Source organism: Triticum aestivum, chromosome 1B, assembly GCF_018294505.1.
Source record: "Triticum aestivum cultivar Chinese Spring chromosome 1B, IWGSC CS RefSeq v2.1, whole genome shotgun sequence".
NCBI classification, from domain to species: domain Eukaryota; kingdom Viridiplantae; phylum Streptophyta; class Magnoliopsida; order Poales; family Poaceae; genus Triticum; species Triticum aestivum.
This window is the reverse complement of record NC_057795.1, coordinates 569,654,680-569,726,768: the sequence shown is the minus strand read 5'-3', so window position 1 is coordinate 569,726,768 and position 72,089 is coordinate 569,654,680. Positions and strand designations below refer to the sequence as shown.

The following is a 72,089-nucleotide window of genomic DNA, read 5'->3' as shown; positions in this document are numbered from 1 at the left end:
CCAAAACGATGAACAATTTTTTAAATATACATTGAATTTTTTTTATTAGACGCTGAATAATTTTAAATACATATTGAACATTTTTTTATTATATGCTGAACAATTTCAAATACATACTGAACATTTTGGTATATGCCGAACAAAATTTAAAATATACGTTGAACATTTCTGCAATGTATGCAGAACAAATTTTGAATTGTGAATAAAATTTAAAAACCGTGATTTTTTCTTAAATAATGAAAGAAATACGGAATTTCAAACTTTTTTGAAAACGAAAAAAGATAAAATAAAAGGAGAAGGAAAAAAGTAAAAGAAACAGACACAAAATAAAAAAAGAAACAGAAAAGAATAAAAGAAACAGGAAAAATCACAAAACTGGCAAAAAGAAGAAGAACCGGTTTAGGGAACCTTCTAGAAGGTTCCCAAAACGGGTTTGTCTGGCACTATTCTAACTGGCGAAGTGGGCCGGCCCGCGGGCGCAGCAGCTCCCCCGCGCTTCAGCGAAGCCGCGTCTCCTGGACGCACGCGCGCGTCAAATAGGATTCGCCCCTAGACGGGGAGGGGAGCTCCTGTCTGACGATCGTTAGCGTCAAGCAGAGGGTTCGCTGAAGGTAGACGCTGATGGGCCGGCCCATTTGAAGGTCTCGAGCGCCTGAGAAAAAAGGCTAAAAATATAACGGACCAGAAGGTCTCGAGCGCCTGAGAAAAAAGGCTAAAAATATAACGCACCAGAAGGTCTCGAGCGCCTGAGAAAAAAGGCTAAAAATGTAACGGACCAAAGGCATCGAACTCATGACGTCGTGCTCCGGAACTGTAGAACCTAACCAGTTGAGCTGACAACTTCTTCTGGTCCGGAGGCAGCGCGAGGTTTTTAAGTACCAAACAACTTTTGAAATTTTTCGAACAATTCAAGAAAATTAAGAACAAAAATAAAAAATTCTGACCAAATTTTGAAAAACGTAAAACCCTTTTTAAAACCATGAACAATTTTTAAAATTCGAAATCACTTTTCAAACGTGAACAATTACTGAAAAGTTGAACATTCGAAATTCCAAAAAGAAGAGTTTTTTTAAATATACATTGAACATTTTTGTAACATATGCTAAACAATTTTGAAATACATACTGAACATTTTTCTGATATATCCCGAACAAAATTAAATATAGATTGAACATTTCTGTAATGTACGCTGAACAATTTTAAAATACACACTGAACATTTTTGTGATATATCCCGAACAAATTTAAAATATACATCGAACATTTCTGTAATGTACGCTGAACAAATTTTGTATTGTGAACAAATTTAAAAACTGTGTGTTTTTATGAAATCATGAAGAAAATAAGGAATTTCAAACATTTTTTAAAACAAACGATGAAAATAAATACGAAAAAAAAGAGAAAGAAAAAGAAACAGAAACAGAATTTAAAAAAAGAAACAAAAAAAGAATAAAGAAACAGGAAAAATCAGAAAACCGGGAAAGAGTACAAAGAAAAAAGAAACCGGTTTAGGGAACCTTCTAGTAGGTTCCCAAAACCGGTTTGCCTGGCAGCGCTTGAATTTGCCAGGTGGGCCGGCCCGTCGCGCGCAGCTCCTCCCGCGCCTTCAGCGAAGCCACGTTTCCTGGACGCTAACGGGCGTCATATAGGAATCACCCTAAAAACAGAGGAAGCGGCCACACGGGACGGGCCACAGAGCGCAAGATTCTGGCCCGGGGAGACGAAAATTGTTGTCATGCCGTGTTTTCTATATGCATGCACTTGCATTTTCGAAATTATGAAGATTGTACTCCCTCTGTTTTGAATTACTTGTCGCAGTATGAATGTATTTAGATGTATTTTCGTTCTAGATACATCCATTTCAGCGACGAGTAATTTGAAACGGATGGAGTAATACTTAGGATATTGGTCTTCAATGGTTCAACCAAATGCTTCAAGTGCAGTTTCAGTCACGAAGGCATGTACAAAATGTTCATGTACACTATAATTATGCCAACAATAAGATAACACTTCCATAACTCTTATCTCGAACCAGACTTTTGCCTCGCTTTATATACAAAGTAATACAAAGTAACACCCAAAGAAGTACACAGCTAGGGCTGGACCAAAAGCTCGTAGCTCGCGAGCTTAACGAGCGCTCGATAATTTAGCTCGTTAAGCTCGTAGCTCGCTTCTTAATGAACAGAGCCAATCATTGATTTCAGCTCACTAGCTAAGCTTAGTGAGTTTAATGAACGAGCTAACGAGTTTCACGAGTAGCTCGTTAAGCTCGCTAGTAACAACACAGTACATATTTTCATCTTACGTGACAAAAATTTTGTAGCACCTCACCTCATCTATTCAATCTAATCGACATAGAAGGCAACAAACTAGTGCATTTATTTGTGTAGTCACCATATTTCATCTTAAAAACAACACATACACACTCATCATGTAAAACGTAACACATTATAATCGAGCGCTCGCGAGCTTAACGAGCTTCAAATGAACCGAACCGAGAAGGGTTTTCTTCTTGTCAATCTTAACGAGCTTAGCGAGCTAAGCCTTAACGAGCACCAGCTTAACGAGCGGAGTAGCTCGTTAATCTAGCCCTATACACAGCTAAACAATACAAGATGGTGAGGTAGCCCTATTACAAAGTTGATCCCGACATAACCGGCACACGTAAAACGCACATGACTACGCTACCAACAACGAGCACCGGAAGACCTATTCATCCCCACGATACGACCTAGCTAGCACACTTAAGCTCCACGACAACGCCCCCAAAAGGGAACACCGGTGCGAAACTTCGTCGTTGCCGAGTCCACACCGGCGCAAAATATTGTCGTTGCCGAGTCTACACCGGCGCAAACGATCGTCGTTGTCGACGCATAACTCTTATCATCTTAGACTAATTCTATAATTAGATTATTGATTGCTTATGTTCTGGTAGTAGGTTATGTTCTTCATGTACTTACGATTCAGAGCTGAATTTGGTGCCAGCCAATTCAGTGTCCACCTGTACCACCTGGGTGTGTAAGTGTGACATCTACATGCTGCCATCGACAGCAAAAACAATAGAAAGAGTGCTCCACCTACCTCGCGTCGCAGAAGAACCGACTCAAGCAACGCATCAGGGGTGCACTCCAACCACTAGTCAAACATCAAGGAGCGGGTTTGTACGACCTACAAAAGCATGTTTCCGCGTTGAACTCACAACAAGAGAGAGAGACACTAGTAGAAAGGGGGGCATCAGTCCCGGTTCTAACACGAACCGGGACTAAAGGGTCGGGACTAATGCCTCCCCCCTTTAATCTCGGTTCTAACACGAACCGGGACTAAAGGTCGCGGCCACGTGGAGTCCCGGTTGGTAACACCAACCGGGACTAAAGGAAATTTTATGATTTTTTGTTTTGAATTTTTTTTTGAATTTTTTTTATTTTCAAATTTCTGGATTATTTTAACCTCTAATCTCTAATCACCACCCCTCATCACTGCTCAATTTATCCTCTAATCTCTAATCATCCCTCATCATTCCAAATCATCTAACTTCCCAAACGGTCACCCATCCTCCCACTCCCCCAGCCTGAGCACGCTTAACTTCCGGGTTCTATTCTTCCTCCTTTCCAAGTCTGCACTTGTTGTTTTTCTGACAATAGTAAGATGTCAATCCTATTAACCCTCAGGAATTTTGCTTGAGCATGAAGTGACACATTTCACTGTTTGAGTTTGAAACTATTGTTTTAAAAAACAATAATTATTTAGTAACACTAATATTTCTTGAATAATTAGTTTGACCACAGTTTGACCAGATTTGACCAAAATTCAAAATAACTGAAATAATTATTTAGTAACATTAATATTCTAGAATAATCAGTTTGACCATTGTTTGACCACAGTTTGAAAAAAAATTCGATTTTTTCCACTCTAGATCTTAAAAGCCCTGTAACTTTTTTTTCTGTTAGGTTTTTGAGGATTTTGAAAATGTCTAACGGGGTTCCCCCCATTAAATTTGGATGTAACTTTTCGAGTAGATGATTTTTCATATAAAAAACTTTTTCATCCGAGTTCGTATGCAAAAGTTATGCCCATTTTACTAAATTCTAGAGAGATTTTGCAAATAAAGTCGAAATTCATATTTGTAAATTTTCCCAACAACTAGACCATATATCACATGGGAAACTTATTTTCTTTTATTTTTTTGACATTTTCATCATTTTTTTTTATTTTTTTTAACTGAAAAGGCGATCCACCAGGGGGGGTGGAGTTTGAAAATGGGACCTTTAGTACCGGTTCGTGCCATGAACCGGTACTAATGCCTCAAACCCCATTAGTACCGGTTTGTGGCACGAACCAGGACTAAAGGTCTAACCTTTTAGTCCCGGTTGGTGCTACGAACCGGGACTAATGGGCATCGCACCCTTTAGTCCCGGTTCGTGGCATCAACCGGGACTAAAAGGTCCAGACGAACCGGGACAAATGGCCCACGTGGCCCCTGGGCGCACGAACCGGGACTAACATTAGTCCCGGTTCTAGACTGAACCGGGACTAATGGGCTAACCCGGGGTGGACCAAAGCCCTCTTTTCTACTAGTGAGAGAGAGAGAGAGCACTTTCGCAAAAAGAAAAGGAGCGAGAGAGATGATAAGCCCGATAGTGAGTGAGCTATGTAGGAGGAAGGTGAAGAGTGGACCTTTTATGTTATGTCCAACTATTACATACTCCCTCCGTCCAGAAATACTTGTCATCAAAATGAATAAAAGGGGATGTATCTAGATGTATTTTAGTTCTAGATGCATTCCTTTTTATCCATTTTGATGACAAGTATTTTCGGACGAAGGGAGTAGTACAATAGTTACTAATCCTCTCAGCACGTTGGTGAAACATTAATTACTACTCTCTCCGTCCGAAAATACTTGTCATCAAAATAGATAGAAAGACATGTATCTAGAACTAAAATACGTCTAGATCCATCCCTTTTTATCCATTTTGACGACAAGTATTTCCGGACGGAGGAAGTAGTATATTTCTTTTGTCTCCTGCTAACTACTACTCCTACAAGTCTATAAATGGAGATACACAGATGAGATTTTTCTCCGAACCGACCCACTCGTAACATCTTTCAGCTCGAGCTTGCACTTCAGGCCTGTGCAAACTTGTCCATTCCGCCACCTTTCTGGTTTGTACGTGGAAGTAGGAAGACGAGGATGAGAAGTAGTAATTGAGCAGCATCGATGTATGTATTGAGGGTGCTTACACGGAGAGAATAGTACTTGAGGCTGGTCACAATGGGGAGGAACTTAGGAGTAACATCACACACTCCAATACAACTTTGCTTATGTGGCACATATTTAATGAAGAGAGAGGTGCTTGTGGTAACTAGCTAAGTTACCGGAACATCACACATTCCAAAAAACAATGAGTCTATAACCTAATAAATGCATCTTTGCATGACACTACATAGATGTTCCTACCCACTATGGAGGTAGTAACATAGTCTAGTAAAGTGTGTAAGTTACTAGCTTATGTTCTTGCCCATTGTGACCAGCCTGAGAAATGGGATGCATAGGGAATCTAAGTTAATCCTCAAGATGGTCGCTTCGTGGCCGTGCGATGGTTGACGAGAGATAGCCATTATGGCCAGTGCATGAATGCTCACACTTCTAGAGTTCGTGGTTGCGAAGACGTACTAGTAGCGACAAAAGTGCAGGAATGGAGCTACGCGGAGAACGGTTGCTTCTGCCGCGTGGTGACTTCGATTTTTAGGGGACTGCTGCTTGATCTTTTCAGCTATCTCTGCTTGGAGTTGAGTACCACCGGATTTGTTTGACAAACCAACTTTTTAAATATATAAAATGTGTATATTTTTGGACGCAAATGTAGTGCAGATTTTTTTAAAAATCGTATTGATCCCAAAATCATGTGTATTTTGCGACGCAAATGTAGTGCAGGTTTGAGAGACCAACTACTCCCTCTGTTCTTAAATATAAGTCTTTTTAGAGATTCCACTATGGACTACATACAAAGCAAAATGAGTGATCTACACTCTAAAATACTCCCTTCTTCGGAATTACTTGTCTCGAAAATGGATGTATTTAGAACTAAAATACATCTAGATATATTCATTTCTGCGACAAGTAATTCCAAACAGAGGAAGTATGTCTATATACATCTATATGTAGTTTGTAGTGGAATCTCTAAAAAGACTTACATTTAGGAACGGAGGAAGTACTATTAGGGAGTACAATAGTAAATGCATGAGCGGTTGTATCCGAGACGAGGAGCCGCTAACTCTAGCTCACGATAAAAACAGAGGCGGCCACACGGGTCGGCCACAGAGCGCAAGATTATTCCAAATTACTACTCCATTCGTTTTAAAATTCTTGTCTTAAATTTATCTAGATACGAATATATCTAATACTAAAACTAAAACGTGACTTAGTGAAGGCAAACCGGTCATCCCCCTCCTCTCGCGACCGCGTCGCCCCCGCGGGCGACCGTTCACGCCTCCAATGCCTCCTCCCCGAGCCCCCCCCCACCTCCCCTCTCTCCTTGCCGCCGTCGCCGGCGTCTGGCCGGGTTTGGCCCGGGCGGCGTTGGCGGCGGCGGCCTCTGGCCTTTCCCCGCGCGGGTCGCTCCGACGCGGGGCGAGGCAGCGCCGCGGGGTGCTCCCAGGAGGCGGTGCTCTCCGGCGTGGTGGCGGGGGATCTTCTGGGCGGCGGCGCTGCCGTTGGCGGCGGGCGGCGCGGCTGTAACGCCCCGGATACAACTTTCCATATTCGTAACTCCAACTCTTGCCTTTTCCGGAGATGCGATATGATATTTCCTTCGTGGTTGGGTTTTTGTCTGTTGTTTTGCATTTTGTGCTTGTTATGCATCTCGTCTCATGTCATCATCTGCATTTCATCCGCATGTTTTTCAAAACTTGCATCCGTTCGGGTTCCGCCGGTTCTCTCCGTTGTTTGTTCGGAGTCCAGACACACTCGCACGCGCCCGTGGCACCTCCGAAATATTATTTTATAAGTGGCATAAAAATGTTCTCGGAATGGGTTGCAACTTGTCGTGCGGTCTTATTATAGTGTAGACAGGCCGCCTGCCAAGTTTCGTCGCATTCGGAGTCCATCTGATAGCCCAACCGTTAAATGTATAGCGGTACCGTTGCCGGTACTTTCGTCGGACGTTTCGGTCTCCGAGACTGCTGCCGGGTTGCACTTCTCTTCTCTCCCCTCAAGCCTAGCCCATCTAAACACAGCCCACCAACCTCTCCCAGGCCTGTCTAACCACCCCCTCGATCGGATCCGTCGGATCGCGACCGGAGGGCTTCGAAAGCCCCCAATTCCCCCTAACCTAGCCCTCCTGCCTATAAATGGACACCCCCACGTCCATTTTGGGCAACCCTAGCCCCCTAGACCCTCCACCTACCTCCAGCCGCAGCCAACCTCCCCCCTTCCTCACCGTTGCCACGTGGCGCCACCCCAGTGGGCAGCGCCGCCGCCCCGTCCAACCAGAGGGCGCCACGACGCGCCCGCTCCCCCCCACTTCGCCGCGGCCCTGGAGGCCCATCGTGGGCCCGCCCGGGACCGAGCCGTCCGCCGCGGCAGCCCGCAGGCGCCCGCGAGCGCCCGAGCCAGGGGCTCGTCCTGCGCGCCCAAGCTCCTCCCCAGCACCGCCGATGGCCGTCGTCCGCCACCCGCGCCTCCCCGTGGTTCCCCGCCGCCTTGACTCGACCGCGTCGGCCGGCCGCCGTCCTCGCCGAAGCGCCCCGCCAGGTCGCCGCCATCGTCTCCCTCTCTCGTCCTTCTCTCCTTCTCCTCCCTCTAATCCCTCTCTCCCGCAGGGTCACCGCCGCCATGGATGGCCGTCGTCGGCCTCGCCCCCGCCGGATCCAACCGCGTCGGAGCTCCGTGCTCACTGTCCCGGCCCGGATCCACCCCGCGCCCGCGCCCCCACGGTGCTCCACCACCTGCTCCGGCCGGATCCGCCCTCCCGGACCCTCTCCGGCGCCTTCCCGGCCGTCGCGCTCGCCGGAGCCGCGTCCCCAGCCGCCACTGTCCGCCTCCCTTCCGCGCATGGGCCGCCGGCCTCCCCAAGGCCCAGCAAGCTGGCCTCCAGGCCCAGTCGGCCCCCTTTCCCGCTTCCCGGGGCTTGGCCCAGGGTGAGCACCTCCAGCGCCCCTCTCCTGTACACTGCTGGCCCAGCCAGTTTCGGCCCAGCTCCCGTTTTTTTTCCGTCTGCGAATTTAGCATTATCCGTAGATTTAACTGTTTTACAGAAAAGTCCCTAAACTTCATGCATTAATAACTTCATAACCATGCATCCTATTAAAATGATTCAAACATGTAAAATGCTTAGAATTTTGTGTAGATTAATAATATGCCACTTTCATCCATGGTTAAAATGTTTAAAATGCTGTTTGCATTTTTTTGCTAAATAATATGCTAAAATGATTTATTTCATAACTAAATAACCGTAGCTCCAATTTTAATAAACTTTATATGTAAATGGGGTGGAAAAATGCCTAGATTAACATGGACCACTTTGTTTTCCTGTTTAACAACATTAAAATATGGTTTAGGGCAGAACAGTACCAAATCAAAAATACGCACATGGGGATTTTTCGGAATTGTTGTTTTATTGTTCCGGCCTCATTTAAACTTGCCTAAATAGTTAGTTTCACCATGCTTCACCTCTTGCCATGTTTAACAACATTTAATATTGTTGAGTACCTAACCGAGAGAGAACTAAATAATTGCTTGTGGTGTTTTGTCAATATGCAACTCGTTGCATATTGAGCTCCACTTAACTTGTAGCATTGTTTGTTTCACTTTGCCATGCCATGCTCTTTAAACTGGACATGCATCATACTTGATTGTGCATCATGCCATGTTTATGCTTGTGCATTTACCATATTATTTCTTTCTTTCTGGTGTTGCTTCTTAGTTCCGGTAATGTTGCGATTGTGAGGATTCGTTCGACTACTCCCGTTCGTCTTCTTCATGGACTCGTTCTTCTTCCTTGCGAGATTTCAGGCAAGATGACCGCTACCCTGGATCTCACTACTATCATTGCTATGCTAGTTGCTTCGTTCTATCGCTATGCTGCTTTACCTATCTGTTGCTCTTCAAGCCTCCCAAGATGCCATGAACCTCTAACCTTTGACACCCTTTGAGGGAGTTCCGGACTAGGGGGTGTCCGGATAGCCGAACTATCATCATCGGCCGGACTCCAAGACTATGAAGATACAAGATTGAAGACTTCGTCCCGTGTCCGGATGGGACTTTCCTTGGCGTGGAAGGCAAGCTTGGCGATACGGATATGTAGATCTCCTACCATTGTAACCGACTCTGTGTAACCCTAGCCCTCCCCGGTGTCTATATAAACCGGATGGCTTTAGTCCATAGGACGAACAATGATCATACCATAGGCTAGCTTCTAGGGTTTAGCCTCCTTGATCTCGTGGTAGATCTACTCTTGTAACCCACATCATCAATATTAATCAAGCAGGACATAGGGTTTTACCTCCATCAAGAGGGCCCGAACCTGGGTAAAAACATCGTGTCCCTCATCTCCTGTTACCATCTGCCTAGACGCACAGTTCGGGACCCCCTACCCGAGATCTGCCAGTTTTGACACCGACATTGGTGCTTTCATTGAGAGTTCCTCTGTGTCGTCACCGATAGGCTCGATGGCTTCTTCGATCATCAACAACGATGCAGTCCAGGGTGAGACCTTCCTCCCCGGACAGATCTTCGTATTCGGCGGCTTCGCACTACGGGCCAATTCGCTTGGCCAGCTGGAGCAGATCGAAGGCTACGCCGCTGGCCGTCAGGTCAGATTTGGAAGTTTGAACTTCACGGCTGACATCCGCGGGGACTTGATCCTCGACGGATTCGAGCCACAGCCGAGCGTGCCGTACTGTCACGATGGGCATGATTTAGCTCTGCAGCCGGACAGTACCCTGGAGGCCACACTCGAAACCACTCCGATCTTCAATTCGGAGCCAGCTCCGCAGATCGAGGACGGATGCCTAGACACCGCCTCGGGGGCTGCAACCTCTACGGCAATAGAGCCGAACACCGATCTTGTCCCCCATGAAGCTCGTGACTCCGAGGTGCCGGACTCCTTGCCGGACTCCGGACCTCCCGCGCCCCTCCAGTCGAATCCGATTGGGCGCCGATCATGGAGTTCACCGCGGCGGACATCTTTCAACACTCACCTTTTGGCGACATCTTGAGTTCGCTAAAGTACCTCTCGTTATCAGGAGAGGACTGGCCGGACTGCGGCCAGGACGGTTGGGATGCGGACGACGAAGAAATTCAGAGCCCACCCACCACCCACTTGATAGCCACTGTCGACGATCTAACCGACATGCTAGATTACGACTCTGAGGACATCGATGGTATGGACGACGATGCCGGAGACAACCAAGAACCAGCGCCCACCGGGCACTGGAAAGCCACCTCCTCATACGACATATACATGGTGGATATCCCAAAGGATGGGAACAGCGAATGAATAGCGGAGGATGACCCCTCCAAGAAACAGCCCAAGCGCCGGTGTCAGCGGCGCCGCTTTAAATCCCGCCATAGCAAGAATGAGGATTCCGGCACTAGAGACAATAATACACCGGATAGTGCCGAAGACAACCCACTCCAGCAAGATCCAGCGCAGGAGGAAGGGGACGCCAGCCCTCATGAGAGAGCGGCCGAAGAAGAGGTAGATGACTATATGCCTCCCTCCGGAGACGAGGCAAGCCTCGACGACGACGAATTCGTCGTGCCTGAGGATCCCGTCGAACAGGAGCATTTCAAACGCAGGCTTATGGCCACGGCAAATAGCCTCAAGAAAAAGCAGCAGCAGCTTAGAGCTGATCAAGATCTGCTAGCCGACAGATGGACCGAAGTCCTCGCGGCCGAAGAGCATGAACTCGAACGCCCCTCCAAAAGCTACCCCAAACATAAGCTGCTCCCCCGATTAGAGGTGGAAGCATATGATCCCGCTTCACTAGGAGACAATATGGTTGATCGACCACCCCGTGGTCGCGATAGAGAGGCCTCAAGGCCCTTCACTAGACCCGTACCCCGGCATCGCTCGAAAAGCACAAGGCCACAGGGGAACACTCCGGACCTACGAGACATATTGGAGGATAAGGCAAGACAATCAAGATCGATATATGGATCACGGGGGGGCCCCATGATACGTGATGATCACCGTCACCCCAAACACTACAGACAAAGCTCTTTTGAGCTCCGTCGCGATATCGCCCAGTACAGAGGCGCCGCATACCCATTGTGCTTCACAGATGAGGTAATGGATCATCAAACCCCAGAAGGGTTTAAACCCGTCAATATTGAATCCTACGATGGCACAACAGACCCCGCGGTTTGGATCTAAGACTATCTCCTTCACATCCACATGGCCCGCGATGACGATCTTCACGCCATTAAATACCTCCCCCTCAAGCTTAAAGGACCAGCCCGACATTGGCTCAACAGCTTGCCAGCAGAGTCAATTGGGAGTTGGGAGGACCTGGAAGCCGCATTCCTCGATATCTTCCAGGGCACTTATGTGCGACCACCAGACGCTGATGACCTAAGCCACATAATTCAGCAGCCAGACGAATCAGCCAGGCAATTCTGGACACGGTTCTTAACCAAGAAAAACCAAATCATCGACTGTCCGGATGCCGAGGCCCTCGCGGCCTTCAAGCATAACATCCATGACGAGTGGCTTGCCCGGCACCTGGGACAGGAAAAGCCGAAATCCATGGCAGCCCTTACATCACTCATGACCCGCTTCTGTGCAGGTGAGGATAGCTGGCTAGCACACAGCAACAACCTCAACAAAAATTCTGGTAGTCCGGATATCAAGGACCATAGTGGCAGGTCGCGTCGCGACAAAAACAAACACCGCATTAATGGCGATAACAGTGAGGATACAGCAGTCAATGCCGGATTCAGAGGCTCTAAACCCGGTCAACGGAAAAAGCCATTCAAAAGAACAACTCAGGGTCCGTCCAATTTAGACCGAATTCTCGACCGCTTGTGCCAGATACATGGCACCCCTGAAAAGCCAGCTAACCACACCAATAGGGACTGTTGGGTGTTCAAGCAGGCAGGCAAGTTAATTGCCGAAAACAGCGACAAGGGGCAACATAGCGACGACGAGGAAGAGACCCGACCGCCGAATAATAGAGGACAGAACGGTTTCCCCCCACAGGTGCGGACGGTGAACATGATATATGCCACACACATACCCAAAAGGGAGCGGAAGCGTGCACTCAGGGATGTATACGCGATGGAGCCAGTTGCCCCGAAGTTCAATCCATGGTCCTCTTGCCCGATCACCTTTGACCGAAGGGACCACCCCACCAGCATTCGTCATGGTGGGTTCGCCGCATTGGTTCTAGACCCAATCGTCGACGGATTTCATCTCACCAGAGTCCAGATGGACGGCGGTAGCAGCCTAAACCTGCTTTATCAGGACACGGTGCGCAAAATGGGCATAGACCCCTCAAGGATTAAACCTACCAAGACGACCTTTAAAGGCGTCATACCAGGTGTAGAAGCCAATTGTACAGGCTCAGTTACACTGGAAGTGGTCTTCGGATCCCCGGATAACTTCCGAAGCGAGGAGTTAATCTTCGACATAGTCTCGTTCCGCAGCGGCTATCATACCTTGCTCGGACGTACCGCGTTCACAAAGTTCAACGCGGTGCCGCACTATGCATACCTCAGGCTCAAGATGCCAGGCCCTAGAGGAGTCATCACAGTCAACGGAAACACTGAACGCTCCCTCCGAACGAAGGAACATACAGCGGCTCTCGCGGCAGAAGTACAAAGCAGCCTTTTAAGGCAATTCTCGAGTCCGGCCGCCAAGTGGCCGGACACTGCTAAGCGTGCCCGGAGTAACCTACAACACGACCACCTGGCACGTTCCGAGCACGCGTAGCAGTGCGGCCCCAACCCCAGCCCCTGTAAAACATTAAGGCAGACCCTTCGCGTACTCCATTACGCTCTGAAGATACTATGGGCATGGGGCAAGGGGCTCGACCACGATAAGCCCAGACTACGGCTCAACCGCACCAGGGGCTCCTAAGTGTGTCGTTTCTTTTTCTTTTCCTTTTATTTTTTACCTACAGGACTCCGTTCGTCAGAGGCCCTGTCCGGCAGCAGACATGCCGCACCCACGATACAACAGCCAGGGAAGGAGAAATGCTACAACGAAAATCCAGGTGGTCTCCATTATGAGCATTAAATATGTTTTATGCATTATTCCATAGCCTACCCCTGGAGGGGGACATGTTAAACAGTCTCATCCCTTACTTACCGCACCACTTGTATCGTCCTGCACTTACAGCAGTTTTTATTTGAATAAAGCAATGCAGCACATTTTTGCTTCCAATTGCATTTCTTTCTTGCACATATGTTCATCTATGACATGTTGCATCCGTACGTTTTGGTACGGCTAAATACACCAGGGGCTTATGTTTCCCGCGTTGTGGTGTGATAAGTCCAAACACTTTCACAAGTGCGGCACCCCGAACTTATAGCATTATATGCATCGGCTCCGAATCATGTTCTTGGGTCAATAGTTGGGTTTGCCCGGCTCCCATGTTTTGGTACCTTACGTTCCGTTTTATCGGCTAAGGTAGCACTGGGAGAACCACTGCGATTCCGCCCCAGTTGAGCTGGGTTAACGCCTCAGTGGAGAAAGCTAAAACTGACCGTCATGATGAGGCGAGAGCTGGTCGCTGTTCGAGAGGTTCTTTTTGAGTCCCTAAAGACTTATGCCGCTTCGAGCGAGGATCCGGATTCTGTCCGGCCAAGGCATGGATAGCGCCCCAAATTCGGCTTTCCGAAAACTAGGGGCTTCGCCGAAATTTAAAATTATAGAATTCTATGGCTAAGTGAGAGTGTTCAAGCATTATAAGTCCGGTTGCCTTGTTCGTTGTGTTGAGCGCCTCCCTAGATGGACCCAAAAATGGGAACAAGAGCGCTCGAATTTATCCCGAACACCCCAGCACTCGTGGCATGGGGGCTGAAGTCGACGACTTGCCATCTCTCAGATTTGATAAACAGCCGCACAGAAGGCAATATTTTAAATTAACAAGCGTTGCTTAGCGCATATGAACCAAGTTTTCAGTGCACAGGATAACAAAATGCGAGTCTACTCAAATATTACATCTTTGGAGCACTCACCCGCAATAGTGCGGGCGCCCTTCAGCACACTCTTATAATACATCTCGGGCGTACGATACTCCTTGCCCTCTGGTGGTGGGTCCGTCACAAGCCTCTGGGCATCCATCTTGCCCCAGTGCACCTTTGCGCGGGCAAGGGCCCGACGGGCACCTTCAATACAGGCAGAGCGCTTGATGACTTCAACCCACGGGCACGCATCCACCAGCCGCCGCACCAGGCCGAAGTAGCTCCCAGGCATGGCCTCCTTAGGCAACAGCCGAACTATGAGGCCCTTCATGGCCTGTTCGGCCGCCTTGTGGAGCTCGACCAGCTGCTTCAGCTGGTCGCTAAGGGGCACCGGATGTCCGGCCTCAGCATACTGAGACCAGAAGACCTTCTCTGTTGAGCTCCCCTCCTCGGCCCGGTAGAATGTGGCAGCATCGGACACGCTGCGAGGAAGATCTGCGAACGCTCCTGGAGAGCTCCGAATTCGGGTAAGCGACGGGTAATTAACACTTGCATGCTTACTTTGCATGAAAAATGCCTTACCCGCTGCTATTTTCTTTATCGCCTCGATCTCTTGGAGGGCCTTGTAGGCTTCGGCCTTAGCGGCTTTGGCACTCTCAAGAGCCGTTGCAAGCTCAGACTCTCGAGTCTTAGAGTCACGCTCCAGGCTCTCATGTTTCTGCACGAGATCCTGGAGCTCTTGCTATACCTCCGCCACCCGCGCCTCCTGCTTCTCTCGCTCGGTGCGCTCCGCAGCCGCATTGCGTTCGGCCGTGGCCACCGCCTCCTTCAGGGTCGCCACCTCATTAGTGGCCCCTGCAATACCCCAGTTATCCTTGTCATTTTTCTTGCAACCAAATCCTTTTCTGTAAGGTACACTTTTCATAAGGTATTACTCACCTTCTTTTTCCTCGAGCTGCTTCTTGGCATGGCCGAGCTCGTTCTCGGACCGCTCGAGGTTTTCCTTCAAAGTATTGACCTCCGCAGTCAGTGCGGCAGAGGTCAGCAGCACAGCCTGCAATCCCATATTGACATATTTTTTATGACTCCCGCGTATATCTTTTTTAAGATCCTCAGTCCGGCTTTTCTTTCCGAACACCGAACCAAGCATCAGGGGCTACTGTCTATGTGGTACCATTTTTCTTACCTCGAAGCCTATTAGAAGGCTGCTGCAGGCTTCGGTCAGCCCGCTCTTGGCGAGCTGAACCTTCTGAATCACCGCACTCATAATAGTGTGGTGTTCCTAGGCGCCGTTGAGCGCCTCCAGCAAATTATCCGACACCTCCGGTTGGACGGAGGCAGCCGGCGTCGCGGTCTTGCCCTTCTTACGAAGGGGTCGCCGCCGAACTTCGGAGCCACTATGGGTTCCGGGGCTGAGTCCGGTGCAAAGTCCGGGAGGTTGTCCTGCGACACCTCCGGGGCCCTCTCCTCCTGGTGGGTCCCTTCCTGGGATCCCACCTCGGCATCGTCCGCATCGCGGGGGGTGGAGGCAGTCGGAAGAGAATCCATATCCGACGCTCCTAAGGACCCGCTCGACGAAGTGGGGAGATCATCCTTAGGCGGACTGCAGGGTTGTATGCGGCATTAGAAAGACATTATGTGGCGGAAAAATAAAAACCTTGAAGTTACTCGGGAGTCCGGATACTTACGATCTCGCCGGAGGCTCGGACCTTGGAGGCCAGTCCTCGTCGTCGTCACTGGCGTTGGCGGAACAGTCCGAGGGAAGAGTTTTTCCCCTCTTGGACCCTTCGGCCTCCCTTGTTGGGGAGGCCTTCCTTTTCTTCCCTCTCCCCGCTGGGGGAGAGGCTTTCTTCTTCTCCTCCTCGCCTTGGTGGGAGGAGTCGGCCTCGGATTCATCGTCCGATAGCACCTGAAAACAGGAACTCTTCCGAGTCCCCGCGACCTTCTTCTTGGCCTTCTTCTCCGGCACCACGTGGGGTGCCGGAGCCAGCAGCCCCGTCAGGCGGGCGTCAGCTGGGTCCTCTGGCAATGGGTCCGGACAGATAGCCTGTGCGACCTTCTTCAGCCAGTCCTGTCAAAGGAAAGGGAGTTTAGATCCCGCATAGATTCAAACTATGAATAAAAAGCGTCCCGTAAAGGATAATATCACTTACCTCGTCAGCTGGACGCTGCGAGCTGAATCCGCGATCTTCGGTAGCGGATGCGGGAGCCTCGACGCCCTTGAACAGCACCTTCCAGACCTCTTCGTACATAGTGTCGAAGAGCCCATTCAAAGTCTGGTGCTGCGCCGGATCGAACTCCCACATGTTGAAGCCCCGTCGTTGGCACGGGAGAATCTGGCGGATGAGCATGACCTGGACCACGTTGACAAGCTTGAGCTTCTTGTCCACCAGCTTTTGGACGCAGGCTTGGAGTCCGGTCAGCTCCTCCGAATTCCCCCAGATCAGGCCACTCTCTTTCCAGGAGGTGAGCCGTGTAGGGATGCCGGATCTGAATTCGGGGGCCGCCGCCCAATTGGCGTCACGCGGCTCGGTGATGTAGAACCACCCCGATTGCCACCCCTTGATGGTTTCCACGAAGGTGCCCTCCAGGCACGTAACGTGGGACATCCTGCCCACCATGGCGCCTCCGCACTCCGCTTGCTGCCCTTCACAACCTTCGGTTTGACACTAAAGGTCTTGAGCCACAAGCCGAAGTGGGGCTGGATGCAGAGGAAGGCCTTGCACACGACGATAAACACCGAGATGTTGAGGATAAAAATCGGGGCCAGATCGTGGAAATCTAGGCCGTAGTAGAACATGAGCCCCCGGACAAAGGGATGAAGTGGGAAGCCCAGTCCGCGGAGGAAATGGGGTAGGAATACTACCCTCTCATGGGGCCTGGGGGTGGGGATGAGCTCTCCCTCGTCGGGGAGCCGATGCGCGATGTTGCTGGACAAGTATCCGGCGCTGCGCAGCTTCTGGATATGCCCCTCCGTGACGGAGGAGGCCATCCATTTGCCTCCCGCTTCGGACACGATCGGAGAAGGTTGAGGTGGGATGTGCGGGCTTGGGCGCTGGAGCTCAGGTTCACAGAGATGGATAAGCTAAGGAGGGAGAAGGCGCAGGGAAAAGGGTTGGATCTTTATCCCCTTATATGGGCGGACAGAAACATGTGTCCCCACCGGCCCAGTAAAACTCGCTTATCCCCAAGCGTCGCGATTGATGGCGCGGTTGGGTTACCCACGTCCGTATTGATGGGAATCCCAGAATAAGGGGAACACAATCTCTGCTTCGACAAGACATGCCAAGGAAACCGCCTCGCTAAACGCGCTGAGGTGGAACAATAAAAACAATTCGAGTAAAGGCTTGGAAGTGGTGTGGCGTCACGCCGCAGAATACGTCGGCAGATTGATCTTGTGTAATATTATTCTCTCTACGGTGGTATGTGGAATTTATTTTTGCAGAGCCGAACACTATCCTGGTGTTCACAATCTTCTATAAATTATTCGGAGGAGGAACCCGCCTTGCAATGCCGAAGACAATATGCGCGCCGGACTCGTCGTCACTGAAGTCTGGTTCAGGGGCTACTGAGGGAGTTCCGGACTAGGGGGTGTCCGGATAGCCGAACTATCATCATCAGCCGGACTCCAAGACTATGAAGATACAAGATTGAAGACTTCGTCCCGTGTCCGGATGGGACTTTCCTTGGCGTGGAAGGCAAGCTTGGCGATACGGATATGTAGATCTCCCACCATTGTAACCGACTCTGTGTAACCCTAACCCTCCCTGGTGTCTATATAAACCGGATGGCTTTAGTTCATAGGACGAACAACAATCATACCATAGGCTAGCTTCTAGGGTTTAGCCTCCTTGATCTCGTGGTAGATCTACTCTTGTAACCCACATCATCAATATTAATCAAGCAGGACGTAGGGTTTTACCTTCATCAAGAGGGCCCGAACCTGGGTAAAAACATTGTGTCCCTCATCTCCTATTACCATCCGCCTAGACGCATAGTTCGGGACCCCCTACCCGAGATCCGCCGGTTTTGACACCGACACCCTTCCTAGCAAACCATTTCTTGGCTATGTTACCGCTTTTGCTCAGCCCCTCTTATAGCGTTGTTAGTTGCAGGTGAAGTCGAAGATTTCTCCATGGTGGACAGGATTTTGGTTGGGATATCACAATATCTCTTATATTATTAATGCATCTATAGATTTGGTAAAGGGTGGAAGGCTCGGCCTTATGCCTGGTGTTTTGTTCCACTCTTTCCGCCCTAGTTTCCGTCATACCGGTGTTATGTTCCCGAATTTTGCGTTCCTTACGCGGTCGGGTGATTTATGGGACCCCCTTGATAGTTCGGTTTGAATAAAACTCCTCCAGCAAGGCCCAACCTTGGTTTTACCAGTTGCCTCACCACCACCTACATTTCCCTTGGGAGTAATTAACCCAAGGGTCATCTTTATTACAGCCCCCCCGGGCCAGTGCTTGTCTAAGTGTTGGTCCAAACTAGAGCACCGTGCAGGGCCATCCCTTGGCAACTTGGGTTACGTCGGTTCCTGTACGCTTCGCTTATCCGGTGTTGCCCTGAGAACGAGATATGTGCAGCTCCTATCAGGATTGTCGGTGCATCGGGCGGTCTTGCTGGTCTTGTTTTACCATTGTCAAAATGTCTTGTAAACCGGGATTCCGAGTCTGATCGGGTCTTCCTGGGAGAAGGCCTATTCCTTTGTTGATCGCGAGAGCTTGTCATGGGCTAAGTTGGGACACCCCTGCAGGGTATAATCTTTCGAAAGCCGTGCCTGCGGTTATAGGCAGATGGGAATTTGTTAATGTCCGGTTGTAGATAACTTGACACCAGATCCGAATTAAAACGCATCAACCGCGTGTGTAGCCGTGATGGTATCTTTACGCCGGAGTCCGGAAAGTGAACACGGTTTCTGTGTTATGTTTGACGTAAGTAGGAGTTCAGGATCATTTCTTGATCATTTCTAACTTCACAACCGTTCCGCTTGCTCTCTTCTCGCTCTTATTTGCGTATGTTAGCCACCATATATGCTTAGTAGCTGCTGCAACCTCACCACTTTACCCCTTCCTTTCCCTTTAAGCTTTGCTAGTCTTGATACCCATGGTAATGGGATTGCTGAGTCCTCGTGGCTCACAGATTACTACAACAACAGTTGTAGGTACAGGTTTTGCGATGATCATGACGCGAGAGCGATGCTTGCTTGCGTTGAGTTCTTCTTCTGCTTCTTCGATCAGGGGATAGGTTCTAGGTCGGCAGCCTGGGCTAGCAGGGTGGATGTCGTTTGAGTTTCTGTTTGTGATTCATCCGTAGACGGATGATGCTCTTATGTATTGTAATGTTGTATTCGTGTGGCATTGTATGCCTCTTGTATGTATCCCCATCTATTATGTAATGTTGATGCAATGATATCCACCTTGCAAAAGCGTTTCAATATGCGGGTCTATCCTTGGTGGGACCTTCGAGTTCCTTTTGGATAGGATCGCATATTGGGCGTGACAGCGGCGATGCGATCTGGCGGCGCCTGCTCGGCCCAGATCTGGGCCCTTCGGGCCCCATCTGGGTCTGGGTGGGCCGGCGGCGGGGAGGGTCGTCTGTCTGGCTTCCGGGAGGCAGGGGAGCGGCGATGGGCGGGTGGATGCCGGCGGCGCTGGTGCCGCCCTGCTGCAGCATGGCCGGCGGGGCTTTACGGGCCCAAATCGGGCCTAGCCGAGCCAGGGGTGGCCTGGTATGCCGTGTTGTTGCGTCCGGGCGGCGACCGCGATGGTGCCAGAGACTCGGGCCTCCCGCACGACTACGGTGGAGGTAGTTCCCTCTCGCGTGGCTCCGCTGCTGCTGCTCCTGTTGCCTCGTGCGTCTCTCTCCATCCTCTTGGCCTCGTGGTGGTGATCTCGGTGAGGCGGCGTGGGTGACGTCAAGACCGCGGTGGCGCATGCTGGTGGGCGGCGAGGTGGCTGGTTGGCTTCGGCCTGGTTGGGCGGTGGGGCTTGGAGTGCGGAGAAATCCCTTGCCGGCTCTCTTCCGGCTCCGATGCGGTGACACCTGCGGTTTCCACCATCCCTTCTTGGAGGGTGTCGGATGTATCCATCCCCCACTTCCTTTCGCGTGTCGGGGGAAACCCTAGGACACGTCCGGGCAGCAGCGTCGTCGATGTCGCATCCCTTGCTGGAGGTGCTGCTTGGTACGCGGCGGGTCGGAGCCTGGGTCTGTGGTGGGTCAATTTCTATGGGCGCAGCGGTGGCGGGTCATCCGCGCTTTGTCGAGCTGCCGGTGTTGGCATTTCTTTCTTCTTCTTTGTTCTTTCTCTTTCATTTGGGCTTGTTGTGCTTCTCGCCCGAGCACTCCTCTGTATCGGTGTTGGTTGCTTTGTAATACAAAGCGGGGGGAAACCCTTTTTCGGTAAACGTGACTTAGTATTAGATACATCCGTATCTAGACAAATCTAAGGCAAGAATTTTAGGACGGAGGGAGTATAAATCATTTTACACATTTCAAATGGACTACAACATAGAAATGTATATAGACATATTTTAGAGTGTAGATTCACTCATTTTGCTCCGTATGAAGTCACTTGTTAGAACTGTTAGAATAAATCTGAGTCGCTCCGTCGATCTACCGAGGACCAAGCAATCACATAAGCACAACACCGAGATTTGTTAACGAGGTTCATCGATAGGCTACATCCCCGGGGCATGACTACAGGCGCTCCTCCCCATGACACCGCTACAATACTGCACCCGGTCGCCCTGGACGCCGGCATAGGCCGCCAGCTTCCCCTGCGTTCCGGTGCTATTATGTTGGCATAGGTTACATCTTGTGTCTACCCTCGCTATATAAGAGAGGCATAGGATATAAGTGTCCTACTTGGACCCGACTCCATATCCTATCTACACACCGTACAACTCAGAGCCCAACTGTAACCTATCTTGTACAATAATATTTGACACAACTCTAATAAACTCCACCTTGACGAATATTCTTCATCACCTTGAATTCATTCATGCGTCGAACCTCCATGTACATTGGACTTTGAGATACGCCATGAGCACCGCTGCTACTCCCAGACTTCCTGTGACTCCACCTGCAACTGTAGTCCCTTCTTGTCTTCTTCACAGTCAACACTCGAGCAAAATTAAGTTCCTCATTACTCTACTTTGTGCTCCCAACTTTCGGGGTATCCGTTCAACGCCATCGCACACCGACCAATGTCTGCGTGAAAGTGAACAACTCACGTATTGAACGCCACATATAAGAGTTACCTGAACTCAACATCACCGCTCTTTCTTGACCATCTGTCTAAAATTTGAAGGAATTTCACCGTCACTCTGTGTCACCCCAAGTTTAATTCGCAGTTGTCTCACCCTTCTTACGGATAGTCTCTAGCATGTCCCACGGCTGTAGCACTCCGCCTCCTTCTGTACTTGTCACCCGCACTTTGCCATGTGCACCGAACACCACAGAATATACGGCCATGTACTCTCTCAGCTTTTGACCATTTCAGACTTTCCGCCACTTTCTTAGATTCTCCATGGTCAACTCCTGTCCATCAACCGGCACCGATAGACTCAGTCACCAACTTAAATCCGGTACTCGTCAACACTGCTTTAGCACCCCCTGCACAACCAGTGCCTTGGCATGTCGTTGTGTCCCGTGCTTACCGCACGCCTCGCCGCTATCACCGCGTCGAGCCTCTGCTGTCCTGGTCGAGTCTCCCAGGTAGCTAGCCCCCACTGCCTCAAACCCCACTGCAGAGAACCATCGATCATCGCCGACCGATGCCGAGTATCATGTCTCCATCAGACCATTGGGCCCCAATCTGATCAACGTGTCTCTCGCTATCCCGCTGAAATAGGCTTCGACTCTCCGAATTCTTACGCCGTAGCCCCTCCATCAGCTCAGAGTGTAGTCATCCAGCAGACTCCAGCTCCACCTTCAACATGACTCCATGTAGCTGGCCACGCTACCCCGCGCCCTGTCGACTTCAAGCTCCCTTGTGTGCACCATCTTGAATCAACACTGCGCCATAGTCTGTCGAAGCCGCACAAGCCCTCAGGTCTGCACCATGTGTTTCCACGCCCCATAAGTCGGCCACCATCAGCATCACGCTCCTATGCCGTCGTCGTTGAAATCAACTGTCGTCTCCTGCTTTGACCTACATCCCCGTCGATCCGTCAGACAGTCCAATCCGACTCAGCCAAAACTATCCGACTGCACCCATGCTCCACCCTGCGTCCCGTCCGTCTGCACATCTCCATGCATTGCTTTGACGCCCTGTGTATGCATGATCCTTTGTGACACACTTTAGGCTCCTCTAAACCTTATGCGTCCGCCTTGCCACACACACTCCAAGCACTTCATGCAAACTTGACCCACCAGAAAAAATCTCCAAGCAAACTTGATCCAAGGATACTTTCTGCATAATTTTTCTTCTCGCCGTTTGCTAGTAACTTATGTGTACGCGTAGACTTTTGTGCAGAACTTGTCCCCTGATAGCCCTCCGTGTATCTTAGCATAACAAGACCAAACATGATCCACACCAATGCTCCTGTACACCGTGCATGTATCTGGGACTTGCTCTTCCTATTTTTTCCTTAACAAATCCAACGTGCATGCACAACACCGCACGGCTCCTTTGCCTCTGCGCAGAGCAACGCCCCGAGCCTGTGCGTCCTTGCTACGGCCTGCCTTGAGCCAGCCAGCCGCGTGCCCTGCGCCTAGCGGGCCTACCGCTTGGGCCGCCTTGCACGCCAGCACTCGTGCGAGGGCCTCCAGGTTCCACGCACGTTGATCAGCCAGCGTTCCGTGCCGCTTTCGCCAAGGACTCCTGTTGCTACACGTTGCCATGCCGACTGTTTCCGATTGCTTCAATTCCGTCGAAAAACCACCGCTCTCTTGATTGCATCCGATTGATTTTGTTGACCACACCGCAGTTCTCCAATGAATCGGCAGCAGACTTGTCTTGACCGTCCTGCTGTCTACTTGACCAATCTGCTATCAAACACCGAGCCACCAATTCCGTTGCTTCCGCTGTTCACACGACTCGCAGCCGCAACCACCTTTGACCTTTCTCTAGATCAGACCCGTGACCTCCAAATAACCTAGCTTATGATATCACTTGTTAAAATAAATCCGAGTCGCTGCGTCGATCTACCGAGGACCAAGCAATCACATAAGCACGACAACGAGATTTGTTAACGAGGTTCACCGATAGGCTACATCCCCGGGGCATGATTACGGACGCTCCTCCCCATGACACCGCTACAATACCGCACCCGGTCGCCCTGGACGCCGGCACAGGCCGCCAGCTTCCCCTGCGTTCCGGTGCTATTATGTTGGCATAGGTTACATCTTGTGTCTACCCTCGCTATATAAGAGAGGCCTAGGATATAAGTGTCCTACTTGAACCCGACTCCATATCCTATCTACACACCATACAACTCAGAGTCCAACTGTAACCTACCTTGTACAATAATATTCGACACAATTCTAACAAGAACCTCTAGAAAGACTTATATTTGGGAACAGAGGGAGTAGAAGGCATCCCTTCCGTAGGTTCCTTAAAAAAAATTATTGTTGTGCTTGGTGTATAAATACATACATAAGAACTATGCAGATAAAATATAATAAATTTCTATAAACATAAATCTCTTATGCAGGCTCGGATGCACCAAAGTAAACATTGACCTTTTAGATGAAATTATGTTGTGTTTGTACCCTGCCACAGGAATATAGATATTAATTAGGTGATGATGATCTAATGATGTGTTATTTTCTCTTGTGAGGTGGAACAAGGGATCCATAATTAATGTGTTACCATCCGTTTCTTAGTTTCAGAATTTTTTTTGCTGTTATGTTGTTTTTGTTTTCGACGTGCAACGAAAGAACAAAAACCATTTGAGCTCAATTAAACATCAAGGAGCGGTTTGTACGCCCTGCAAAGTATGTTTGCCCGCTGAACTCACAACACGGGCATGCGAGAGAGAGATAGCTTTCTCGAAAGAAGAAGAAAAAAGAGGAGAGAGAGAGATGATAAGCCCGATAGCGAGTGATCGATGTAAGAGGAAGGCTGAGAGTGGACCTTTTATGTTAGGTCCAACTATTACATACTCCTACCAGTTATACTAATCCTCTCAACATGTCGGTGAAACATTAGTTACTAGTCCCTGCATCCGAAACTAGTGAAGTACGTAGTATCTTTTTTGTCTCCTGCTAACTACTTCTACAAGTCTATAAATGGAGACACAGAGATGAGTTTTGTCTCCAAATCGACCCATTCATAACATCTTTCAGCTCGAACTTGCACTTCAGGCCCCTGCAAACTTGTCCACTCCGCCACCGCGCGTTCTGATTTGTAGGTGGAAGCAGAAACACGAGGATCAGTAGTACTTGAGCAACATCGATGTATGGATGGATGGTGCTTGCACGGTGAAAATATACTAGAAATGGGATGCATAGGGAATTTAAGCTAATCCTGAAGATGTTCGCGTCGTGGCATCGCGATGGTTCAGGAGAGATGGCCATTATGGGCGGGGCATGAATGTTGCCACTTGCAGAGTTCATACCTGGCAAGACGTAGCGACAAAGTGCATGAATTCTGCCTTGTAGTGACTTCGATTTTTAGGGAACTGCTGGCTCATCTTTTCGGCAATCTCTGCTTGAGCATCGGCAGATTTGCTAGAGAAACCAACTGTTTTTTTTAATGCTACGTAGAATGTGTATGTTTTTTGCACGCAAATGTAGTGCAGGTTTAAAAAAAAATTCACATTGATCCCAAATGTATGTGTATTTTGGGACGCAAATGCAGTTAAGGTTTGAGAAAACCAACTAGTACATGCATGAGCGGCTCTATCCGAGGCCAGGAGCCGCTCACTGTCGCTGGCGCTAAAAACAGAGGCGGCCACACGGAACGGGCCACAGAGCGCGTGATTCTGGCCAGGGGAGACAAGATGGTCCCTGATCTCATCTCTGACCTCACATCGTGCGGCTGCGGCTGCTACGAGCCTTCACGGCAGTGGTGGGAGTGAGGGGGGAATCGAATCGTGCTTTTCTCACCGAAAAAGACGTCCAGGTTCAACGTACCCACACGAACCGGGGTCAATCCACCCGTCGCACCTGCGCATCTCGGCCGCCTCCCTCCGAATAAACAAGCCCAGCGCTCGGCGGCCACGGGCGAGCTTCCCACCAGCCACCGCCAGGTGGGGTCGAGACCTTCGAGACCCACTTGTCACTCGATGGTCTGGACGTGTGGCCGCCACAGACAGTCGTCAGGCGTGATGCTCGCCGCCAGTGGCCGCAGCTGATCCCGTCTTCCCCTCCCGACCCGCGTGAGCCACGCGCATGCACCGGCAGCCCCGTCGGCCCGCCTGTCAGTGCGTGCCTATAACTTGTCCGGTCTACGGTGCACGGCGTGCACGGGAATACATTCCCATTACTTATCCGGCGTGGGCCAGGGCGGTCGTGCCCACCCCCATAAAGCCCCCGCGGCCCGCCTTCTCGGCCCCTCGACCGTCCGAAGCGCCCCGCAGCAGCAAAAATCTATCGCTCGCTCGCCCGCCCGCACTGACACTCCTCGCCCCGCATCTCCGACCGGTCCCTGCTCCGGCGATGTCGGCGGCCGTGGGCGGCGCCGAGTTCCACGGCTTCGGCGGGGCGGCGCAGCTCCCGCGGTCGCGGATGCTCGGCAGGCCCGTCAGGGTGGCGCCGCCCGGGGCGACGCCGGCTGGCGGCGGCGGCCCCTCGGCGGCCAGCATTCGCGCCGTCTCCACGGTGAGTCCTGCGGTGTTGTGGGATGCTGGGCGCTTTCGGGTTTAGGGTTTCTTCGTTTCTGCGGGGGAGATTAATCGGGTTCGGGCGTCAGGAATGGAATCAGATTTTTAAGGACAAATTTAAGTCTAGTGAAATTGATGCGCCTTTTAAACAAAAATTGATGCGATTAGATGTCGGTATAATAATACGTCTAACCCATGGATTTGGGTGTGAAAACAAATCAGTCCCCCTGTCCAGTGTTGATTTCAACATTCCCATCGCCCAGGCGAACACTGACCGACTAGCTATGTCATTCATTGGAAATAAATCCATTTTAAATAGACGTATAAAATGGCTTTCTTAGTCACTTACCCCTGTAATGTTTATAGTATACTGATAGTTGTTCAATAGAAAATACTGCTATGCAATGATACACGTCTACTATGCTGTCTGATGCTCTGAATTCTGAAACCTTTCGCCGTTCCTGCAGCCTCTGAAGAAGGATGCAAAAGAAGTTAAGCGAAGCAAGGTGGAGATAATCAAGGAGAAGAGCAATTTCCTTCGGTACCCGCTGAACGAGGAGCTGGTCTCGGAGGCTCCCAATGTCAACGAGACTGCCGTCCAGCTGATCAAGTTCCACGGAAGCTACCAGCAGAGCGACCGAGAAGTTCGTGGGCAGAAGAACTACTCGTTCATGCTCCGGACAAAGAATCCTTCCGGAAAAGTTCCAAACCAGACTTACTTGGCCATGGATACACTGGCCGATGAGTTCGGGATCGGAACGCTCCGTCTGACAACCAGGCAAACATTTCAGCTGCACGGCGTTCTTAAGAAGAACTTGAAGCATGTCATCAGCACTGTGATAAAGAATATGGGATCAACCTTAGGTGCCTGTGGAGACCTCAACAGGAATGTGCTTGCGCCTGCAGCGCCGTATGCGAGAAAAGATATCCTTTTTGCTCAAGAAACAGCAGAGAATATTGCGGCACTTCTTGCGCCACAGTCGGGGGCTTATTATGACCTGTGGGTGGATGGAGAGAAGATAATGTCAGCGGAAGAGCCTCCGGAGGTCACAAAAGCCCGGAATGACAACTCACATGGAACAAACTTCCCTGATTCCCCTGAACCAATCTACGGGACCCAATATCTGCCCAGGAAGTTCAAGATTGCGGTCACAGTTGCTGGTGATAACTCTGTTGATATTCTGACCAATGACATCGGTGTTGTTGTTGTTTCAGATAGTGCAGGGGAGCCCGTTGGCTTTAACCTCTATGTAAGCGCCCAAGAAAATTCTGCTCCATCTTGTACTGCATTTGGCAATGCCTACCTTTTTGATTTATCCCTTGACATCTGACTATCCCTATTTTTCAGGTTGGAGGTGGCATGGGAAGGACACACCGAATAGAGACCACATTCCCTCGTCTGGCTGATCCACTTGGTTATGTTCCTAAGGAGGATATATTATATGCTATAAAGGCGATAGTTGTTACACAGAGGGAAAATGGAAGAAGAGATGACCGCAGGTATAGCAGACTGAAGTATCTGCTTGACAGCTGGGGAATTGACAAGTTTCGGGCCGAAGCTGAAAAATACTATGGGAAGAAGTTTGAAGATTTCCGCCCATTGCCGGAATGGCAGTTCAACAGCTACCTTGGGTGGCAGGAGCAGGTATAACTCCCATCATAATGTATCTTAGTCAAGCTGTGGCAAAGAAATTTTGGAAAGAAATAATTTACCTTGTGTAAGGAGGGCCTGGTAATATTTTCATACAAAATTTCTGTTCATCATTTTTAATCTAGTTTACTTCCTCAGTGCTTCCAATTTTGAGTTGGCCTGCATACTTATTTATTCTCTTGCTGTAGTCTGCATAAGAGCGTTTGATAGATCCTGACATATCTATCATATGCTTGTTCATTCACAACATTTATATATCAATTGGTTATTTCTTGAATTGGGATTTTCATTTATTTTTCTCTGTTTTGTCAATTGCAGGGTGATGGTAAATTATTCTATGGAGTGCATGTTGATAATGGTCGTCTTGGAGGGCAGGCAAAGAAAACTCTGCGAGAGATAATTGAGAAGTATAACTTGGATGTTAGCATTACTCCAAACCAAAACCTTATCTTATGTGGCGTTGATCAGGCATGGAGAGAACCCATAACTGCAGCTCTTGCTCAAGCTGGCCTGTTGGTAAGATTTCTTTTGTCCATTTGATATCCCTGCCCTGTGATGTGGAATATACACCTTTTTAGCTGATATTAGGTCCCTAAAAATTATTCTATCTTGAAATTCTCTCCTTGCTGCATCTGCTGTTCCAATTGATAATGTTGATCTTATTGTTACTCTTCCCTGTATACTGTTTCTTTCTTCTCACACTGAAAATTTGAATGCAAGGCTGGCTACTAAAAATAATAATGAACAAGTGCAACGCTTTCCTATATGAATTGTCTGCAGACTGCATTGCAAGTAAACATCGAGTTCATTTTGTCCCCACTAAAAGTTGTGTGTATTTATGTATGTAGGAACCAAAGGATGTTGATCTCCTGAACATAACCTCCATGGCATGCCCTGCCTTACCTCTGTGCCCTCTAGCACAAACAGAAGCTGAACGAGGGATCCTGCCAATTCTTAAACGAATTAGAGCAGTTTTTGACAAGGTATTCATCTGTCGTCCTGTCAATTATCAGTTTAACACTCGAGAATAGGCTTGTGCGTAGTCTGTACCTGTCTTAGTGTCTTGTTAGTTGATAATTGAGATAATGTTCCCTGCTAAACAGGTTGGTATCAAGGACGAGGAGTCTGTAGTGGTGAGGATAACTGGCTGCCCTAATGGATGCGCCAGACCATATATGGCCGAGGTTGGCTTCGTTGGTGACGGCCCAAACAGCTACCAGGTACAACAGTGCTGAAATATTCTGGCATTATTAATGCAAACAATGATACTTCCTTTTTTGTTCACATTCATAATTTGGTTTGCGTATTTTATTTTTACCAATCGAGCTTTTCTTTATTGTGACCGTAGATATGGCTTGGAGGAACACCAAACCAGACCACCTTGGCAGAGACGTTTATGAATAAAGTGAAGCTTCAAGATATTGAGAAAGTTTTGGAACCACTGTTTTCCTATTGGAATAGCACGCGCCAGGAAGGCGAATCCTTTGGAAGCTTCACAAACCGAATGGTGAGTGGATTCTATTTTTCCATCAGATATTGTTGCAGTTTTGTGATTTGTGAACGAGTCGTTTGGACCTCAGAGAAAATGGTCATTTGTTGTTAGGTCCCAAATGTTCTTCCATGCTCGGCACCATTCTTCTTGTCTGAGGCGGCTACAGAATTGTTTTTTTTTTCGAAAAAATAAATAAATCTGTAGCCACTAATAAAAACACTTGCTGCGGTGCTTTGGTTATGCAAGAAGTGGCTTTTTTAGTTTTTACTAACCGTCATATCCATCTCTTTTATTTCAGGGATTTGAGCAACTGAAGGAGGTGGTGAACAAGTGGGAGGGGTCAGCGTCAGCCGCATGAGAGTTGTCTTTGCTGGACAAATCCCAGCACCATTTTTGCTGGGGTGAGAATCTGGTGGCGACCAATTACTCCACGGATTACTTTTATATAAAAACTTAGGAGAGGAGGAGGAAACCTGTCAATTCCGTTGACAGGCGGAGGACGAAGAAAGAGCCGGGTCTGAAGAAGTTGCTCCTTTGTGTTTGTTGTGAGGTTTTATTTTTTTGTGTGTACTTGTATGGATAACTCCGTTGGCCCCTTTGTTTAGCCTGAGAATAAATTCCTTGCAAAAAAAAATACTACTTGATAATATGATAAATTTGTCCAAGGCAGGGGTGCTTTTGGTATTGTTCGGGACATTGGAAAGTTTTTTTTTTCTTTTTGATGAGGTTTCGGCACAATGGAAAGTGGGATCAGGTTGTTAACTTTTGGGCCTTTTCTGCTCTAGATCTTTTTGTTGGTGGGCTTCATGAAACACCAGCCTGCTCGTTTGTTTTTTTTTGCTTCAGAGCCCACTTCCTCGGCTCCGTCGGGACACTCGGACAGATGACAGTTAGAGCATGACAGTTAGAGCATGACAGTTGCCGCTTGGCTCGCTGTATCCCAGCAGCGCGCTCGAAAGCTGCGACGCGGGCGAAAAGGCCGAGCCCGGCGAGCTCACCGTGCATGCCACTGCGCGCAGCGCATGTCGGCGTGCGAGCGTCGGCATAATGCGAGCGTCGCCCTTTTTACCCGACTACGTGCGGGGGCGAGAAACCGCGAGCTTCCAGTGAGTCGGTCGGGCTCACCTCGGCTCCGCAAAGGCTCAAAAAGCCGGCCCTGCCTCGGTGGCGGCAGAAAGCGCCGCGGCACGCCGGCCACGCACGCATCGGGGACGGGGTCGCCGCGCACGCCCCCATCGTTCCCGGCCACCAGCACCAGATCCGCCGCGATCTCCCCGTACAGGTACACCGCAAAAGCGAGCCCGATGGAGAAACGTTCCAGCGCAAAGGCCAGGCAGTACAGTAGTATACCAGTATAGTACAGTACAGGTGCTCCAGTCCGGTACACCATCGCACCGTGGCTGGCGGCGGTGTGCTCCCGCGTGGGCACCAGCGCGGCGTGCGGTTCGCCGTGCTCTGCTAAAATAATCGGGGGCGGGGGACGCGGCCACCGGGGTGGCGACAACGGCGAGCGGCCGACAGGCGGCGGGGTGCGATGGTGGGCACGCACCCCAACGTCGCTGGACACCAGAGTGGCCAGTGGGCGCGCGCGCGCGCACGGCGGAGAAGGGAGAGTGGCGCGAAAAAGGTGGCGGGCGGCCCCGGCCCCGGCCCGCGTGCTCTGCCGCTGCCGTCCCCGGCCACGGCCACGCCCCCACACGCGCCGCTGTCCCTCCTATGAATCTGAAACACCGGAGCAAGCACATGTTCTGCCTGCAGATCGGCGCATTTGTTCGACTAGACGTCGCTCGTGTCCTGTGCATAGCATAACGCCCGGTCCTCGCCGATCGGCAGTTCACAGCGGGCATTGAATACGCAGGCACGGATCGGCCCGTTGACATACACCGGACGTGCCTTGGGCGTGCAATGCAGAGCGGTTGAGCCGAGTTATTGAACTGGGCAAATGCAGATAAGGGGCCATTGAATGCCCCGGCGAACTCATCGTGATGGACCATGCCATGCAACGAGGAAGAAACGGCCATGGTCCATCCATGGGTAGGATAGGATTGGATCGGATCCCCCAACATAAGTGGCAACTCCGGCTTTGCACAAGAAAGATCGGAGCGCAGTTAATGTACTAGGAAGTAGGAAGGGAAGAGGAATCAATGCAGTTCATTACAGAGATACCCTGGCTAGCTTAGCTTGGATTAGCTACAGTCTACAGGACAGATTACACCGGACACCAAACAAACTAGTTGTACAGATGCGTACACCAGAGAGCTGGGGCTAATCTCTTCCCCGGGATACAAAATTCCAGCCCGAGAAGAAGTTGCCAGCGAGATTACATTCACCGAAACAGCACGGCTTCTAAATCTGGTTACTCCTAACTGTGACAATGGAGCACTGATTACTTACTGACGGACTCACGGGAGGATGAATGTTACAGGAAGATGAAGCATTCCATGGACACCAGCGGGTTCTCCAGGGACTCCTTCCCCTCGCCTTCACCGTCACCGGCCGCGCCGTCGCTGCCTGGGGGAGTATCCGTATACTCCTGCTCCGGTGCCTGCGGTGCCGGCGGCGATGCACAGTGCGTAGGAGGACCGTGCGGGTGCGGCTTCGCCGCCACCGGTGGCTGGGGAGGCGCCTCCTGTGTACGTGGCGGCGTCGGAGCGCGGCCGCACGGCCTCGCGGGCACGGGCGGCTTCCGCTGCGCGCACGGGGCCGAGCCGGCAGCGTCGCGGCGCTGGTCCTGCGCCCGCTTCGCGGCGGGCGACGGCGACCTGCGCCCGGGGTCGCGCCGCGGGGGCGGAGGCGACGGTGACGCGCGCCCGCGCCTGCCAGGGACGGCGGCGCCGTGGTCTCGGTCCCGCCTGGCGCGCCTGGGCTCGCCACCGGGCGCGGCCCTTCCCTGCCGGCACCTGGGCGGCTTGGACGGGGAGCGCTCGGGCCCGGCCACCGTGGTCGCGGCCGACGACTCGGACGCCGCCTCCGACTTCTCCTCGACGGAGCGCGCGGGCCTGCTGACCCTGCCGCCGACGCCATGCCCGTCCTTCGCCCTGGCGGTGCCGCCATCCTTGGCCCTGGCCTTCTCCGCCGACGGCGCCACCACAGCGCCACCGGCCACGCGCCTGGGCCTGGGCCGCGGCTTGACGCGCGGCGTCTCCGAGAGCACCTCCTTGACCTTCTCCTCCTCGGGCGGCGGCAGGTCCCGGGCCTCGACGGCCTTCCTCCCATCGGCCGCGCCCGGCGGCTCGCCGCGCTTCTTGCTGACGCAGCAGCCCATGCCCGCACCGTCCTTCCCGCTTCTACCAGGCTTCTAGCCGAGCTTAGCTTAGCTAGCTATGCGGCCATGGCTGGTCTGATGGTGGTGAGCAGGAGGGAGGGAGGGACAGACAGGGGGGAGTGGGAGAGCGAGCGGAGAGGACAGTGAGTGGCTTTGGGTTTCCCTCCGTTGTGCTTTGATTTGTGTGAGCCGAGGAGGCCTTGGCTGTGCTGCGGCAGTGTGGTGGGAGACCGGGAGTCAAAAGGGCTCAGCTACTCTGAGCTCTAATTAAGCTGCGTTTATCTGAGAGTTGAGCTTATAATACTGATCAGGGGTCATGTTCTTGCTCACTGGAAAGTGGTATTCACGACCTGTCCTTTTTTCACTGTAACATGGCAAAACTTGGTCGTGCACAGAAAGAAGGACAGCACATTGTAACATGGCTATGTCTGTAGGGAAAAAGTCCATTTTAAACCTTGATTTTTTAGGTGTTCGGCAAATCAAACCCTAAAGTTGAAATCCCTGTTGTTCTCACTCTAAACTAATGAATCCTGGTCCAAATCAAACCTTAGTGCCGTTTTGGCCCAAAAAACGTTGACGTGGCCAGTGTCAACCGGGATTGCTCTGAGTGGTGGGCCAGGTTATAACTGCAATGCGCGAGGGCGAACAACAAATGGATTGGGGATTTGGGGGAAGAAACGAGGGCTAGGCGACGGCGGAGGCGGAGGCAATTCCTGAGCGGGCCGGCGACAGAGGCGATCTCGCAGGGGGCGGCGGCGGCTCCGTCCAAGGCAATGTCGTGGTCTTCGGGTCGTTCTCAGGTCGCAGCTTCCGTCGACCTCCGAAGGAGAGGGGACGAATCGAGGTCGCTGGTGCCCTACCGGGAGAGCCCGATGGCGTACGAGCCGGAGAAGCTCTGCTGGTGCAGGCCGCGTCGGAAGGCGCCGAGATGGATCTTGTGGAGCCGTCAGAACCCAGGCAGGAGGTACTACGCCTGCATGGATGCCATGGTGAGCTTCATTTTTGTTCTATTTTTCTGTTCATTAGTTCTTCTCCCTTCTCAATGATTTCTATTGGTACAATTGAACAACATGGTGGTTGTGGCTTTGTTGAATGCTACGATGATCCTCTGCCAAAGTTCTTGAGTGATTTGATTGGAGATTTGCGAGATGAAGTGCGTAGACTGAGAGGAGAAGGAAGTGTTGTTGTGTTTGAAGATCCCACTGCAGTTGTGGCTCTGCCTGCAGCTCAAAGAGGAAGAGAGGTGGTGGCTATGTATCTGGAAGATCAGCTCGAGGAGAAAAATGCAGGGATAGATGCACTGAAGGGGAAATATCAGAATGTTGTCTTGCTTTTTCTTGTCTTTGTGGTAGGTTTAGTGGCAGGGAAGATGCTCCTGCAGTAAGCTTGTTTAGTGCTACCTGTATGCAATGTAATACTGGTTAGTGGTTTAGACTCAAGTGATCTTTTGGCACTGGAGATGCAAGTTGTAAGCCATGTTTAAATTTGTGACCTGGAAGTTGTATGCATGCAATGTTTAGCCTGAATTGAGTGGAAGTTATGTTCTTGCCATCAATTGCAGTCATGAAAAGTTGCATAATGCATATAAGCACTAAAATGTGTGCTGTCAAAATTGTAATAAAATAGCAAGATCATGCAGACAATGGTGAAAATAGGAAGATAATGCATATAAGTTTGCAATCTTTGCTGGCAAATTTGTACCACTGAAATTCTACTAAGACCACTCAAATGCAAACTTCAGGACAGCATTGTGAAGCTAAACATAGATAAGAAAGAAATGCAACTGATGATAGAAAGGTCATCCAGACCAAATTAAATCCACATAAACTAGGTTTGAAACAAGTCATAGACCCACATATACAGTTTGAGCCATGAACAAAATATATGTTTGCAACATTACATCACAAATGTTTTGGAACATTGCAACATCAGCAAAAGTACTAGATGCATCCCTTCTTCTTCCCCTATTTTCAGCTATGACTAGTAGTTTCCACTACAAGTGAAATACTGGAAGCTAAGCACTGATGATGCAGCCCTTCTTCTTCCCCTCTTAGCTCCTGAGCCAGTCCTTCTAGAAGTAGATGCTCCTGGTTGTGTAAGGGCAGCAGATGATCCAGCTTCAGCAGTTGCAGTTCTCTTTCTTGGAGGCTTAAACCTGTTGGAACTTGTACCGGCAGAAGTAGGGGTGGGCATTTAAACCGAAAACCGAAGAACCAAACCGAAAGAACCGGGACCGGAGCCAAATAGACCTGAACCGAAAAAACTGATGCTAAATTCGGTCAGCAGTTGTAGAAAACCGAAATTGATTCGGCTAGTTCGATCGTAACCAACGCATACCCAAAAGTATCGAGCAACCGAGAAAAATCAGGAAGAGGCAATCTCCACATATCAGGCCCATAGCCCACTAGTCCATTTACCATGTGCACGTGTCCATCAAGGGCCTTCACGTTTTCTCTAGAAAAATGTAGGCCTTCACGTGGCTAGCCCTTGAGCCTTGAGTCCTATCCGCCAGCCGCCAGCTAGACCACGAGGTCGAGGTGATGCTCGTCGCCGCCACCGCTCCTGCTTGATCCCGACGACTAGCGCCATGCATCTTCGCCCTCTTCCTCCCTCCACTTCAAATCTCCATCGGCTCTCTATCCCAGCCGGCCAACATCACGCCCGATGACCCGCATCTACAAACCGTAGGATCTCATCTTTGCGAGCGAGTGGCCGGCTAACCTGTCTCCCGAGATGTAACTGCAGTTGTTGGGGAACATAGTAATTTCAAAAAAATTCCTATGCACACGCAAGATCATGGTGATGCATAGCAACTTGAGGTGAAAGTGTTGTCCATGTACCCTCACAGACCGAAAGCGGAAGCGCTAGAACAAAGTGGTTGATGTAGTCGTACGTCTTCACGGCCCGACCGATCAAGCACCGAAACTATGGCACCTCCGAGTTCTAGCACACGTTCAGCTCGATGACGTCCCTCGAACTCCAATCCAGCTGAGTGTCGAGGGAGAGTTCCGTCAGCACGACGGCGTGGTGACGATCTTGATGTTCTACGGTCGTAGGGCTTCGCCTAAGCATTGCTACAATATTATCGAGGAAGACTATGGTGGAGGGGGGCACCGCACACCGCTAAGAGATCAAGAGATCAATTGTTGTGTCTAGAGGTGCCCCCCTGCCCCCGTATATAAAGGAGCAAGGGGGGAGGGGCGGCCAGCCAAGGAGGGGGCGCGCCATGGGGAGTCCTACTCCCACCGGGAGTAGGATTCCCTCCTTTCCTTATTGGACTTGGAGAAGGGGGGAAAGAGGAGGGAGAGAGAGGAACGAAAGGGGGGCGCCGCCCCCCTCTCCTTGTCCTATTCGGACTAGGGGGAGGGGCGCGCGGCCCAGCCCTGGCCGCCTCTCCTCTTCTCCACTAAGGCCCACTATGGCCCATTAAGCCCTCGGGGGGTTCCGGTAACCCCTTGGTACTCCGGTAAAATCCCAATTTCACCCGGAACACTTCCGATATCCAAATATAGGCTTCCAATATATCAATCTTCATGTCTCGATCATTTCGAGACTCCTCGTCATGTCTGTAATCACATCCGGGACTCCGAACAACCTTCGGTACATCAAAACTCATAAACTCATAATATAACTGTCATTGAAACCTTAAGCGTGCGGACCATACGGGTTCGAGAACTATGTAGACATGACCGAGACACATTTCCGGTAAATAACTAATAGCGGAACCTGGATGCTCATATTGGCTCCTACATATTCTATGAAGATCTTTATCGGTCAAACCGCATAACAACATACGTTGTTCCCTTTGTCATCGGTATGTTACTTGCCCGAGATTCGACCGTCGGTATCTCAATACCTAGTTCAATCTCATTACCGGCAAGTCTCTTTACTCGTTGTGTAATGCATCATTCCGTAACTAACTCATTAGCTACATTGCTTGCAAGGCTTATAGTGATGTGCATTACTGAGAGGGCCCATAGATACCTCTCCGACAATCGGAGTGACAAAACCTAATCTCGAAATACGCCAACTCAACATGTACCTTTGGAGACACCTGTAGAGCTCCTTTATAATCACCCAGTTATGTTGTGACGTTTGGTAGCACACAAAGTGTTCCTTCGGTAAACGGGAGTTGCATAATCTCATAGTTGTAGGAACATGTATAAGTCATGAAGAAAGCAATAGCAACATACTAAACGATCAAGTGCTAAGCTAACGGAATGGGTCAAGTCAATCACATCATTCTCCTAATGATGTGATCCCGTTAATCAAATGACAATTCATGTCTATGGTTAGGAAACATAACCATCTTTGATTAATGAGCTAGTCAAGTAGAGGCATACTAGTGACATTAAGTTTGTCTATGTATTCACACATGTATCATGTTTCCGGTTAATACAATTCTAGCATGAATAATAAACATTTATCATGATATAAGGAAATTAATAATAACTTTATTATTGCCTCTAGGGCATATTTCCTTCAGCAGTTGCATCTCTCCCATCCCTTCTATCAGATGTGTATTTCTGGTTTTTTGTTGATAAGTTTTTGTTTCCGTCAACACTGGTGCATGTCTTCCTCCCATGCGTGTTTGTTTACTTTGTGATCGGTGTATTCGGTCAGTAACTGAGTACCGAACCGAAACATTGGTGCACCGAATCATCGGTTAGCAGCAATTTAGAAGACCGATCGGTCACTATTTTCTGAGAACCGATATTAGTAGTAAACCGAGAAACCAAACCGAATGGTTCGGTCTAACCGAATGCCTAGCCCTAAGCAGAAGGGTCTGGTGGTACTGAACTAGTTGTTGTTGGTGGAGCTTGGGGTTGAGATGCAGAGGCAGAAGCACTTCCTTTTGCTTGCTGCAAATTTAGGATAAGTATCAACAAAAGAGTAATAACCGGGATAAATATGGAATAAGTAGATGAGCCAGAAAATACCTCAGGTAGTTTTGGCAAGATGTGCATTCTTTTTCTTGCCTCTCTCTGGATTTTGTTTACAGCCAGACTTGTTGTGTCTAGGGTTACCACGTAATGAGCATTTGATGATTGTGCCATGCTTGCTCATTTTCTTTTCCTTAGGCTGCTCAGTTTCTTCTCTTATCTTGTCATTATTTTTAGGCCTTCCTTTCTTTTCTTTTCCTAGCAACCTAACATACTCAGGAGGCACTAGCCTAGGATTGGGTGACACTGGCCACATCATTTCATCCTCCACTGGTTGCAAGTATGCTCGTATATTTTGTTGAATAATTCAACAAAGTAGCAAGGAGCAATAAAATCTTCAATATTTTTGTTGCACTTGTAGATGGCACTAATTGCATGGTGCCAAGGAAGCCCTGCCAGCTGGAAGTAGCCACAAGAGCATGTCCATTTATCTAGGTTCACCGTGTACTGCCTCCCTCTCCCATTGACTTGCTTCACTTCAAATCCATCCTCTCCATTCCAGAGCACCTCTAGATATTGTGTTCTTGCAATACTTTTCTTGAGCTTCTTAAACATAGCAGGGCATATTTTCCCTATAAACTTGGCACCCTTCTCTCTCTGTTCTTGAATTCTCACTAGCACTTTCTTCCTAATTTTCTCATTCATAGAAATAATAGGATAAAACCAAGCATCAACTACTCCATGGTTGAATGACTCACAAAGGTTGTTGTCAACTGACTCACAGTATGAACCAACTAGGAAAAAGACCCTAGCCCAGTGCACTAGCTCAGTTCTCATGATGTCCTTAGCCCCTTCAGGTGTCACCTATGCAAGCTTGTCCTTGTAGTAGTTAAAATCTTGCCTATTTGCAGCCTTAGCAATTGCCCAAATGTTCTTTTGCCACTCATTATCTCTATGTTTCTTCCTCCAATTAGCATAAATGTGCCTAGCACACATCCTATGCTCTACTTCAGGTAGGTAATCCTTCACTACATTTATCAAACTCTTCTGTTGATCAGAAATAATAACCCAGCCAGCTCCATTATTGTTTATTTCCAAGTCCTTCAAGAGCAGCCCAACAAACCACTTCCAGGTTATATTTGTTTCATTCTCAACTACAGCCCAGGCTAGCGGATACATCTGATTATTTGCATCTCTGCCAATGGCACACAGTATCTCATTGCTACGTCTTGAGCTTGCGTTGGTTTTCCTTGAAGAGGAAAGGGTGATGCAACAATAGTAGCGTAACTATTTCCCTCAGTTTTTGAGAACCAAGGTATCAATCCAGTAGGAGGCTCCTCAAAAGTCCCAGGCACCTACACAAACAAACAAAGAACTCGCAACCAACGCAATAAAGGGGTTGTCAATCCCTTCACGGCCACTTGCGAAAGTGAGATCTGATAGAGATAGTATGATAAGATAAATATATTTTTGGTATTTTATGATATAGATTGGAAAAGTAAAGATGCAAATAAAAGTAGATTGAAAGCTTATATGATAAAAGATAGACCCGGGGGCCATAGGTTTCACTAGTGGCTTCTCTCAAGATAGCATAAGTATTACGGTGGGTGAACAAATTACTGTCGAGCAATCGACGTAACCATTTACGACTAGCTCTTTGTCACCTCCATAAACGAGAAACATATCCTTAGTCCTTTTCAGGCATTTCAGGATATTCTTGACCGTTGTCCAGTGATCCACTCCTGGATTACTTTGGTACCTCCCTGCTAAACTTATTGCTAAGCATACATCAGGTCTGGTACATAGCATTGCATACATGATAGAGCCTATGGCTGAAGCATAGGGAACATCTTTCATTTTCTCTCTATCTTCTGCTGTGGTCGGGCATTGAGTCTGACTCAACTTCACACCTTGTAATACAGGCAAGAACCCTTTCTTTGCTTGATCCATTTTGAACTTTTTCAAAACTTTATCAAGGTATGTGCTTTGTGAAAGTCCAATTAAGCGTCTTGATCTATCTCTATAGATCTTGATGCCTAATATGTAAGCAACTTCATTGAGGTCTTTCATTGAAAAACTTTTATTCAAGTATCCTTTTATGCTATCCAGAAATTCTATATCATTTCCAATTCACAATATGTCGTCTACATATAATATCAGAAATGCTACAGAGCTCCCACTCTCTTTCTTGTAAATACAGGCTTCTCCAAAAGTCTGTATAAAACTATATTCTTTGATCACACTATCAAAGCATTTATTCCAACTCCGAGAGGCTTGCACTAGTCCATAAATGGATTGCTGGAGCTTGCACACTTTGTTAGCACCTTTTGGATCGACAAAACCTTCTGGTTGCATCATATACAACTCTTCTTCCAGAAATCCATTCAGGAATGCAGTTTTGACATCCATTTGCCATATTTCATAATCATAAAATGCGGCAATTGCTAACATGATTCAGACAGACTTAAGCATCGCTACGGGTGAGAAAGTCTCATCATAGTCAACTCCTTGAACTTGTCGAAAACCTTTCACAACAAGTCGAGCTTTGTAGACAGTTACATTACCATCAGCGTCAGTCTTCTTCTTGAAAATCCATTTATTTTCAATGGCTTGCCGATCATCGGGCAAGTCAACCAAAGTCCATACTTTGTTCTCATACATGGATCCTATCTCAGATTTCATGGCCTCAAGCCATTTTGCGGAATCTGGGCTCATCATTGCTTCCTCATAGTTCGTAGGTTCGTCATGGTCAAGTAACATGACTTCCAGAATAGGATTACCGTACCACTCTGGTGCGGATTTTACTCTGGTTGACCTACGAGGTTCGGTAGTAACTTGATCTGAAGTTTCATGATCAATATCATTAGCTTCCTCAGTGATTGGTGTAGTCGTCACAGGAACCGGTTTCTGTGATGAACTATTTTCCAATAAGGGAGCAGGTACAGTTACCTCATCAAGTTCTACTTTCCTCCCACTCACTTCTTTCGAGAGAAACTCCTTCTCTAGAAAGGATCCAAATTTAGCAACAAAAGTCTTGCCTTTAGATCTGTGATAGAAGGTGTACCCAATAGTCTCTTTTGGGTATCCTATGAAGACACACTTCTCCGATTTGGGTTCGAGCTTATCTGGTTGAAGTTTCTTCAGATAAGCATCGTAGCCCCAAACTTTAAGAAACGACAACTTTGGTTTCTTGCCAAACCACTGTTCATAAGGCGTCGTCTCAATGGATTTTGATGGTGCCCTATTTAACGTGAATGCGGTCGTCTCTAAAGCATAACCCCAAAACGATAGCGGTAAATCAGTAAGAGACATCATAGATCGTACCATATCTAGTAAAGTACAATTACGATGTTCGGACACACCATTACGTTGTGGTGTTCCGGGTGGCGTGAGTTGTGAAACTATTCCGCATTGTTTCAAATGTAAACCAAACTCGTAACTCAAATATTCTCGTCCACGATCAGATCGTAGAACCTTTATTTTCTTGTTACGATGATTTTCCACTTCACTCTAAAATTCTTTGAACTTTTCAAATGTTTCAGACTTGTGTTTCATTAAGTAGATATACCCATATCTGCTCAAATCATCTGTGGAGGTGAGAAAATAACGATACCCGCCGCGAGCCTCAATATTCATTGGACCACACACATCAGTATGTATGATTTCCAATAAATCAGTTGCTTGCTCCATAGTTCCGGAGAACGGCGTTTTAGTCATCTTGCCCATGAGGCACGGTTCGCAAGTACCAAGTGATTCATAATCAAGTGATTCAAGAAGTCCATAAGTATGGAGTTACTTCATGCGCTTTACACCAATATGACCCAAACGTCAGTGCCACAAATAAGTTGCACTATCATTATCAACTCTGCATATTTTGGCTTCAACATTATGAATATGTGTATCACTACTATCGAGATTTAATAAAAATAGACCACTCTTCAAGGGTGCATGACCATAAAAGATATTACTCATATAAATAGAATAACCATTATTCTTTGATTTAAATGAATAACCTTCTTGCATCAAACAAGATCCAGATATAATGTCCATGCTTATCGCAGGCACCAAATAACAACTATTCAGGTCTAAAACTAATCCCGTAGGTAGATGTAGAGGTAGCGCGCCGACCGCGATCACATCGACTTTGGAACCATTTCCCACGCGCATCGTCACCTCGTCCTTAGCCAATTTTCGCTTAATTCGTAGTCCCTGTTTCGAGTTGCAAATATTAGCAACAGAACCAGTATCAAATACCCAGGTGCTACTGCGAGCATTAGTAAGGTACACATCAATAACATGTATATCACATATACCTTTGTTCACCTTGCCATCCTTCTTATCTGCCAAATACTTGGGGCAGTTCCGCTTCTAGTGACCAGTCTGTTTGCAGTAGAAGCACTCACTCTCAGGCTTAGGTCCAGATTTGGGTTTCTTCTCTTGAGCAGCAACTTGTTTGTTGTTCTTCTTTAAGTTCCCCTTCTTCTTCCCTGTACCCTTTTTCTTGAAACTGGTGGTCTTATTGACCATCAACACTTGATGCTCCTTCTTGATTTCTACCTCCGCAGCCTTTAGCATTGTGAAGAGCTCGGGAATAGTCTTGTCCATCCCTTGCATATTATAGTTCATCACGAAGCTCTTGTAGCTTGGTGGCAGTGATTGAAGAATTCTGTCAATGACACTATCATCAGGAAGATTAACTCCTAGTTGAATCAAGTGATTATTATACCCAGACATTTTGAGTATATGTTCACTGATAGAACTATTCTCTTCCATCTTGCAGCTATAGAACTTATTGGAGACTTCATATCTCTCAATCCGGGCATTTGCTTGAAATATTAACTTCAACTCCTGGAACATCTCATATGCTCCATGACGTTCAAAACATCATTGAAGTCCCAGTTCTAAGCCGTAAATCATGGCACACTGAACTATCGAGTAGTCATCAACTTTGCTCTGCCAGACGTTCTTAACGTCGTCAGTTGCATCTGCAGCAGGCCTGGCACCCAGCGGTGCTTCCAGGACGTAATTCTTCTGTGTAGCAATGAGGATAATCCTCAAGTTACGGACCCATTCCGTGTAATTGCTACCATCATCTTTCAACTTAACTTTCTCAAGGAACACATTAAAATTCAACGGAACAACAACACGAGCCATCTATCTACAACAAACATAGACAAACAAAATACTATCAGGTACTAAGTTCATGATAAATTTAAGTTCAATTAATCATATTACTAAAGAACTGCCACTTAGACAGACATCTCTCTAGTCATCTAAGTGATCACGTGATCCAAATCAACTAAACCATGTCTGATCATCACGTGAGATGGAGTAGTTTTCAATGGTGAACATCACTATATTTATCATATCTACTATATGGTTCACGCTCGACCTTTTGGTCTCCATGTTCCAAGGCCATATCTGTATATGCTATGCTCGTCAAGTTTAACCTGAGTATTCTGCGTGTGCAACTGTTTTGCACCCGTTGTATTTGAACGTAGAGCCTATCACACCCGATCATCACGTGGTGTCTCAGCACAAAGAACTTTCGCAATGGTGCATACTCAGGGAGAACACTTCTTGATAATTAGTGAGAGATCATCTTATAATGCTACCGTCAATCAAAGCAAAATAAGATGCATAAAGGATAAACATCACATGCAATCAATATAAGTGATATGATATGGCCATCATCATCTTGTGCTTGTGATCTCCATCTCCGAAGCACCGTCGTGATCACCATCGTCGCTGGCGCGACACCTTGATCTCCATCGTAGCATCGTTGTCGTTTCGCCATCTATTGCTTCTACGACTATCGCTACCGCTTAGTGATAAAGTAAAGCAATTACAGGGCGCTTGCATTTCTTACAATAAAGTGACAACCATATGGCTCCTGCCAGTTGCCGATAACTCAGTTACAAAACATGATTATCTCACACAATAAATATAGCATCATGTCTTGACCATATCACATCACAACATGCCCTGCAAAAACATGTTAGACGTCCTCTACTTTGTTGTTGCAAATTTTACATGGCTGCTACGGGCTGAGCAAGAACCGTTCTTACCTACGCATCAAAACCACAATGATAGTTCGTCAAGTTAGTGATGTTTTAACCTTCGCAAGGACCGGGCGTAGCCACACTCGGTTCAACTAAAGTTGGAGAAACTGACACCCGCCAGCCACCTGTGTGCAAAGCACGTCGGTAGAACCAGTCTCGCATAAGCGTACGCGTAATGTCGGTGCGGGCCGCTTCATCCAATATACCGCCGAACCAAAGTATGACATGCTGGTAAGCAGTATGACTTGTATCGCCCACAACTCACTAGTGTTCTACTCGTGCATATAACATCTACGCATAAAACCTGGCTCGGATGCCACTGTTGGGGAACGTAGTAATTTCAAAAAAAATCCTACACACATGCAAGATCATGGTGATGCATAGCAACGAGAGGGGAGAGTGTTGTCCACATACCCTCGTAGACCGAAAGCGGAAGCGTTAGAACAACGCGGTTGATGTAGTCGTACGTCTTCATGGCCCGACCGATCAAGCACCGAAACTACAGCACCTCCGAGTTCTAGCACACGTTCAGCTCGATGACGTCCCTCGAACTCCTATCCAGCCGAGTGTCGAGGGAGAGTTCTGTTAGCATGATGGCGTGGTGGCGATCTTGATGTTCTACCATCGCGAGGCTTCGCCTAAACACTGCTACAATATTATCGAGGAAGACTATGGTGGAGGGGGGCACCGCACACCGCTAAGAGATCAAGAGATCAATTGTTGTGTCTAAAGGTGCCTCCTGCCCCCGTTTATAATGGAGAAAGGGGGGAGGGGCGGCCGGCCAAGGAGGGGGCGCGCCATGGGGAGTCCTACTCCCACCGGGAGTAGGACTCCCTCCTTTCCTTGTTGGACTTGGAGAAGGAGGGAAAGAGGAGGGAGAAAGAGGAAGGAAAGGGGGGGCGTCGCCCCCCTCTGTTTGTCCTATTCGGACTAGGGGGAGGGGCACGCGGCCCAGCCCTGGCCGCCTCTCCTCTCTCCACTAAGGCCCACTATGGCCCATTAAGCCCCCGGGGGGTTCCGGTAACCCCTCGGTACTCCGGTAAAATCCCAATTTCACCCGGAACACTTCCGATATCCAAATATAGGCTTCCAATATATCAATCTTCATGTCTCGATCATTTCGAGACTCCTCGTCATGTCCGTAATCACATCCGGGACTCCGGACAACCTTCGGTACATCAAAACTCATAAACTCATAATATAACTGTCATCGAAACCTTAAGCATGCGGACCCTACATGTTCGAGAACTATGTAGACATGACCGAGACACGTTTCCGGTCAATAACCAATAGCGGAACCTGGATGCTCATATTGGCTCCTACATATTCTACGAAGATCTTTATCGGTGAAACTGCATAACAACATACGTTGTTCCCTTTGTCATTGGTATGTTACTTGCCCGAGATTCGATCATCGGTATCTCAATACCTAGTTCAATCTCGTTACCAGCAAGTCTCTTTACTCGTTATGTAATGCATCATTCCGTAACTAACTCATTAGCTACATTGCTTGCAAGGCTTATAGTGATGTGCATTACCGAGAGGGCCCAGAGATACCTCTCCGACAATCGGAGTGACAAAACCTAATCTCGAAATACGCCAACTCAACATGTACCTTTGGAGACACCTGTAGAGCTCCTTTATAATCACCCAGTTACATTGTGACGTTTGGTAGCACACAAAGGGTTCCTCCGGTAAACGGGAGTTGCATAATCTCATAGTTGTAGGAACATGTATAAGTCATGAAGAAAGCAATAGCAACATACTAAATGATCAAGTGCTAAGCTAACGGAATGGGCCAAGTCAATCACATCATTCTCCTAATGATGTGATCCCGTTAATCAAATGACAACTCATGTCTATGGTTAGGAAACATAACCGTCTTTGATTAATGAGCTAGTCAAGTAGAGGCATACTAGTGACATTAAGTTTGTCTATGTATTCACACATGTATCATGTTTCCGGTTAATACAATTCTAGCATGAATAATAAACATTTATCATGATATAAGAAAATAAATAATAACTTTATTATTGCCTCTAGGGCATATTTCCTTCAGCAGTTGCATCACTCCCATCCCTTCTATCAGATGTGTATTTCTGTTTTTTTGTTGATAAGTTTTTGTTTCCATCAACACTGGTGCATGTGTTCCTCCCATGCGTGTTTGTTTACTTAGTGATTGGTGTATTCGGTCAGTAACTGAGTACCGAACCGAAACATTGGTGCACCGAATCATCGGTTAGCAGCAATTTAGAAGACCGATCGGTCACTATTTTCTGAGAACCGATATTAGTAGTAAACTGAGAAACCAAACCGAATGGTTCGGTCTAACAGAATGCCTAGCCCTAAGCAGAAGGGTATGGTGGTACTGAACTAGTTGCTGTTGGTGGAGCTTGGGGTTGATATGCAGAGGCAGAAGCACTTCCTTTTGCTTCCTGCAAATTTAGGATAAGTATCAACGAAAGTGTAATAACCGGGATAAATATGGAATAAGTAGATGAGCCAGAAAATACCCCAGGTAGTTTTGGCAAGATGTGCATTCTTTTTCTTGCCTATCTCTGGATTTTGTTTACAGCCAGACTTGTTGTGTCTAGGGTTAACACATAATGAGCATTTGATGATTGTGCCATGCTTGCTCATTTTCTTTTCCTTAGGCTGCTCAGTTTCTTCTCTTCTCTTGTCATTATTTTTAGGCCTTCCTTTCTTTTCTTTTCCTAGCAACCTAACATACTCAGGAGGCACTAGCCTAGGATTGGGTGACACTGGCCACATCATTTCACCCTCCACTGGTTGCAAGCAATGCTCGTATATTTTGTTGAACACTTCAACAAAGTAGCATGGAGTAATAAAATCTTCAATATTTTTGTTGCACTTGTAGATGGCACTAATTGCATGGTGGCAAGGAAGCCCTGCCAGCTAGAAGTAGCCACAAGAGCATGTCCATTTATCTAGGTTCACCGTGTACTGCCTCCCTCTCCCATTGACTTGCTTCACTTCAAATCCATCCTCTCCATTCCAGAGCACCTCTAGATATTGTGTTCTTGCAATACTTTTCTTGAGCTTCTTAAACACAGCAGGGCATATTTTCCCTATAAACTTGGCACCCTTCTCTCTCTGTTCTTGAATTCTCACTAGCACTTTCTTCCTAATTTTCTCATTCATAGAAATAATAGGATAAAACCTAGCATCAACTACTCCATGGTTGAATGACTCCCAAAGGTTGTTGTCAACTGACTCATAGTTTGAACCAACTAGGAAAAAGGCCCTAGCCCAGTGCACTGGCTCAGTTCTCATGATGTCCTTAGCCCCTTCAGGTGTCACCTATGCAAGCTTGTCCTTGTAGTAGTTAAAATCTTGCCTATTTGCAGCCTTAGAAATTGCCCAAAATTTCTTTTGCCACTCATTATCTCTATGTTTCTTCCTCCAATTAGCATAAATGTGCCTAGCACACATCCTATGCTCTACTTCTGGTAGGTAATCCTTCACTACATTTATCAAACTCTTCTGTTGATCAGAAATAATAACCCAGCCAGCTCCATTGTTGTTTATTTCCAAGTCCTTCAAGAGCAGCCCAACAAACCACTTCCAGGTTATATTTGTTTCATTCTCAACTATAGCCCAGGCTAGAGGATACATCTGATTATTTGCATCTCTGCCAATGGCACACAGTAGCTCACTGCTACATCTTGAGCTTGCATTGGTTTTCCTTGAAGAGGAAAGGGTGATGCAGCAATAGTAGCGTAAGTATTTCCCTCAGTTTTTGAGAACCAAGGTATCAATCTAGTAGGAGGCTCCTAAAAGGTCCCAGGCACCTACACAAACAAACAAAGAACTCGCAAGCAATGCAATAAAGGGGTTGTCAATCCATTCACGGCCACTTGCGAAAGTGAGATCTGATAGAGATAGTATGATAAGATAAATATATTTTTGGTATTTTATGATATAGATTGGAAAAGTAAAGATGCAAATAAAAGTAGATTGAAAGCTTATATGATAAAAGATAGACCCGGGGGCCATAGGTTTCACTAGTGGCTTCTCGCAAGATAGCATAAGTATTACGGTGGGTGAACAAATTACTATCGAGCAATTGATAGTAAAGCTAATAATTATGAGATTATCTAGGTGTGTTCATGTATATAGGCATCACGTCCGCAACAAGTAGACCGACTCCTGCCTGCATCTACTACTATTACTCCACACATCGACCGACTCATGCCTGCATCTAGAGTACTAAGTTCATAAAGAACAGGGTAACACATTAAGAAAGATGGCATGATGTAGAGGGATAAACTCATGCAATATGATATAAACCCCATCTTTTTATCCTCAATGGCAACAATAAAATACGTGCCTTGCTGCCCCTTTTGTCACTGGGAAAGGACACCGCAAGATTGAACCCAAAGCTAAGCACTTCTCCCATTGCAAGAAAGATCCATCTAGTAGGCCAAACCAAACTGATAATTCGAAAAGACTTGCAAAGATAACTCAATCATACATAAAAGAATTCAGAGGAGATTCAAATATTTCTCAAAGATAAACTTGATCATAAACCCACAATTCATCGGATCTCGACAAACACACCGCAAAAAGAGTTACATCGAATAGATCTCCAAGAAGATCGAGGAGAACATGGTATTGAGATCCAAAAAGAGAGAAGAAGCCATCTAGCTAATAACTATGGACCCAAAGGTCTGTGGTAAACTACTCACAACTCATCGGAGGGGCTATGGTGTTGATGTAGAAGCCCTCCGTGGTCGATTCCCCCTCCGGAGGAGCACCGGCGAAGGCTCCAAGATGGGATCTCGCGGATACAGAAGGTTACGTTGGTGGAATTAGGTTTTCGTTGGCTCCCCTGATGTTTTCGGGGTACATGGGTATATATAGGAGGAAGAAGTACGCCGGTGGCCGCCCGAGGGGCCCATGAGATAGGGGGCGCGCCCTGTAGGGGTGGGCGTGCCCTCCACCCTCGTGGTCGCCTCGACTGCTTCTTGACTTGCACTCCAAGTCCTTTGGATCACGTTCGTTCCAAAAATAACACTCCCAAAGGTTTCATTCCGTTTGGACTCCGTTTGGTATTCCTTTTCTTCGAAATACTGAAATAGGCAAAAAAGCAGCAATACGGGTTGGGCCTTCGGTTAGTAGGTTAGTCCCAAAAATGATATAAATGTGTAAAGTAAAGCCCATAAACATCCAAAACGGGTAATATAATAGCATGGAACAATAAAAAATTATAGATACGTTGGAGACGTATCACTCACCCTTCACTGCACCTTTAAAGAAACATCCATCAAGGCCTATTACTTTTCTGCAACCAGCCTCGAGTCATTGCTTCATTGCATTAAAGCACACAAAGAAGCTTTGGAACACACTTTCTTCCTTGTTTGTTGGATCCATGGAGACAGAAGCTGTGCTTCCAGGGTTGCTCCTTAGCAGTTCAAGTTGGTACTCTAGTGTACTCATTGTTCATTCCACACAACAATTTATCCATGACAATTTTTTTGCATGCTTGCACTTTTAAGTAGAGACATCAGCAAACATATCTTGCAAAATAGTTGCTTTCATGCTGTCAATTTTTCACATAGGATTTGCCAATATGAAGTGCTCATACCTCTGTGCAATCACCTTTGCAGTAACCAATTTGTTGCATCTATTCTGTGCACATTGGTGATCATCATTGTATGTTATCACTTGGAATCTTGCAGTTCTTGATATCTTGGCTGCATATATAAGCCATGGGCATCCAGGACATCCACACTTTGCCCTTACTATATCACACTCAGGTTTCATGAACAATATGCTCCTTTTTGTTACTACTCCATATTTTCTCAAAGCTTTGCACAACTGATTCTTGCTTCTAAAAACCATGGTCAAAGCAAAATGTGGTACTTCACTTTCAGTGTTGTATCTTGGGAATGTGCTCTTCCTCTTCCTTATATGACCATCTGAATCTTCATCATAGTTGTAGTATTCATCAGATGAATCATAATTCCAATCTGTTTCTTCTCTTTCAAATTGTTCCTCCATGTTGGCAATTAGATCAATTGGCACAGGACCTGTAGCATCCCTTCAAATCCAGCTCTTGGACTCCTTCATCCTTTTCTTAAACTTCCTAGCATGTCTTCTAAGCTCCACAACTTCTGAATCGTCCCCACTGTCATCAGTATGTCCAATGTATTCAGTGTCACTTTCTGAATCTGAATTTTCTTTGCCATTCTTAAATGTGCAGCTGTGACCATTTGGTCATTGACATGGCCTGAAGCTTGAGGTTCAGAAGCAGAGGCAAATGCACCTTGAGTTGGATTCAAAACCTGGAAAAAAGCTCCTTCAATCCCTGCCATTTCATGATCAACATCTACTTGTCTTGCACTGCCTCTTGTCTTCTTGATGGGGATGCAAATTCTCTGTGTGATCACACCACTTTCATCAGTAATGAGAACATCAGTGTCGGATTCTGCAGGTTGAACAACAATTATCACGGCATCTAGTTCATCATCACTTTGTTCCATTATTTCATCCTCAAAGTCACTCCCGCTGATGCTGTCATTGCTATCTTCCTCTCCATGATACTCCACATACACATCAGCAACTCCTCCAACACAAATATAGTCAACCATCTTCACAGACCCAATGTCATCATGAAGGGAAAACCAAGCCATTGATAACCTCTTTCCCAGGAAGCAGAAAAGTAGAACTTCATAGATTCCTTCAATTCAGTATGATCTCTTATATAACCTTTCACTTCCTGCAGAGACAATTTATCCCTCTCAATCTCTGACATGGCTTCTTCTCCCCCAACATAGTCCAAATTTGGACCAATGTGGATGAACTGCCCTCCAATATGAAATTGAACGTTCAAAATCTCACTTAAGTCCATGATTTCACTAAGATAAACATACACAGCAATCAAAATAAAGCATATGAACCTATTCCCCTTCAAAAAAAAATCAAGATTTTGGGTCACCCAAAATCATTCCCAATTTTGCTGCTATAGACCCTAACTCTAATGACGCAGCTACTCTAAACTATAAAGAACATGTGAGGAGGTCATCCAGGACATTACCTTCTTCTTGGACGCGCCATCAAGTTGTCACTATCATCACAGCGGCGGCGATGAACCGTCGGTCGCCATTGTCGTCGCAAGAGAAGGAGGAAGGCAGGGGACACGGAGACAACAAAGTGAGATGACGTGCCAAAGTGGGCCAACCCACTTTTATCACCGCAAGCGCGCGCCGAACGACCCATCCTGGCCACCCCTTTGCCACGTCGGCAATCCCCATTTGGGAAACGACGCGAAGCTTTGATTCGGACCGGGATTCGTTAGTTTAGGGTGAGAACGACATGGATTTCGACTTTACGGTTTGATTCACCGAACACCTATTAATTCAAGGTTTTAAATGGATTTTTTCCGTGTCCACAGGGTCCCGAGGTCCTTTTTGTGTCAAATATTTGCAAAGAAAATGAAAATGAAGATTCGCATTCCGTCGTAGGTATTTGATATGTCCATTTTGCATCATCCATTTATATCAATATTTTTTGCATTATGATATGTACACATTATATCTCAATACTTATGGCTATTCTCTCTTATTTTACAAGGTTTACCATGAAGAGGGGGAATGCCGGCAGCTGGAATTCTGGCTGGAAAGGGAGCAAACATTGGAAACCTATTCTGCACTGCTCTAAAAATCCTGAAACTCCACGAAACATCTTTTTGGAATTAATAAGAATTATTGAGCGAAAGAAATACATCAGGGGGCCCACACTTTGGCCAGGAGAGTGGGGGGTGCCCCCCCCCTACTGGGCGCGCCCCCTGTCTCCTGGGCCCCCTGGTGGGCCTCCGGTGTCCATCTTCTGCTATATGAGAGCTTTTACCCTGGAAAAAATCGTGGGAAAGCTTACGGGACGAAACTCCACCACCACGAGGCGGAACCTTGGCGGAACCAATCTAGGGCTCTGGCGGAGCTGTTCTGCCGGGGACACTTCCCTCCGGGAGGGGGAAATCATCACCAATGATCCTCTCATTGGGAGGGGTCAATTTCCATCAACATCTTCACCAGCACCATCTCCTCTCGAAACCCTAGTTCATCTCTTGTATCCAATCTTGTATCCAAACCACGAATTGGTACCTGTGGGTTGCTAGTAGTGTTGATTACTCCTTGTAGTTGATGCTAATTGGTTTACTTGGTGGAAGATCATATGTTCAGATCCTTAATGCATATTATTACTTATCTGATTATGAACATGAATATGCTTTGTGAGTAGTTTACGTTTCTTCCTGAGGACATGGGTGAAGTCTTGCTATTAGTAGTCATGTGAATTTGGTATTCGTTCAATATTTTGATGAGATGCATGTTGTCTTTTCCTCTAGTGGTGTTATGTGAATGTCGACTACATGACACTTCAGCATTATTTGGGCCTAGAGGAAGGCATTGGGAAGTAATAAGTAGATGATGGGTTGCTAGAGTGACAGAAGCTTAAACCCTAGTTTATGTGTTGCTTCGTTAGGGGCTGATTTGGATCCATATGTTTAATGTTGTGGTTAGGTTTACCTTAATACTTCTTTTGTAGTTGCGGACGCTTTTAGTAGGGGTTAATCATAAGTGGGATGCTTGTCCAAGTAAGGGTAGTACCCAAGCACCGGTCCACCCACATATCAAATTATCAAAGTATCGAACGTGAATCATATGAGCGTGATGAAAACTAGCTTGACGATAATTCCCATGTGTCCTCGGGAGCTCCTTTCTCATTATTAGAAATTGTCCAGGCTTATCCTTTGCTACATAAAGGATTGGGACACCTTGATGCACTTTATTTACTTTATTTACTTGTTACTCGTTACTATTTATCTTATCACAAAACTATCTATTACCTACAATTTCAGTGCTTGCAGAGAAAACCTTACTGAAAACCGCTTATCATTTCCTTCTGCTCCTCGTTGGGTTCGACACTCTTTCTTATCAAAAGGACTACGATAGATCCCCTACACTTGTGGGTCATCAAGACTCTTTTCTAGCGCCGTTGCCGGGGAGCGTAGCACTTTTGGTGAGTGGAACTTGGTAAGGAAACATTTATATAGTGTGCTAAAATTTTCTGTTACTTGTCACTATGGAAACTAATCGTTTGAGGGGCTTGTTCGGGGTATCTTCACCCTAACCAGAAGAGCAAAGAGTTGCTCCTCAACCTACTGAACTTTATGAAAATATTTACTTTGAGATTCCTTCGGGTATGATAGAGAAACTGCTAGCTAATCCATTTGCAGGAGATGGAACATTGCATCCCGATTTACACCTTATCTTTGTGGATGAAGTTTGTGGATTATTTAAGCTTGTAGGTATTCCTGATGATGTTGTCAAAAGGAAGGTCTTCCCTTTATCTTTGAAGGGATATGCATTGACATGGTATAGGCTATGTGATGATACGAGATCTTGGAATTATAAGCGATTGAAGTTGGAATTTCACCAGAAGTTCTATCCTATGCATCTTGTTCATCATGATCGTAATTACATATATAATTTCTGGCCTCGCGAAGGATAAAGCATCGCTCAAGCTTGGGGGAGGCTCAAGTCAATGTTATATTCATGCCCCAATCATGAGCTCTCCCGGGAAATGATTATTCAAAACTTTTATGCTCGGCTTTCTCTTGATAATCGCAATCTGCTCGATACTTCCTGTGTTGGTTCTTATATGCTGAAGACTATTGATTTCAAATGGGACTTATTGGAAAGAATTAAATGCAACTCTGAAGATTGGGGTTCCGGCGATGGTAAGGAGTCAGGTATGACACCTAAGTTCGATTGTGTTAAATCTTTTATGGACACCGATGCTTTCCGTGGATTTAGCGCTAAGTATGGACTTGACTCTAAGATAATAGTTTCTTTCTGTGAATCTTTTGCTACTCACGTTGATCTCCCTAAAGATAAGTGGTTTAAATATAATCCTCCTGTTGAAGTGAAAGTAGTTGCACCTATTACAGTCGAAGAAAAGACTATCGCCTATAGTGATCCTATTGTCCCTACTACTTATGTTGAGAAACCTCCTTTTCATGTTAGGATAAAGGATCATGCTAAAGCTTCGACTGTTGTTCGTAAGAGTAATACTAGGACTTATACATCTCCCGAGCAAATCAATGTTGAACCTAGTATTGCTATGGTTAAAGATCTCTCGGATGATGATTTAGATGGGCATGTTATTTATTTCTGTGGTGAGACTGCTAATATTGCTAGACCAGATACTAAGAAACATAGACCTATTGTCACGCCCAATATGCGACCCTATCCAAAAGGAACTCGAAGGTCCCACCAAGGATAGATCCGCATATTGAAACGCTTTTGCAAGGTGGATATCATTACATCAACATTACATAATAGATGGGGATACATACATAAGGCATACAATGCCACTCGAATACAACATCACAATACATAAGAGCATCATCCAACTACGGATGAAACACAAACAGAAACTCAAACGACATCCACCCTGCTAGCCCAGGCTACCGACCCGGAACCTATCCCCTGATCGAAGAAGCAGAAGAAGAACTCAACGCAAGCAAGCATCGCTCTCGCGTCATGGTCATCGCATAACCTATACCTGCAACTGTTGTTGTAGTAATCTGTGAGCCACGAGGACTCACCAATCCCATTACCATGGGTATCAAGACTAGCAAAGCTTAAAGGGAAAGGAAGGGGTAAAGTGGTGAGGCTGCATCAGCGACTAAGCATATATGGTGGCTAACATACGCAAATAAGAGCGAGAAGAGAGCAAGTGGAACGGTCGTCAACTAGCAATGATCAAGAAGTGATCCTGAACTCCTACTTACGTCAAACATAACCTAGAAAACCGTGTTCACTTCCCGGACTCCGCCGAAAAGAGACCATCACGGCTACACACGCGGTTGATGCGTTTTAATTCGGATCTGGTGTCAAGTTATCTACAACCGGACATTAACAAATTCCCATCTGCCTATAACCGCAGGCATGGCTTTCGAAATATTATACCCTGCAGGGGTGTCCCAACTTAGCCCATGACAAGCTCTCGCGATCAACGAAGGAATAGACCTTCTCCCAGGAAGACCCGATCAGACTCGGTATCCCGGTTTACAAGACATTTCGACAATGGTAAAACAAGACCAGCAAGACCGCTCGATGCGCCGACAATCCCGATAGGAGCTGCACATATCTCGTTCTCAGGGCAACACCGGATGAGCAATCCGTACAACTAAAACCAGACCTCAAGTTTCCTTGAGGGGGCACTGCAAAGGGCTCTAGTTCGGACCAACACTTAGACAAGCACTGGCCCGGGGGGGTATAATAAAGATGACCCTCGAGAGAGCGACTCCCAAGGGAAAAGTAGGTGGTGGTGTGGCAAATGGTAAAACCAAGGTTGGGCCTTGCTGGAGGAGTTTTATTCAAAGCGAACTGTCAAGGGGGTCCCATAAATCACCCGACCGCGTAAGGAACGCAAAATCCGGGAACATAACACCGGTATGACGGAAACTAGGGCGGCAAGAGTGGAACAAAACACCAGGCATAAGGCCGAGCCTTCCACCCTTTACCAAATATATAGATGCATTAATAATATAAGAGATATTGTGATATCCCAACCAAAATCCTGTCCACCATGGAGAAATCTTCAACTTCACCTGCAACTAGCAACGCTATAAGAGGGCCTGAGCAAAGCGGTAACATGGCCAAACAATGGTTTGCATAGGAAAGGTGTCAAAGGTTAGAGGTTCATGGCAATTTGGGGAGGCTTGATGAGCAAAAGATAGGTAACGCAGCAATAGCGATAGAACGAAGCAACTAGCATGGCAATGATAGTAGTGAGATCCAGGGTAGCGGTCATCTTGCCTGAAATCCCGCAAGGAAGAAGAACGAGTCCATGAAGAAGACAAATGGAAGTAGTCGAACGGATCCTCACAACTCCGGAACGAAACCGAAGCTAACGAGAGAAGCAAACCGGAAAGAAGCAAACAACATGGTAAACAACCATCACATGAACATGGCATGATGCACAATCAAGTATGATGCATGTCCGGTTTAATGAGGCATGGCATGGCAAGTGCAACAAACAATACTACAAGTTAAGTGGAGATCAATATGCAACTAGTTGCATATTGACAAAACACCACATGCAATTATTTAGTTTGATCTCGGTTAAAAACCCAACAATTTTAAATGTTGTTAAACATGGCAAGGGGTGAAGCATATGAAAACTACCTATCTCAGCAAGCTTAAATGAGGCCGGAACAACAAACAACAATTCCGGAAAATCCCCATATGCAAATTATGGATTTGGTACTGTTCTGCCCTAAACCATATTTTAATGTTGTTAAACATGCAAGATGAGTGCACCAAGTTAATCTAGGCCTTTTTCCACCCCATTTACATATAAAGTTTATTAAAATCGGAGCTACGGTTAATTAGTTACGAAATAAATCATTTTAGCATGGCATTATGCAAAATAAATGCAAACAACATTTTTAACATATTTAACATGGATGAAAGTGGCAAATTATTAATCTACACAAGATTCTAAGCATTTTACATATATAAATTATTTACATGTGATGCACGGTTTGTGAGTTATTATATGCATGTACATGAGGGGGTTTTCTACAAATCAGGTAAATCTCTGGATAAATAGCAAATTCGCAGGCGCTGAAAAAAACACGGCCTGGGCCGAAACTGCAGGCTGCGGGGGCGCTCACCATGGGCTTTGGCCCGGTCGTGGAGCAGGAGGCGGGGCAGGCCGGCTGGGCCTTGGATGGAGCAGGCTGGGCCTAGCGCTCGTCCATGCTGGCTCGGAGCGGGTCAACGCAGGCGGGGCGAGCGAGCTGCTGCTGCCCGTTTCTGAAGAACAGCAACAGCAGCAGGTTCAAACGCCGACGGCTGGGCGCGATGGACTTCGGCGCGGGTGGCTGACGGCGACGCGAGTGCCAGGAACGGGGAGGTCCAGGCGAGGGGTTTTGGATCCGGCGGTGCAAGGGAGCTCCAAGGCGGGGAGGAACTGCAGGGCCCTGGCATGGAGCTCCTGTCCAAGGCAGAGAGAGACCCGAGAGAGAGTTGAGTACAGAGGGAGGAGGAAGAACGAGGGAAGGAGACGGACGGACAGGGGGAGGCGGACCCGGCGAAGGGGCGCGGTTCCCGGTGGCGTTGATGGATCTCCAGGACGGTGGAGTCGAGCGGGACGGCGACGGCTCGGCTCCTGTCCAGCAACACAATGGCGAGGCGGGGAAGAAGCTCCCGATGCGGGACTGCGAGGATGGACGCGCTCGGGAGGAGAAGAGGAGGGCGACGACGCTGCCGGAGTTGGGGTCCTCGGCCGCGGGATGTGGAAGGAGGAGCTCGTGCTCCTGGTTTCTGCTCGGGAGGCGCGAAGCAGAGGAGACCGGCGCCTGGCGGGCTGTGCGGGGACGAGGAGGCGCGAGGCTGCAGGGAGCTCCGGCTGTGCGGGAAGCAACGGGTTGGCGAGGAGGCTTCAGAGATGGCCAGATCAGGCCAGTTCGTGTCGGGGAGGCGACCTGCGGGGTCCGGCGGCGCAGGAATTTGGAGGAGAAGGTGCTCGGGCATGAGGAGATCGACGAGCTCGGGGCCTTGGGCGGCTTCACGATCCATTCGGGGTGGAGGGGAGAAGAGGTAGGCTTCGGGCGCCGGGGCAAGAAGCAGAGGAGGAGCTCGGGATCGAGGCTGCTGTGATTTGGGCGGCGCGCAGAACAAGGGAGGTGGTCGGAGATCTGGTTGGTGGAATGGATCAGGAGGGGGCTGCAGCTCTAGTTGGTCGGGGTGGACTGGATCGGGAGGATCCCGAGGACGATGCGGGAGAGTGGCGGCAGCGGGAGACGGGATGGATGGATTGGACTAGGGTTTGGACAAAATATATACATTAAGTGGATTAGGTTAGGGGCTACCTCATCCCTGCGATCGTAATCGGACGATCGCGAATAAAATAGTTAGGGAGCCCAATTAACAAAATGGAGATGTTTTGTAGATGTTAGGGGATGATCCGGACACAACGGTAGCGACAGTCCGGTTTGGGTCAAGGGGAGTTTTTGGACGCGCGAGAGGGGTCTATGCACTGTGCAAAGAGGGGTTAGGCGGTCACGGTCAAGAGTGGAGCGAACACCCGATTGGCCTGGAACGGTCAACGAAGGCAAAGCGGTCAAGAGGGAAGGTGATGAAGGAAAAGGGAGAAACGTCAACGACTAACGAATGCAAGTTTTAAAACATGACGGCAACGGAGTGCCAATGCAATGCAGATAATGACATGATGAAATGCAACAAACAAATAAATAACACACAACAACAACAAAATAACTGGAAGGCTTCTGAAGCGTCGGTCTCGGGGCGTTACACGTGTCGTAGGCATGCCTGTTATTTCTGTTAGAATAGGATATCATTGTTATGATGGCTTATGTGATATGGGTGCTAGTGCTAGTGCAATACCTTATACCTTATATCAATCAATTATGCATGACATTGCACCCATTGAATTAGAAGACATTGATGTTACTATTAAGCTTGCTAATAGGGATACCATTAAACCCTTTGGGATTGTTAGAGATGTTGAAGTTTTGTGTGATAGGTTAAATACCCTGCTGATTTTCCTGTTCTTGGTTCCCCACAAGATGATTTTTGTCCCATTATTTTTGGTAGACCCTTCTTGAATACAGCTAGTGCTAAGATTGATTGTGAAAAAGATACTGTCACCGTTGGCATAGATGGTATGTCTCATGAGTTTAATTTTGCTAAGTTTCGTAGACAACCTCGTGATAGGGAACCACCTAGTAAGGATGAGATTATTGGTCTTGCTTCCATTGTTGTGGCTCCTACTGATCCGTTAGAACAATACTTGCTAGACCATGAAAACGATATGTTTATGAAGGAAAGAAGGGAAATAGATGAAGTGTTCCTCAAACAGGAACCTATGCTGAAACATAACCTTCCCATTGAAATTCTTGGGAATCCCCCTCCACCCAAGGGTGATCCCGTGTTTGAACTCAAACCCTTACCTGATAATCTTAAGTATGCTTATCTTGATGAAAAGAAAATATTCCTGTTATTATTAGTGCTAACCTTTTAGAGCAAGAAGAAGAAAGATTATTGAAAACTCTGAAGAAGCACCGAGCAGCTATTGGATATACTCTGGATGATCTCAAGGGCATTAGTCCCACATTATGCCAACACAAAATTACAGTGGATAAAGATGCCAAACCAGTTAGAGATCCTCAATGATGACTAAATCCCAAGATGAAAGAAGTGGTAAGAAAGGAGATACTAAAACTCCTTGAGGCAGGTATTATTTATCCCGTTGCTGATAGTGAATGGGTAAGCCCTGTCCATTGCATTCCTAAAAAGGGAGGTATTACCGTTGTTCCTAATGATAAAGATGAATTGATCCCGCAAAGAATTATTACAGGTTATAGGATGGTAATTGATTTCCATAAGTTAACTAAAGCTACTAAGAAAGATCATTACCCTTTACCTTTTATTGATCAAATGCTAGAAAGACTATCCAAACACACTCATTTCTGCTTTCTAGATGGTTATTCTGGTTTCTCTCAAATACATGTGTTAGTGAAGGATCAATCTAAAACTACCTTTACTTGCCCTTTTGGTACTTTTGCTTATAGACTTATGCCTTTTGGTTTATGTAATGCACCTGCTACCTTTCAAAGATGCATGATGGCTATATTCTCTGATTTTTGTGAAAAGATTTGTGAGGTATTCGTGGATGATTTCTCCGTTTATGGATCCTCTTTTGATGATTGTTTGAGCAACCTTGATCGAGTTTTGCAGAGATGCGAAGACACTAGTCTCGTCCTCAATTGGGAAAAGTGTCACTTTATGGTTAACGAAGGCATTGTTTTGGGGCATAAGATCTCCGAGAGAGGTATTGGAGTTGATAAAGCTAAAGTTGATGCTATTGAAAAGATGCCATGTCCCAAGGACATAAAAGGTATAAGAAGTTTCCTTGGTCATGTCGGTTTTTATAGGAGGTTCATTAAGGACTTTTCTAAAATCTCTAGGCCTCTGACTAATTTATTGCAAAAAGATATTCCTTTTGTCTTTGATGATGATTGCGTAGAAGCATTTGAAATACTTAAGAAAGCTTTGATCACTGCACCTATTGTCCAGCCACCTGATTGGAATTTACCTTTTGAAATTATGTGCGATGCTAGTGATTATGCTGTAGGTGCTGTTCTAGGGCAAAGAGTTGATAAGAAATTGAATGTTATCTAGTATGCTAGTAAGACTCTTAATACTGCCCAGAGAAATTATGCTACTACTGAAAAAGAGTTCTTAGCAGTTGTGTCTGCATGTGATAAGAATAGACCTTATATTGTTGACTCTAAAGTTACTATTCACACTGATCATGCTGCTATTAAATATCTTATGGAAAATAAAGATGCTAAGCCTAGGCTCATTAGATGGGTTCTCTTGATCCAAGAATTTGATTTACACATTATTGATAGAAAGGGAGCTGAGAACCCCGTTGCAGATAACTTGTCTAGGTTAGAGAATGTTCTTGATGACCCACTGCCTATTGATGATAGTTTTCCTGATGAACAATTAGCGGTCATTAATGCTTCTCGTACTACTCCTTGGTATGCTGATTATGCCAATTACATTGTTGCTAAATTTATACCGCCTAGTTTCACATACCAGCAAAAGAAAAAGTTCTTTTATGATTTAAGACATTACTTTTGGGATGACCCACACCTTTACAAAGAAGGAGTAGATGGTGTTATTAGACGTTGTGTGCCTGAGCATGAATAGGAGCAGATTCTACATAAGTGTCACTCTGAATCTTATGGAGGACACCACACTGGAGATAGAACTGCACACAAGGTACTACAATCTGGTTTTTATTGGCCTACTCTCTTCAAAGATGCTCGTATGTTTGTCTTATCTTGTGATGAATGCAAAAGAGTAGGTAACATTAGTAGACGTCAAGAAATGCCTAGGAATTATTCTCTTGTTATTGAACCATTTGATGTTTGGGGCTTTGATTATATGGGACCTTTTCCTGCCTCCAATGGTTATACACATATTTTGGTTGTTGTTGATTACCTTACTAAGTGGGTAGAAGCTATTCCAACTAGTAGTGCTGATCATAACACTTCTATTAAAATGCTTAAAGAAGTTATTTTTCCGAGGTTTGGAGTCCCTAGATATCTTATGACTGATGGTGGTTCACATTTTATTCATGGTGCTTTCCGTAAGATGCTTGCTAAGTATGAAGTCAATCATAGAATCGCATCTCCTTATCATCCGCGGTCTAGTGGTCAAGTAGAGTTGAGCAATAGAGAGCTCGAATTAATTTTGCAAAAGACTATGAATAGTTCTAGAAAGAATTGGTCCAAAAAACTTGTTGATACATATGGGCCTATAGAACTGCATACAAAAATCCTATGGGTATGTCTCCATATAAGATGGTTTATGGAAAAGCGTGTCATTTACCTCTCGAACTTGAACATAAAACATATTGGGCTATTAAAGAGCTCAACTATGACTTCAAACTTGCCGGTGAGAAGAGGTTGTTTGATATTAGATCACTTGATGAATGGAGAACACAAGCATATGAGAATGCCAAGCTATTCAAAGAAAAAGTCAAACGCTGGCATGATAAGAGGATACAAAAGCGTGAGTTTAACGTAGGAGACTATGTATTATTATTCAACTCTCGTTTAAGATTTTTTGCAGGAAAACTTCTCTCTAAATGGGAAGGTCCCTACGTTATCGAGGAGGTCTATCATTCTGGTGCCATAAAAATCAACAACTTCGAAGGCACAAGTCCAAGGGTGGTAAACGGTCAAAGAATTAAACATTATATTTCAGGTAATCCTATCAATGTTGAAACTAATATTATTGAAACCGTAACCCCTGAGGAATACATAAGGGACACTTTCTAGAACGTTCCAGACTCCGAAAAGGAATAGGTATGTGGTACGGTAAGTAAACCGACTCCAAAACAACTCCAATGGCAATTTTTATCAGTTTTGGAATAATTAAGAGTTTTAGGAAGAAAGAAGTAGTTCGAAAGGGAGACGAGGCCTCCACGAGAGTGGAGGCCCCCTCCACTGGGCGCGCCCCCTGTCTCGTGGGCACCTCGTGTGCCTCCCGGACTCCGTTTTCTTGCACGTTACCGATTTTGGTCGGTAAGAATTCATTATATATACTGCTACGTCTTGAGATTGTGTTGTTTTCCCCGAAGAGGAGAGGGTGATGCAGCAAGTGTAGCGTAAGTATTTCCCTCAGTTTTGAGAACCAAGGTATCAATCTAGTAGGAGGCTCCTCAAAAGTCCCATGCACCTACACAAACAAACTGAGAACTCGCAACCAACGCGATAAAGGGGTTGTCAATCCCTTCACGGCCACTTGCGAAAGTGAGATCTGATAGAGATAGTATGATAAGATAACTATATTTTTGGTATTTTATAATATAGATGCAAAAAGTAAAGATGCAAATAAAAGTAGATTGGAAGCAAATATGAGAGGAGATAGACCCGGGGGCCATAGGTTTCACTAGAGGCTTCTCTCGAGATAGCATAAGTATTACGGTGGGTGAACAAATTACTGTCGAGCAATTGATAGAAAAGCGTATAATTATGAGATTATCTAGGCATGATCATGTATATAGGCATCACGTCCATGACAAGTAGACTGACTCCTGCCTGCATCTACTACTATTACTCCACACATCAACCGACTCCTGCCTGCATCTAGAGTATTAAGTTCATAAGAACAGAGTAACGCCTTAAGCAAGATGACATGATGTAGAGGGATAAACTCATGCAATATGATATAAACCCCATCTTTTTATCCTCGATGGCAACAATACAATACGTGTCTTGCAACCCTTTCTGTCACTGGGTAAGAACACCGCAAGATTGAACCCAAAGCTAAGCACTTCTCCCATGGCAAGAAAGATCAATCTAGTAGGCCAAACCAAACCAATAATTCGAAGAGACTTGTAAAGATAACTCAATCATATAAAAGAATTCAGAGAAGATTCAATTATTTTCCATAGATAAACTTGATCATAAACCCACAATTCATCGGATCTCGACAAACACACCGCAAAAAGAGATTACATCGAATAGATCTCCACAAGAGAGGGGGAGAACATTGTATTGAGATCCAAATAGAGAGAAGAAGCCATCTAGCTAATAACTATGGACCCGTAGGTCTGTGGTAAACTACTCACAACTCATCGGAAGGGCTATGGTGTTGATGTAGAAGCCCTCCGTGGTCGATTCCCTACTCCGGCAGAACACCGGCGAAGGCTCCAAGATGGGATCTCGCGGATACAGAAGGTTACAGCGGTGGAAATTGTGTTTCGGGTGCTCCCTGGATGTTTTCGAGGTACGTAGGTATATATAGGAGGAAGAAGTACGTCGGTGGCCGCCCGAGGGGCCCACGAGACAGGGGGGTGCGCCCTCCTATCTCGTGGCTGCCTCGGCTGCTTCTTGGCTTGCACTCCAAGTCCTCTGGATCACGTTTGTTCCAAAAATCACGCTCCCAAAGGTTTCATTCCGTTTGGACTCCGTTTGATATTCCTTTTCTCCAAAATACTGAAATAGGCAAAAAAAAACAGCAATACGGGATGAGCCTCCGGTTAGTAGGTTAGTCCCAAAAATGATATAAATGTGTAAAATAAAGCCCATAGACATCCAAAAGGGGTAATATAATAGCATGGAACAATCAAACATTATAGATACATTGGAGACGTATCATATACTCCCGAAGGTTTTGACCACCGTATCATGCAAATATCCTCTGTTTTCGTTTCGAGCTATTTCTGTTTCAGATCTAGGGCATCACGTCGTCTCCAAGCGCTCCCAAGGACAAGTTTTTTGAGAGGGTTATCAACCCCTATCTCGCGGAGGTGTTGCAACACCCTCAATCCATTGAGATGCGTGAGGGGGTGCTGCACATCCGCGATGTGGAGGGACCAAGGCATACCAGAAGCGTGGAGACAAAGATCGAAGTCATGGAGCAACAGGTTTTCAAGTGCCAAGGGATGGTGGAGCGTGGACTCAACACCAACCAGATGATGATCACGGAGTTCACCAACAACCACAAGCTGGATGCCAAAGTCATTGGGGAGACCATCTTCAAGCTTCAAGAGAAAATTGAGCACCTCCAAGCCCAGATCTATGACCTGCAAAACCAGAACTGTGAGTATGAATATAGATTCAAGAGGATGAGTTTGGCTGCAGATTTAAGGATCCCGAAGACTCGATCATCCTTCTATGATGGAGAGCCTATGCCTTGGAAGACGGACAATAAGCCTACATCATCAACAACTCCTACTTCACCACCTCCGAGGACATAATCACATGGGTATGGGCACTCCCCTTGGCAACTGCCAAGCCTACATCATCAACAACTCCTATCTTTACCATTTTATTTAGTTCGACCCTTTTAGTAGTATCTTGATCTAGTAGATTGAAGTTTTGATATCAAGTAGTTTTGAGTTTTGCTTTGTGATCTCTTTTTGTAATCGAGTCCATGAGCTATCTATAATAAATATTAGTGTGGAGTCAAGGGCTTTTCTATGTTGCCATGATCTTGAGGAAGTAGAAAGAAAAAGAAAAGAGTTCATATTGATCTTATGGATAGTGATGACTTCACATATAGAAAGTATGAGGCATAAAAGTTGTTGAGAGTTGATAAACGTAGTCTTGGTCATCGTTGCAATTAATAGGAAGTGATAAGGAGAGAGGGGTTCACATATAAATATATTATCTTGGACACCTTTTATAATTGGGAGCACTCATTAGGTATGACATGCTAAAAGATTTGACGTTGGACAAGGAAGACAACGTGATGGTTTAGTTTTCGCACATCTCAGTTAAAGTATATTGTCATTGACCTTCCAAACATGTTGAGCTGCCTTTCCCCCTCATGCTAGCCAAATTCCTTGCACCAAGTAGAGATACTACTTGTGCTTCCAAACACCCTTAAACCTAGTTTTGCCATGAGAGTCCACCATACCTACCTATGGATTGAGTAAGATCCTTCAAGTAAGTTGTCATGTTGCAAGCAATAAAAATTGCTACATAAATATGTATGACTTATTAGTGCAGAGAAAATAAGCTTTGTACGATCTTGTTGTGGAAGTAATAAAAGCGACGGACTGCATAATAAAGGTCCACATACAAGGGGCAATATAAAGTGACGTTCTTTTGCATTAAGATTTTGTGCATCAACCCTAAACGCACATGACAACCTCTACTTCCCTCTGCGAAGGGCCTATCTTTTACTTTATGTTTTTACTTTATGCTTGAGTCAAGGTGATCCTCACCTTTCCCTTTTTCATTTTATCCTTTGGCAAGCTCCTCGTGTTTGAAAGATCATGATATATATATATCCAATTGGACGTAAGTTAGCATGGGCTATTATTGTTGACATCACCTAAAGGTGAATACGTTGGGAGGCAACACAATAAGCCCCTATCTTTCTCAGTGTCCGGCTGAAACTCCGTAACCACAAGTATTGCGTGAGTGTTAGCAATTATAGAAGACTACAAGATAGTTGAGTATGTGAATTTGCTGAAAAGCTCTATTGTTGACTCTTTCTGATGTTATGATAAATTGCAATTGCTTCAATGACTGAGATTATAGTTTGTTAGTTCCCAATGAAGTTTTTGAACCATACTTGACATTGTGAATTGATTGTCACTTGAGCATAGGAAATCAAATGATAAAATCTATATATGTTGCTATTATAAGAATGATCATGATGCCCCCATGTCCATATTTTATTTTTATTGACACCTCTATCTCTAAACATGTGGACATATTTTTCGATATCGGCTTCCGCTTGAGGACAAGCGAGGTCTAAGCTTGGGGGAGTTGATACGTCCATTTTGCATCATGCTTTTATATCAATATTTATTGCATTATGAGCTGTTATTACACATTATATCTCAATACTTATGGCTATTCTCTCTTATTTTACAAGGTTTACCATGAAGAGGGGGAATGCCGGCAGCTGGAAATCTGGCTGGAAAGGGAGCAAACATTGGAAACCTATTCTGCACTACTCCAAAAATCCTGAAACTCCACGAAACATCTTTTTGGAATTAATAATTATTGAGCGAAAGAAATACATCAGGGGGGCACACTTTAGCCAGGAGAGTGGGGGGCGCCCCCCCCTACTGGGCGCGCCCCCTGTCTCCTGGGCCTCCGGTGTCCATCTTCTGCTATATGAGAGCTTTTACCCTGGAAAAAATCATGGGCAAGCTTACGGGACAAAACTCCGCCGCCACGAGGCGGAACCTTGGCGAAACCAATCTAGGGCTCTGGCGGAGCTGTTCTGCCGGGGACACTTCCCTCCGGGTGGGGGAAATCATCACCAATGTCATCACCAACGATCCTCTCATCGGGAGGGGTCAATCTCCATCAACATCTTCACCAACACCATCTCCTCTCAAAACCCATGTTCATCTCTTGTATCCAATCTTGTATCCAAACCACAAATTGGTACCTGTGGGTTGCTAGTAGTGTTGATTACTCCTTGTAGTTGATGCTAATTGGTTTACTTGGTGGAAGATCATATGTTCAGATCCTTAATGCATATTATTACTCCTCTAATTATGAACATGAATATGCTTTGTGAGTAGATACGTTTGTTCCAGAGGACATGGGTGAAGCCTTGCTATTAGTAGTCATGTGAATTTGGTATTCGTTCAATATTTTGATGAGATGTATGTTGTCTTTTCCTCTAGTGGTGTTATGTGAACGTTGACTACATGACACTTCACCATTATTTGGTCCTAGAGGAAGGCATTGGGAAGTAATAAGTAGATGATGGGTTGCTAGAGTGACAGAAGCTTAAACCCTAGTTTATGCGTTGCTTCATTAGGGGCTGATTTGGATCCATATGTTTAATGTTGTGGTTAGGTTTACCTTAATACTTCTTTTGTAGTTGCGGACGCTTGCAACAGGGGTTAATCATAAGTGGGATGCTTGTCCAAGTAAGGGTAGTACCCAAGGACCGGTCCACCCACATATCAAATTTTCAAAGTATCGAATGCGAATCATATGAGCGTGATGAAAACTAGCTTGACGATAATTCCCATGTGTCCTCGGGAGCTCCTTTCTCATTATTAGAAATTGTCCAGGCTTATCCTTTGCTACATAAAGGATTGGGCCACCTTGCTGCACTTTATTTACTTTATTTACTTGTTACTCGTTACTATTTATCTTATCACAAAACTATCTATTACCTACAATTTCAGTGCTTGCAGAGAAAACCTTACTGAAAACCGCTTGTCATTTCCTTCTGCTCCTCGTTGGGTTCGACACTCTTACTTATCGAAAGGACTACGATAGATCCCCTACACTTGTGGGTCATCAGTATTTCGCGGCAGTACACATGATTTGAGCAATTTTGACGAGGCAATGCGCACGTGGATGATATAGGAACGAGATTTCACACGAGAGAGGTTTTTACCGTGGTTCGAACTCCCTTATTCCAGGCGTAACACTCTACTCCTGCAGAATGTGTTTGAACCATATGGGTATAGTGTTGTCTAGCACTTATGTACTTGTTTGTCTAGCTCTTGTGTATTTATTTGTCTAATTTCTGTTTGGTTTCAGGCCACACTTTGCTACACCTCAGTTTAGACAAGTGTGACCAAGTTAGATGTATGTTTGGTTATAGTCACAACTAAGGCAAGAATCTTTTTATGAGAGGTAAGCCCCACATGTCATAGATAGAAAAAATGTGGTAAGGTTCCCTGCAAATTTGTGGGAAAGATAATCACGATCCCTATAGGCCCGAACCAACGAGGCAACGATAATGAAGGGAACAATGGTCGTGGGAGCCACGTTGTAGGAATGCTACCACGATGATGGTAGTTACCACAAGATTTTACTACAATGTAATGAAGCTAACTCGATGGCGTTGCTAGGAATGTCTGTTTTTCTTGCCCACTATTGGTTCGGTCGGATGGATGTCGTGGTGTAAGTTGGCCGGATGGTTTTATGATGTTGGTCCAACCAAATGATCTCCTGGTACAGACTCAACCATTCAGACATGTTGGGCCTTGATAACCCGCAAGTATACGGGATAGTTGTAGCCTCTTTCGATAAGTAAGAGTGTCGAACCCAACGAGGAGCTAAAGGTAGAAAAAATACTCTCTCAAGTCCTATCAGCCACTGATACGACTCTACGCACGCTTGACGTTCGCTTTACCTAGAACAAGTATGAAACTAGAAGTACTTTGTAGGTGTGATAGGATAGGTTTGCAAGATAATAAAGAACACATAAATAAAAAGTAGGGGCTGTTTAGATAAAGAAGCAATAAAGTAAATATAACGAGTGTGGAAAAGTGGTGGTAGGAGTTGTGAAATTGTCCCTAAGCAACTGACTATGTTACTAGACCGGTAATCACTACTGCAATTCTATTTGAGGGAGAGGCATAAGCTAACATACTTTCTCTTCTTGGATCATATGCACTTATGATTGGAAATCTAGCAAGCATCTGCAACTACTAAAGATTCATTAAGGTAAAACCCAACCATAGCATTAAAGCATCAAGTCCCCTTTATCCCATACGCAACAATCCCCTTACTCGGGTTTATGCTTCTGTCACTCAAGCAACGCACCATAAAAGAATCATGAACTTATTGCAACACTATACAGCGGGAATCCCTCATGCTTGCACGACATGGAGGGCACAATAGGACAGCACCAATAATAAAACATGCAACTCAAACCAATCATAGCAATTCATCAATCACTGATAGGACAACGGAAATCTACTCAGACATCATAGGATGGCAACACATCATTGGAAAATAATATGAAGCATAAAGCACCATGTTCAAGTAGAGGGTACAGTGGGTTGTGGGAGAGTGGACCGCTGAATATAGATGGGGGAAGGTGATGGAGATATTGGTGAAGATGTCGGAGGTGTTGGTGAAGATCGCAGTGATGATGATGGCCCCCGACAGTGCTCCGGCGCCACCGGAAGCAAGGGGGAGAGAGGCCCCCTTCTTATTCTTCTTCCTTGACCTCCTCCCTAGATGGGAGAAGGGTTTCCCCTCTAGTAGTTGGCTCCCATGGCGTGGGAGGGGCGAGAGCCCCTCCGAGATTGGATCTATCTCTCTATCTCTCTCTGTTTCTGCGTTCTCAGATCCTTCCCCTTCACTGTTTCTTTTATATCCGGAGATCCGTAACTCTGATTGGGGTGAATCTTTCGCCCAGATTTTTCTCGTAAAATTAGCTTTCTTGCAGCAAAAGAAGAGCGTCAACTGCCTTACGGGTGGCCCAGGAGAGTGCCAGGCGCGCCCAGGGGGCTGGGCGCGCCCCCTATCTCCTGGCCACCTCAGGCACCGTTTCACGTCGATTCTTCCTCCGGAAAATCCAAAATATTCCAAAATAATTTTCCGTTCGTTTTTATCCCGTTTGGATTCCGTTTGATATTGGGTTTCTGCGAAACATAAAACATGCAACAAACAGGAACTGGCACTGGGCACTGGATCAATATGTTAGTCCTAAAAATAGTTAAAAAGTTGCCAAAAGTATATGAATGTTGAAGAATATTGGCATGGAACAGTAAAAAATTATAGATACGACGGAGACGTATCAGCATTCCCAAGATTAATTCTTGCTCGTCCTCGAGTAGGTAAATGCAAAAAAAGATAATTTTTGATGTGGAATGCTACCTAGCATAATCTTGATCATATGTCTAATCATGGCATGAATATTAAGACACGAGTGATTCAAAGCAATAATCTATCATTTGACATAAAAAACAATAATACTTCGAGCATACCAATAAAGCAATCATGTCTTTTCAAAACAACAAGGCCAAAGCAAGCTTATCCCTACAAAATTATATAGTTTGGCCATGCTTCATTTTCGTCACACAAAATGCCCCCATCATGCACAACCCCGATGACAAGCCGAGCAATTGGTTCATACTTTTTAACACGCTTCAGCTTTTTCAACCCTCACGCAATACATGAGCGCAAGCCATGGATATAGTACTATAGGTGGAGTAGAATATAATGATGGAGGTTATGTGGAGAAGACAAAAAAAGGAGAAAGTCTCACATCGACGCGGCTAATCAATGGGCTATGGAGATGCCCATCAATTGATGTCAATGCGAGGAGTAGGGATTGCCATGCAACGGATGCACTAAGAGCTATAAGTGTATGAAAGCTCAAACTAAAAACTAAGTGGGAGTTGTTGGGGAACGTTGCAGAAAAGAAAAATTTTCCTACTCGTTTCACCAAGATCATCTAGGAGTTCATCTAGCAACGAGTGATTAGATGCATCTACATACCTTTGTAGATCGCGAGCGGAAGCGTTCAAAAGAACGGTGATGATGTAGTCGAACTCGACGTGATCCAAATCACCGATGACCAGCGCCGAACGGACGGCACCTCCGCGTTCAACACACGTACGGGACGGGAGACGTCTCCTCCTTCTTGATCCAGCAAGGGGGAAGGAGAGGTTGATGAAGATCCAGTAGCACGACGGCGTGGTGGTGGATGCAGGGCGTCACAGCAGCAGGGCTTTGCCGAGACTACGAGGGAGAGACGTAACGGGGGGAGGTGGAGGCGCCAGGGGCTGGTGTGTGAAGTCCCTCCTCTCCCCCACTATATATAGGGGTGCCAGGGGGGGCGCCGGCCCTAGTAGATGGCATCTACTAGGGGGGGCGGCAGCCAAGGGGAGGTTTCCCTCCCCCCAAGGCACCTAGGGGTGCCTTCCACCACTAGGACTCCTCCTTGGTGGAAACCCTAGGCGCATGGGCCTATAGGGGCTGGTGCCCTTGGCCCATCTAGGCCAAGGCGCACCCCCTACAGCCCATGTGGCCCCCCGGGACAGGTGGCCCCACCCGGTGGACCCCCGGGACCCTTCCGGTGGTCCCGGTACAATACCGATAACCCCGAAACTTGTCCCGATGCCCGAAATAGCACTTCCTATATATAATTCTTTACCTCCGGACCATTCCGGAACTCCTCGTGACGTCCGGGATCTCATCCGGGACTCCGAACAACATTCGGGTTTCTGCATATACATATCTTCATAACCCTAGCGTCACCGAACCTTAAGTGTGTAGACCCTACGGGTTCGGGAGACAAGCAGACATGACCGAGACGACTCTCCGGTCAATAACCAACAGCGGGATCTGGATACCCATGTTGGCTCCCACATGCTCCACGATGATCTCATCGGATGAACCACGATGTCGAGGATTTAATCAATCCCGTACGCTATTCCCTTTGTCTATCGACATGTTACTTGCCCGAGGTTCGATCGTCGGTATCCCAATACCTCGTTCAATCTCGTTACCGGCAAGTCACTTTACTCGTACCGTAATGCATGATCCCGTGACCAGACACTTGGTCACTCTGAGCTCATTATGATGATGCATTACCGAGTGGGCCCAGTGATACCTCTCCGTCATACGGAGTGACAAATCCCAGTCTCGATCCATGTCACCCAACAGACACTTTCGGAGATACCCGTAGTCTACCTTTATAGTCACCCAGTTACGTTGTGACGTTTGGCATACCCAAAGCACTCCTACGGTATCCGGGAGTTACACGATCTCATGGTCTAAGGAAAAGATACTTTGACATTGGAAAACTCTAGCAAACGAACTATACGATCTTGTGCTATGTTTAGGATTGGGTCTTGTCCATCACATCATTCTCCTAATGATGTGATCTCGTTATCAATGACATCCAGTGTCCATAGTCAGGAAACCATGACTATCTGTTGATCAACGAGCTGTCAACTAGAGGCTCACTAGGGACATGTTGATGTCTGTTATTCACACATGTATTACGATTTCCGGATAACACAATTATAGCATGAATAAAGACAATTATCATGAACAAGGAAATATAATAATAATGCTTTTATTATTGCCTCTAGGGCATATTTCCAACAGTCTCCCACTTGCACTAGAGTCAATAATCTAGTTACATTGTGATGAATCGAACACCCATGGAATTCTGGTGTTGATCATGTTTTGCTCTAGGGAGAGGTTTAGTCAACGGATCTGCTACATTCAGGTCTGTATGTACTTTACAAATCTCTATGTCTCCATCTTGAACATTTTCACGAATGGAGTTGAAGCGACGCTTGATGTGCCTTGTCTTCTTGTGAAACCTGGGCTCCTTGGCAAGTGCAATAGCTCCAGTGTTGTCACAGAAGAGCTTGATCGGCCCCGACGCATTGGGTATGACTCCTAGGTCGGTGATGAACTCCTTCACCCAAATTGCTTCATGTGCTGCCTCCGAGGCTGCCATGTACTCCGCTTCACATGTAGATCCCGCCACGACGCTCTGCTTGCAACTGCACCAGCTTACTGCCCCACCATTCAAAATATACACGTATCCGGTTTGTGACTTAGAGTCATCCAGATCTGTGTCGAAGCTAGCGTCGACGTAACCCTTTACGATGAGCTCTTCGTCACCTCCATAAACGAGAAACATTTCCTTAGTCCTTTTCAGGTACTTCAGGATATTCTTGACCGCTGTCCAGTGTTCCTTGCCGGGATTACTTTGGTACCTTCCTACCAAACTTACGGCAAGGTTTACATCAGGTCTGGTACACAGCATGGCATACATAATAGAACCTATGGCTGAGGCATAGGGGATGACGCTCATCTCTTCTATATCTTCTGCCGTGGTCGGACATTGAGCTGAGCTCAATTTCACACCTTGTAACACAGGCAAGAACCCTTTCTTGGATTGATCCATATTGAACTTCTTCAATATCTTATCAAGGTATGTGCTTTGTGAAAGACCTATGAGGCGTCTCGATCTATCTCTATAGATTTTGATGCCTAATATATA

At 46.7% G+C, this 72,089-nt stretch overlaps 2 protein-coding genes across 2 annotated transcripts; one reads left to right on the top strand and one right to left on the bottom strand.

Annotated features, from left to right (window-relative positions):
* Nucleotides 1-25,608: 25,608 nt before the first annotated feature.
* On the top strand, nucleotides 25,609-29,738 carry LOC123139035 (sulfite reductase [ferredoxin], chloroplastic). The gene is made up of 8 exons (XM_044558859.1): nucleotides 25,609-25,899; nucleotides 26,369-27,151; nucleotides 27,250-27,546; nucleotides 27,871-28,068; nucleotides 28,401-28,535; nucleotides 28,656-28,772; nucleotides 28,901-29,059; nucleotides 29,343-29,738. Exons 1-8 carry the CDS (start codon nucleotides 25,738-25,740, stop codon nucleotides 29,400-29,402), a joined length of 1,911 nt encoding a protein of 636 aa, XP_044414794.1. The 5' UTR covers nucleotides 25,609-25,737; the 3' UTR covers nucleotides 29,403-29,738.
* A 1,438-nt stretch (nucleotides 29,739-31,176) lies between these two features.
* Nucleotides 31,177-32,553, bottom strand: LOC123095693 (basic proline-rich protein). Its single transcript, XM_044517245.1, has one exon. The coding sequence runs from the start codon at nucleotides 32,307-32,309 to the stop codon at nucleotides 31,464-31,466; it is 846 nt and encodes a 281-aa protein (XP_044373180.1). The 5' UTR covers nucleotides 32,310-32,553; the 3' UTR covers nucleotides 31,177-31,463.
* Nucleotides 32,554-72,089: the final 39,536 nt, after the last annotated feature.

What these genes read in the sequence shown, in the direction of transcription:
- LOC123095693 (XM_044517245.1), bottom strand. Translation starts at nt 32,309, where the DNA reads ATGGGCTGCTGCGTCAGCAAGAAGCGCGGCGAGCCGCCGGGCGCGGCC.
- LOC123139035 (XM_044558859.1), top strand. Translation starts at nt 25,738, where the DNA reads ATGTCGGCGGCCGTGGGCGGCGCCGAGTTCCACGGCTTCGGCGGGGCG. An exon ending in ACCTTGGGTGGCAGGAGCAG is followed by an intron (nt 27,547 to 27,870) that starts GTATAACTCCCA and finishes TGTCAATTGCAG; the next exon opens with GGTGATGGTAAATTATTCTA. An exon ending in ACGGCCCAAACAGCTACCAG is followed by an intron (nt 28,773 to 28,900) that starts GTACAACAGTGC and finishes TTGTGACCGTAG; the next exon opens with ATATGGCTTGGAGGAACACC.